Genomic DNA, 72,089 nt, shown 5'->3' on the forward strand with positions numbered 1-72,089 from the left:
TGCTCGCACTGTCGGATCTAAGTCGCAGGGACACTCGCAAGACACTCGGCTCTGCTGTACTACCAGCGTTAAGATGGTGTCACACATAGCGATGCAGCAGCGATCACGACCAGCGATCTGACCTTATCAGGATCGCTACTGCGTCGTTACATGGTCGCTGGTGAGCTGTTAAACAGGCAGATCTCACCAGCGACCAGTGACCAGCCCCCAGCCAGAAGCGACGCGTGGAAGTTTAACTAAGGTAAATATCGGGTAACCAAGGAAAGCACTTCTCTTGGTTACCCGATATTTACCTTAGTTACTAGCGTCCGCTGCTATCACGCTGCCAGTGCCTGCTCCCTGTTCCCTGCACTCCTAGCCAGAGTACACATCGGGTTAATTACCCGATGTGTACTCCAGCTACGTGTGCAGGGAGCAGGGAGCTGGCACTGGCAGCGTGAGAGCGGCGGACGCTAGTAACTAATATAAATATCGGGTAACCAAGGAAAGGGCTTCTTGGTTACCAGATGTTTACCGTGGTTACAGCTTACCGCAGGCTGCCAGACGCCGGCTCCCTGCTCGCTTCAGTTCATCGCTCTCTCGCTGTCATACACAGAGATGTGTGCTTCACAGCGGGAGAGTGACGAGCAAAAAATGAAGCAGGACATTCAGCAACGACCGGCGACCTCACAGCAGGGGCCAGGTCATTGCTGGATGTCACACACAGCGACAGCGATGGGACGTCGCTGATACGTCACAGAAAATGGTGACTTAGCAGTGATGTCGTTATGTGTGACACCACCTTTAGCCGAGTGTCATGCGAGGGGTTCGCAGTAATCCCCGTGTGGCCCCCAGCCTAAAAAGAAGTCTCATCAAAAGTGGGATTCCTTTCCAACCTTTTTATCAAAATCTAGCAAATGTTTGTATTGTGGTGTATTTGGCTAAGATTAGGAACTTTCTTTTTGTGTTTACCCAACACTTAAACTCTTACTTATTTGGGTATGCAGAGATCAGCTGTGTTTGCTTGCTTTATGAGATTGCCACTGCTACTTTTTACACTATCTACATATAGGGTGATATTCTCTTGTTCTTGCATTTTATAATGGGCCCCAGGTGGATGTACCTTTTATATATTGACGATTGAGGTGTCACCAGATAATCTAGGTTAAGCAGAGATCAGTTAACTTCCCCTTTTAGGGGTGCTTCACACACAGCGAGCTCGCTGCCGAGATCGCTGCTGAGTCACGCTTTTTGTGACGCAGCAGTGACCTCATTAGCGATCTCGCTGTGTGTGACACTGAGCAGCGATTTGGCCCCTGCTGCGAGATCGCTGCTCGTTACACACAGCCCTGGTTCGTTTTCTTCAAAGCCGCTCTCCCGCTGTGACACACAGATAGCTGTGTGTGACAGCGAGAGAGCGACAAATGAAGCGAGCAGGGAGCAGGAGCCGGCGTCTGACAGCTGAGGTAAGCTTGTAACCAAGATAAACATCGGGTAACCAAGGTGGTTACCCGATATTTACCTTAGTTACCAGCCTCCGCAGCTCTCACGCTGCCTGTGCTGCCGGCTCCGGCTCTCTGCACATGTAGCTGCTGTACACATCGGGTTAATTAACCCGATGTGTACAGCAGCTAGGAGAGCAAGGAGCCAGCGCTAAGCAGTGTGCGCGGCTCCTTGCTCTCTGCACATGTAGCTACATTACACATCGGGTTAATTAACCCGATGTGTACAGCAGCTAGGAGAGCAAGGAGCCAGCGCTCAGTGTGCGCGGCTCCCTGCTCTCTGCACACACAGCTAAGCGGTGTGCGCTGGTAACTAATGTAAACATCGGGTAACCATACCCGATGTTTACCTTAGTTACCAGTCTCCGCAGCTTCCAGACGGCGGCTCCGTGCAAGCGCAGCGTCGCTTGCACGTCGCTGCTGGCTGGGGGCTGTTCACTGGTCGCTGGTGAGATCTGCCTGTTTGACAGCTCACCAGCGACCATGTAGCGATGCAGCAGCGATCCTGACCAGGTCAGATCGCTGGTCGGATCGCTGCTGCATCGCTAAGTGAGAAGGTACCCTTAAGCAATATATTAACTTTGCATAGAAAATCCTCTTCCCTGGAAATAGAAGTGTCTTCACCAGGGGTTTTTAAGATAAAGGGAATGTGGGAAGAAAGTAGAAATATTGCAATGGTCACCTGAATTAAAGGTAGTGAGATGATTACTTCTAAAACTTCTAAATAATGACAAAAACTACTGCTCATACTAATAGATACTAATACCAACCAGAGTGCTCAGAAAAACAATTCTGATTATTTTGGACTCTTTTCGGTGCCATTTGTTTTCCATTAATACACATTGGTATTCGCGAAGTGATGTGACAGTACTTGGATATTAATGTACACAATATACTATTTACATTTTTGCACTAGGTCCCTTTTATCTGTATTAGGTGATGAGAATCCTTCTGGACACCTCTCAGGTCATTATTCAGGTCATTACTGCTTATCCCTCACCTCCAGCCATTGTCTGCACTTCTTGGATTAGATAGGCGGACGCAATTACTTAAGCTTGTCTGTTCTCTTTCTACAGTCTGGTGACTCAGGTCCATCGAACGAGTAGAATGTCAATGCGAGGAAATCCGGTTACACAAATCTATTCAGTCATTGTGGTAACACAGTAACACATCTTCTGCTCCAAATAAGAAGAATCCAGATTCTATTAATTATAGGTTTTTATATTCGGTTCTATTTTGTATCTGTTGCTGAGGATTTCTTTCCACAGTTAATTTTACAGTTTAAGAATATCATATACAGTATATGAGCTTCTTTTGGGATTTTTGTAGCCCAGATATATAAATTATCCTCATTATCCCGATTGTCCTATGAATCCCTTGAGAATGCCAGTACCTGGCGAAACATATTGCTGGGTGTGTGTTCTTTATTGTTTTAATGGCAAATGTTTTTTTGGAATATGTAGTAGCCCTGTGAACTGCAGCTAACATTCATATAAGATGTTCTGCATCTATTCAGGAATAATAAGAATTGTGCTCATCAATTGCAATATTAATTGTATAGAGTGTAGGAAGTTTCAAATAGAGGAACCCTGTTTTTAATTATATTTGTGTGGTCTGTCTCATAGTTAATTAATAACATAATTAATTAATACATGTTTAATGTATGTAATGCGAACTCTGTAGTTTATTAGTGTTGACCAAGTGGAAATTGACATGAAAAGCACATATAATATATACCTTTTCTCAAAAATGGATTATTTATCAGATATTTAACCTTTCATTTGACTTTTTTGGTGGCCCAATTGGTGACATTAATTTCAGCATTACAGAGGTTCTACTTGAAAGGTGCCCACCCACATTAAAGCACATGTGCTAGCTTTTGGTGACATCTGACCGGGACCATAGACTACTGCAGGCTTCCCACGGTATGATCGTACCCACCCTCGTCGTTTGTGCGTCACGGGCAAATTGCTGCCCATGTCGCACAAAGTCGTTTAACCACCGTCACACGTACTTAGGTGCTGAGCGACGTCACTGTGGGCGGCAAACATCCACTTCCTGAAGGGGGTGGGACGTTCGGCGTCACAGCGACATCACACAGCGGCCGGCCAATAGAAGCGGAGGGCCGGAGATGAGTGGGACGTAAACATCCTGCCCACCTCCTTCCTACCGCATAGCTGGCGGGTGCCGCGGGACACAGGTAAGCTGTGTTCATCGTTCCCGGGGCGTCACACAGTGCGATGTGTGCTACCCCGGGTACGATGAACAACCTGCGCAAAGTAAAATAAACGATTTTTAAAAAATAAACAAGGATTACACGATACCCAATTTCTCACCAATTTGCGATCGCTCGTAGGTGTCACACGGGACGACGTCGCCAACGAAGCAGGATGTGCGTCACAAAAACCGTGACCCCGACGATCTATCGCACGATAGATCGCCTCGTGTGACGCCCGTATAAGGATGGCTGTCACAGAAAACTAGATGCTAACCATCCACTCAACAGGATTTCGAAGACCCTATAACTCTTTAATCCCTGTACAGGGATCTGGAATTACTACAGGGTCCAGGAGCTCGCTATTTATGGAAGGCTGCAATCCAGAGAAAAGTAGTCGCCAGAACAAGCAGTGGTTAAAACACAGGGATCAATAGTACAGCGCAGGGTGTGAACCAGAGGCACAACAGTAATACCAAGACTATATCTGGTAGTGACCAGCAGACAGGAGGAGGAATAAGAAGGGCATGGTGCCTTCCCATTGGCTGTAGCTGAACAATGGTAAATTAAGCTGGAAGACACACGCCACCACAGTCAGTGGTACTGCAGGTCCCAGGGAAACCCAGCTTAGTGGATGGGTGGCGCCTGCACCCACCAGAGCCACAGGCACTGACTTCTCCCCTATCACCTGCATTGCCCAAGGCGGGAATACAGCGGCATCTGGTGATCGAAGCAGAAGTCGCAGGAGCGGACTCTGGTGGAGACGTGATAGGTATCCAAATCCAGGCTTGCCCTGGCCTGAATATTATAATCCTGGATGGGGACTCGGAACATTAATACATCTACCTCCAAATATAGATGTGCTATATACACAGATATGAAAAATTCACAAAAACTCATTTGAATGATATTTCTGAGGACTATAAAAGATATGATTCTCATTAAAGTCATTTGGAGAGCTCTGAAAATCACATGCCTGTGTATTTCTTTCCTTCTCAGCAGCGCCATAGAATGAATCCCAGACACTATTAATAGGAGTAAGAATTACTTCAACAGGAATACCTGCAAATATCAATTCACAGAAAAGGGCATAACTTCAAAAACAAGTAATAAAAACTTACCAAAATTAGCCATTAACCAACAATGGTCAAAGAGCAAATGCACTAGCAGGATGCAGCAGGCACTATCAACCAGATTCCAGCTCTTGTTTCTGAAAGTCCTATTGAATATAAGGTATGTGATTGGCTGCTATGTATAACATATGTGGCGCCCCTGACCTGGTCAGGCACCACTGAGTACTGCACCCATGCTGGGGACAGTACAATACAGGTAATCCAGAAGGCTGACAGGGGTGTGGAACACAGGCGCATAGTGATCAGGTCTCACACATGTACCCATGAGAGGACCCCTGGGGATCCCAGGAGGGGGAAAAGCCTTCACCTTCACTGGAATAGTGGAGGGGGCCAAAAGCCTCCATCTCCTCTCAAGGGGTGTGGTAAGAGAATCTGGTTGCTAGGTGGCGTAGGCAGGCACAAAAGGGAAAGGAGGAGGAGTAAACAGTCTAGAGTCTGCAGCAGAGTGTGGAGGAGTGAGGAGCAGGAAAGTGAGGCTCTGACAGGAGCAGCAGTGAAGGTCCCAGATGTGAGCCGGTTCAGAGCAGAGTCCAGGGAGCTCCGAGGAGAGCTGACCCCTTCCCCTGGGCTGCTGTAGTCTGACAGCGTCCGCGCAGTGGCTACCGACGGGGGAGAACGGTCACCTAGGAGTGCTACCCGAAACCCATCTCCAGCTAAAGAGAGAGCACAGAGTGGGAAGTAAGGAGACTGCTAGGGAGAACCAGGCCCAAACGGGCGGCAGATCCCGAAGCGGAGATAGATCCAGCTTTCTTTTGCTAAACCTGCCGGTGTGGGGCCCTCAAAGCCCACACCACAACACCTAAAAGCCGCAGCCACGTAGCCACAGATAGGGCCCACAGTTCACAGGAGGCAAGAAGCTGGAGTGATCTGGCCCAGGCAACAAGCACACGGCAAACGAAGGGGAGAGAGGCTTCAGCATCTTCCCTGGGTGACCCCCATAGGGACTCAAAGTCGGGGTCACCCCAAACCACCAAGGGCTAAGGAAGGCGAGTTGGTAGTCACCCTCACAAGTCAGCCTGAAGGACACCTGGTTCCCACTTGGTTCATCCCAGCTACGCCCGGGTTACTCACCCTGCCACCTGAAGTGAGTAAAAACCCTGAAAGACATTCTGCCTGTGTGGAGTCATTCTGCGCCTTGTGGTACTACGCACCTACACAGGGCCCTGGGGCTTGCCTCACTCTCAGGAGGCTATTCCAACTAACTGCACTCACCATCAGCCCCAGGCGTCCCTCAACCTGCAGTGGCGGTCCCCACTGACCGCAATACTGAGAGTGGCGTCACGACAATAGAAGATTTCCTAACCGTGACAGGATCCAGCAGAGTGGAGTCCCTGAAGGTAATGCACCGACACAGCGTTCTCGGGGCTTCACATCTGGCGTCACGAACAGGATAAGGACTAGACCTGTTGAGACAGGTGACCATGTGCCTGGGCGGTCCGCTTGAAAAATTGGAAGCGCCGCCATATTGCCACCATGAAAAGCGCGCTGAAAAACAACAGCAGCCCGCGCTGGAAGAAGTTACCGCCCACGAAGAGGTGTGGCTACCCAGAGATCCCCTGCAGAGTTCGGACCTCGCTTGTGAAGAGAGCGGAGGCGTCCAGAGACGTCGGGACAGAAAGGAAGCCACAAGCCTGCTGCTGGGAGAGGAGCTGCTGAAAGAGGCAGAGCAGAAACTGAACAGCTTGCTATCAGAGGCAACGGCGAGTCCACAGCTGGAGAGTCGTGCAGAAGAGGGCGCAGAAGAAATGGCGTCTGACCGCAGAAATCCAGAACCGGGCTCCGCTGCCTGGTGGTATCGGGAGCTGGCCCAGTTCTGCGACCGACTGGAGACCCGGGTCGTGGAACAGATCCGGGAAGAACGAATGGAAATGCTGGAGATGACCGCGGCGGTTCGGGCCTATGAAAGGAGAGCCGCGCGCCGAGTGCCAGACAGGACGGCGATGACGCAGACCCCGATGCTGCCACCGGTGGGTGAGTCGAGTGATGCCCCGGCCAGCGTAAGTGCCCCGACCCCTGCTGCCACGCCCGCGGTCCCCGAAGAGGCGTCCGGTGCGGCGACGCTGAAGCAGGCCGCAGCCACGCCAGGTGCGGCCTTCCAAGCCCCAGCGGCCGCAGCGATGCCCTGCTCGGCCCACCAAGACCCGGTCCCTGCAGCAACGCCCAGTCCGGCCCGCAAAGAACCGGCTGCCACCGCGACCCTCATCCGCGCCGCAGGCGTAACGCTGACCCAGGCCGCCGCCCTGCTAGGCCCAGCCCGCCGAGACCCCACCGCCGCAGCAACGCTCGTCCGCGCCGCAAGTGAGGTGCTGAACCAGGCCGCAGCCACGCCAGGCGCGGCCCGCCAAGCCCCGGCCGCCGCAGCGATGCCCTGCTCGGCCCACCAAGACCCGGTCCCTGCAGCGACGCCCAGCCCAGCCTGCACAGATCCCATCGCAGCTGCGACGCCGATCCAGGCCGCCGCCATACAGGGCGCGGCCCGCCAAGACCAGGCCGCCGCCATGCCGGGCGCGGCCCGCCAAGACCAGGCCGCCGCCATGCCGGGCGCGGCCCGCCAAGACCAGGCCGCCGCCATGCCGGGCGCGGCCCGCCAAGACCAGGCCGCCGCCATGCCGGGCGCGGCCCGCCAAGACCAGGCCGCCGCCATACAGGGCGCGGCCCGCCAAGACCAGGCCGCCGCCATGCCGGGCGCGGCCCGCCAAGACCAGGCCGCCGCCATGCCGGGCGCGGCCCGCCAAGACCAGGCCGCCGCCATACAGGGCGCGGCCCGCAAAGAGATTGCATCACCATTTACCCCGGCCTGCAAGGCCAGAGCAGACACCGCTCCCCAGTCCAAAGAGGTCCCTGCTAGGAAGTCCCTGATAGGAGAGGACCCCGAATACTGGAAGCTGAAGGCTGACCTAGAGGCCCAGTTCCCACAAGAGATGGTGGATCGGTATCTGCTCCCTCCGCACACCCCCAAGAGGGTTCCGGCAACCCCTGCAGCAACCACGCCAAAGAGTCCCCTGCCTGAGCCTGCCGAAGAAAGCCCATCCCCAGCACTGCCACCAAAGGAGTGCCAAGAAGAACTAAGGGGGAGAGGAGGCCAGGAAGCTGAGGAGCTGACTCTGGAGCCACCAGCAGTGGATCTATACTCAGAGCCGGAGATGTCACCCTATTCCCGTTGGGATGAGGAGGACTTGACACCGTCTGCTGACGAAGATCAGCCCAGAAACCTCACCTGGGGCCCTGCAGGCATTGAGGTAACAGCCCAGCAGAACCCAGCCCGCAAGACCAGGCGTCGCAACAGAACAACGCTGTCCCCTGCACCACAGTCTCCAGAGCAGAGAGAAGTCACAGCCAGAGACCTACAGGAGAAAAGGTTCCTGAGAAGAGCCAAAGCCCAGGTCAGAGGACCCCTTTGCAGAGGAGTAGTGGAGGATTTCAATTTGAAAAGTGGATATGGATTCATTGTAGCCCCTGGTATCAAAGAAGGGATATTTGTCAACAGAAGAGATGTGAACGCTCATCTGCCTAGAGGACACCCTGGCAGAAACTTAAAGATGGGAAATACAGTACAATTCACTATGCATGAAGGCGAAAGAGGATTGTATGCGCTTGATGTAGCACCATGTCCCAAAGAAGAAAGAAAAGACAAAGAACCCACTGATGAGACTACCACAGATGAAGAAAGAGGTCAAGGAAGCAACAGGTGCCGCAGCCCTACAGGCCCAAGCCCTGGTGAAGAAGAAGAGGAGTCTGCATAAGTTCAAGTAAAGTAAAGCAAGTTACCAGTTTGAAAAGTTTGTTTTGCAACGTTTTAAAGTTTAAGAAATGTGCCCACATAAACTGATGTGAGAAATGAACCTTAAGGCTATGAACTGGCTATAGCCACAAACTCTCGCAGTGTAAATAGTTACACCAGAGGGCACCACCACCACCAGAGTCAGCCTGTTTAGGGGCTTGGCTCGTCTGCAACCAGGAGGAGCCCGTCCGTATATAGGGCCTTGGCTTACCTGCAACCAGAGAGCATGCCTGTTTATGGGGCCTGGCTCTCCACCACAAAGAGGGTACCTGGTCAGCACCAACTGTGGAGGCCGCCTCTGCATCCTGCCAGAAGAGGCTGAAGGCGCGGATCCACCAAGCCAGGTATACCCTGAAACCACCAGCCCATGAAAGCCGCCTCTACATCCTGCCAGAAGTGGCTGAAACCGCGGCCAACGTGAAAGGGTTTTGGGTGGGTTAACGGACTTGTGGGTGGAGGGTGGTGATGTATGGTACCTGGTGCTTTTAAAAATGTTTTACCATGTTTTAATGTTTTATGCATTTTAAAATGTTGTCTTGCAGCCCGAGGACGTGCTGGTGATAACTAAGGGGGAATGTGGCGCCCCTGACCTGGTCAGGCACCACTGAGTACTGCACCCATGCTGGGGACAGTACAATACAGGTAATCCAGAAGGCTGACAGGGGTGTGGAACACAGGCGCATAGTGATCAGGTCTCACACATGTACCCATGAGAGGACCCCTGGGGATCCCAGGAGGGGGAAAAGCCTTCACCTTCACTGGAATAGTGGAGGGGGCCAAAAGCCTCCATCTCCTCTCAAGGGGTGTGGTAAGAGAATCTGGTTGCTAGGTGGCGTAGGCAGGCACAAAAGGGAAAGGAGGAGGAGTAAACAGTCTAGAGTCTGCAGCAGAGTGTGGAGGAGTGAGGAGCAGGAAAGTGAGGCTCTGACAGGAGCAGCAGTGAAGGTCCCAGATGTGAGCCGGTTCAGAGCAGAGTCCAGGGAGCTCCGAGGAGAGCTGACCCCTTCCCCTGGGCTGCTGTAGTCTGACAGCGTCCGCGCAGTGGCTACCGACGGGGGAGAACGGTCACCTAGGAGTGCTACCCGAAACCCATCTCCAGCTAAAGAGAGAGCACAGAGTGGGAAGTAAGGAGACTGCTAGGGAGAACCAGGCCCAAACGGGCGGCAGATCCCGAAGCGGAGATAGATCCAGCTTTCTTTTGCTAAACCTGCCGGTGTGGGGCCCTCAAAGCCCACACCACAACACCTAAAAGCCGCAGCCACGTAGCCACAGATAGGGCCCACAGTTCACAGGAGGCAAGAAGCTGGAGTGATCTGGCCCAGGCAACAAGCACACGGCAAACGAAGGGGAGAGAGGCTTCAGCATCTTCCCTGGGTGACCCCCATAGGGACTCAAAGTCGGGGTCACCCCAAACCACCAAGGGCTAAGGAAGGCGAGTTGGTAGTCACCCTCACAAGTCAGCCTGAAGGACACCTGGTTCCCACTTGGTTCATCCCAGCTACGCCCGGGTTACTCACCCTGCCACCTGAAGTGAGTAAAAACCCTGAAAGACATTCTGCCTGTGTGGAGTCATTCTGCGCCTTGTGGTACTACGCACCTACACAGGGCCCTGGGGCTTGCCTCACTCTCAGGAGGCTATTCCAACTAACTGCACTCACCATCAGCCCCAGGCGTCCCTCAACCTGCAGTGGCGGTCCCCACTGACCGCAATACTGAGAGTGGCGTCACGACAATAGAAGATTTCCTAACCGTGACAGGATCCAGCAGAGTGGAGTCCCTGAAGGTAATGCACCGACACAGCGTTCTCGGGGCTTCACACATACTTTGTACCAGTTTTGATAAATTGTTTCAGTAAATTGGAAGTACAGGGCCTAACTGATTATATATTCTTAGAGTGCATACAGTGTATACAAATTGTCTCTCCAGTAAAGGAGACAAACTCTAGCACAGCGCCACCTATTGGAAGTAGCGATCCTAAAAGTCACAAGTGGATTTTCAACAATCCTTTGCAATATGACTCAGGATATATAAGTGTATACATGACTCTGTGCTGCATGCCTGTGCCTAATATTCCGCATCTATAGAGGAAGCGCATTTATCTCTAGTATTTATTGTCATTCTTTGAGCATGACTGCATACACGTTATGGACGTAGACACAACACAAGTTTATTTTTGCACCAAGGATATAATATATTTTGAGCCGAATGCTCAGTGGTTCAACTTTGGAAACCTTTCATTCTGCAGAGTTTGCTCCTAGGTGGCCGCGGAATGACATGCTAACATTAAAGGGCTCTCTCATCAAAAACACATTCACCTCCATTTCACTAAATATAAGTGGGAAATGTTAAAAATGTACGTTTTTCATCACTATTTGTGGACTCCATACTTCTTCCTAAGCAAAATATAGTTATTACCCTCCTGGGCTGCAGCTGCAAACAAGTTTATATCCTGTGCTTAAAAGTGGAGTCCACCTTCATGTTTTCCATCCGAAGAGAAGTCAGCCTCTGTCAGTGAGTATATACAGGAGCAGCAGAGAGGAAATTGTTAGAAGGGCTGAGTTTGTAATGCACTAGTTGAAGTGCTTGTCCCATAAAAGACAATTATCAGCAATCCACATGATAGGAGATGATAGGCTAGGGCTCGCCTATGGGACCAGCATCGATCATTGCCGAACACCAGTAAGGTATAACAGGAGCTGTGCTCACACTCACACATGCACCTACAGCTCCATTTAATGTGGATGGGGGTAACAAAGAGCTGAGCACTGTGCATGGCCATTTCTACTATCTCCATAAACAGTAAAGGGAGATGCAGATCACTGCTCCATCTCATCATCATCATTACATCCTATTATTGCAGATCTACCTACTGTATCCTCCTCCATCCCTTTATAGACTGTGAGCCCTCGCGGGCAGTGACCTCTCTCCTCCTGTACCTGTCTGTGCCTTGTATTGTTTATGATTATTGTGCTTATTTTGTATATATACCCTTTTCACATGTAAAGCGCCATGGAATAAATGGCACTATAAAAATAAATAATAATCTATTCTATCTACATCTCCCCATATCCCTCTCTCTCTAAATATAAATATATATACAGTTAGGTCCAGAAATATTTGGACAGTGACACAATTTTCGCGAGTTGGGCTCTGCATGCCACCACATTGGATTTGAAATGAAACCTCTACAACAGAATTCAAGTGCAGATTGTAACGTTTCATTTGAAGGTTTGAACAAAAATATCTGATAGAAATTGTAGGAATTGTACACATTTCTTTACAAACACTCCACATTTTAGGAGGTCAAAAGTAATTGGACAAATAAACCAAACCCAAACAAAATATTTTTATTTTCAATATTTTGTTGCGAATCCTTTGGAGGCAATCACTGCCTTAAATCTGGAACCCATGGACATCACCAAACACTTGGTTTCCTCCTTCTTAATGCTTTGCCAGGCCTTTACAGCCGCAGCCTTCAGGTTTTGCTTGTTTGTGGGTCTTTCCGTCTTAAGTCTGGATTTGAGCAAGTGAAATGCATGCTCAATTGGGTTAAGATCTGGTGATTGACTTGGCCATTGCAGAAGGTTCCACTTTTTTGCACTCATGAACTCCTGGGTAGCTTTGGCTGTATGCTTGGGGTCATTGTCCATCTGTACTATGAAGCGCCGTCCAATCAACTTTGTGGCATTTGGCTGAATCTGGGCTGAAAATATATCCCGGTACACTTCAGAATTCATCCAGCTACTCTTGTCTGCTGTTATGTCATCAATAAACACAAGTGACCCAGTGCCATTGAAAGCCATGCATGCCCATGCCATCACGTTGCCTCCACCATGTTTTACAGAGGATGTGGTGTGCCTTGGATCATGTGCCGTTCCCTTTCTTCTCCAAACATTTTTCTTCCCATCATTCTGGTACAGGTTGATCTTTGTCTCATCTGTCCATAGAATACTTTTCCAGAACTGAGCTGGCTTCATGAGGTGTTTTTCAGCAAATTTAACTCTGGCCTGTCTATTTTTGGAACTGATGAATGGTTTGCATCTAGATGTGAACCCTTTGTATTTACTTTCATGGAGTCTTCTCTTTACTGTTGACTTAGAGACAGATACACCTACTTCACTGAGAGTGTTCTGGACTTCAGTTGATGTTGTGAACGGGTTCTTCTTCACCAAAGAAAGTATGCGGCGATCATCCACCACAGTTGTCATCCGTGGACGCCCAGGCCTTTTTGAGTTCCCAAGCTCACCAGTCAATTCCTTTTTTCTCAGAATGTACCCGACTGTTGATTTTGCTACTCCAAGCATGTCTGCCATCTCTCTGATGGATTTTTTCCTTTTTTTCAGCCTCAGGATGTTCTGCTTCACCTCAATTGAGAGTTCCTTAGACCGCATGTTGTCTGGTCACAGCAACAGCTTCCAAATGCAAAACCACACACCTGTAATCAACCCCAGACCTTTTAACTACTTCATTGATTACAGGTTAACGAGGGAGACGCCTTCAGAGTTAATTGCAGCCCTTAGAGTCCCTTGTCCAATTACTTTTGGTCCCTTGAAAAAGAGGAGGCTATGCATTACAGAGCTATGATTCCTAAACCCTTTCTCCGATTTGGATGTGAAAACTCTCATATTGCAGCTGGGAGTGTGCACTTTCAGCCCATATTATATATATAATTGTATTTCTGAACATGTTTTTGTAAACAGCTAAAATAACAAAACTTGTGTCACTGTCCAAATATTTCTGGCCCTGACTGTATATATATATATATATATATATATATATATATATATATATAGCCATGTATCAATCTATCTATCTATTATCTATATTTCTATCTACTGTATCGTTATCTATCCATCCATGTCTCTCTGTCTACTGTATCTATCCATATCTGTCTATCTATCTTTATCTCTACAGTATCTATCTATCTTTATCTATCCATCCATATCTATATCTATCCATATCTATCTATCTATCTCTATCTATCCATCAATTTATCCATATCTATCATTCTATCTTTCCATCCATCCATATCTATCCTTCTCTATCTGTGCAACTCTTTCTATTTGTCTATCTCTGAATATACAGTATATATCCATATCTATCTATTCATATGTATCCATATCTATCTATCTATCTATTTATCCATATCTATCTTTATCTATCTATCCCTCTATCCCTCTATCTATCCATCCATATCTATCTATCTATCCATCTATCTATATCTGTCCATATCTATCTATCTATCTATCTATCTATCCATCTATCTATATCTATCTATCTATATCTATCTATCTATCTATCTATCTATCTATCCATCCATATGTATCCATATCTATTTATCTATCTATTTATCTATCTATCTATCTATTTATCCATATCTATCTTTATCTATCTATCCCTCTATCCCTCTATCTATCCATCCATATCTATCCATCTATCTATATCTGTCCATATCTATCTATCTATCTATCTATCTATCTATCTATATCTATCTATCTATCTATCTATCCATCCATATGTATCCATATATCTATCTATCCATCTATCTATCTACCTATCTATCTATCTATCTATCTATCTATCTATCTATCTTTATCTATCCATCCATCCATATCTATATCTATCCATATCTTTCTTTCCATCTATCTATATCTATCCATCTCTATCTGTGCAACTCTTTCTATTTGTCTATCTCTGAATATACAGTATATATATATATATAGCTATCCATCTATATCTATATCTGTCCATATCTATCTATTCATATGTATCCATATCTATCTATTTATCCATATCTATCTTTATCTATCTATCTATCTATATCTGTCTACATCTATCTATCTACCCATATATATCCATATCTATCTACCTATACATATCTAACTTTATTTATCTATCCCTCTATCTATCCATCCATATCTATCTATCTATCCAATATCTATCTATCTGTCTATCTATATCTGTCTATATCTATCTATCCATATATATCCATATCTATCTACCTATCCATATCTATCCCTCTATCCATCTTTCCATCTATCCATCTATCTATCTCTCTATCCATTATCTATTTATCTATCCCTCTATCTATCCATCTATCTATCTATCCATCTATCCCTCAATTTATTTATCTATCTATCTATCTATCTATCTATCTATCCATTTATCCCTCAATTTATTTATCTATCTATCTATCTATCCATCCATCCATAGCTATCAAAAGAAATTAAAACACCAGCCATATATCCAAATATATATCAGGATGCATAGCTTGTCAAATGATAGAGAAATGTGGCTCATAGTAGCCGAATAATAATGTAGGAATGAATAATATAGCTAGCACCATTTCCATTTTACGGCATGGCGCGGATAATTTGGTGGAACATTAGCCTGTGCCACTCTTCCTCCGATCAGTTCTATGACGGAGCAATAGTTTGGACTTGGACTTATAACAAGTCTCGTCTTCGCCTCCACAATTCTTTTGATCATCCTGCAATGAAAAGATTTCACACAAGTGGATTTGTGAATGTGACAATTTTCTAGGCTGCAATGAAAGCAGATACTTTGGCTACCTAAACTGTGAGATGGGAGGGGGACAAAAAGGGATAAAGTAGTTAGTGAGGCCGGATAAGCAGACCACACCTCCCTTGTAAAACACTTCTCTGGCATGAATGAAGCCAGGATTAAGTCCTTCCTATCCCTTATGTCATTGGCTGGCCCGACTGAGGAAAAAGATTTAAAAAAGGAGAATGATGTGTGTCTGAGAAACATCTCAAGCTGTGACTGAGCTGGAAGAATCAGAGGCAGCAAGCATCATGTACTCTGCTTTGGCTGTACACTGTGCCATTATGCTGATCCACACTATCCTTCATCCTGTGCTGGGATGGCCGTCACTCAAAAATGATGCCACAGAGATCATTCCGGGGAACGTCGAAAATTCAGAGGTCATTGTAGAAGCCACCATCCCGAGTGACAACTACACACTGAACCAAGCGAAACATGGAGGAAGATACCTGCAGCAATCCACAGACCCAACAGGTAACTGAGCAAGTCACAAACTTCTCAGATGCTATTTCCTGCACACATGTAGCAGAGCTGAGACTGTTAGTTGTAGCAACACTGAGTCTGGGAGTTGGAAGAGCGCTTGCGAGATCATGATGCGTTATTTGGTGGAAAAACTTTATATCTGTTTTTCGGATTCAAAAATGCAATAGTGTTTTAGTGTTTTTTTTATCCCTATTATATGTATATTTATAAGAATTGTGATTAAAGATTAAACACGATTAATCATAAATTACTAGTAAATGATTTACTGAAAAGGGTCCTAAATTAAAAGTTTAGACCGGAATAACCTGTAGTTTGTAGTTACTATACACAGTACTGTGGCCCTGGTTCTTAAACTTTGTATACCCCAGTGATTTGTCTATAGGGTGTACTCATATACTGGTTGTTCTTTGCTTTTACTGTGTAGAACAGGTCATTATAGATGGTGTACCATGGTTTAGTTTAGGTCAGCGATAGAGAAAAATGAAGCTCGAGTTCCCCTTTACCTAGTGTTTAGTTTGATCATTATTGAATTACAATTTTTATTTTAGAATTTAGGCCAGGAGGGGCAATAACATTACATAGGAGTCTTTTTCCAATACTAATGCGCAATATGGAAAATTAATATTTTATAGTCAATTAATTATATAATATTGTATGGGCTAATAATTCTACAGAATGAGTATTGATATATTCTAGAAGTGCTGACTTCTTCATTAAATTGGATTTTTATTTTTGCATATCTTATCTATTGGGATAATAAACAGTCCTATATAAAATAATGAACATTCCAATGTAAAATCAGAGAACATTCCGATTATACAAAACATTGTGAGAAATGAATCTCATGTTTTAATAAAGACTTCAGGATATTTAGATTAGTGATGAGCAAATAGTAACTATTCGGGTTCGGATTATTCGTAATCCCAAAGTACTATTATAATAATATAGAATAGTATTCCTCATGATTAACGAACCTACTGCAAGTCAATGGGGAACCTGAGCATTTTTCATAAAGAATGCTCAAATATCCCATTGACTTGCATTAGGTTTGTTATTCGTGACGAATACCGGAATAGTACTTTGGGATTCATTGCGAATTATCCGAACATAGTTACTGTTCGCCCATCACTAATTAAAATGTTTCTTCTCCATAGCTGACCCCAAGATATACCACCTATTTGTCATTGTGTCATTTATCCAACCTTTCTCCTAGTGACTTAAGGTTCACCAATGTCTGGTTTAACATTTTTCTATCCCCGAGGTTATGTAACTTCGAATATAATATTAGGGAAGAAGCACAAAAAAATAATTGAGCGTTAGCAGCATATTCTAATAAGGGGGTGATTCTTAATGGTAAGCTATATATGAGACTTTACTCATTGGAAAGGTGAACAAAGTTAATATTGAAGGGGCACTGTACAACTAGGGTCAGATTCAGATGAAAATAATATGGGCACATTTTTTAATAGTTTCAATTAACACTATTTATCAGTTACTGTATCCACAGGATAGGTGATAATTGCACAGTATTATCACTAGGGGGCACCTCACAAATATTGGAAATGGGGTCGCGGAATGGACCAATAGGGTGCATAAGTTACAAACTCCTCATTCACTTCTACAAGACTGATGGAAGTTATCGTTGTCAGTCCCATAGAAATAAATGGTGCAGTGGTCACCCATGTGCCCTACTGCTCTATAAACCGTGGAATCCCCTTACCGTTCAGGACTGGTGGGTTTCCAATGGTCAGTCCTTTAGCAATGATAAATATATTATCTTTATTGTGAATACGTGAGAAATACTATTTATGGGGCAACCTGTATTATAACATTAACATTCTATTCCTATGAGGTTCTACAGTCCCAGACTTAGGGTTCTATGATATCTAGAGTTGGTTTTCCTTGAAATTTCAGGTAAAACCTATTTAGCACACACAGCCATATTCTAATAGTGTGAAACTAGCGATTTTGACCTTCGAATAAGGACTTAGTTTTGGGGTCCGAAACGCATAAGTTACATGTATCCTTTCTAGTTATAATGTTATCATCTTGGATTTCAATTGAACTTTAATAAATGGATTCTTAATTTTTATACAAAAGCTTCCCTTTAGACCTTTTTATCGGGTGTTGGATTTTTTTCCTTTTTATTCTACTGATTTTCCACTCTACATTGATTCCCTAAAAGCTGAGGTGTTTGGCTTTTTCTGTCATTTTTCATATAGAAGAATCTTCATGGTCCACCTGATCACTGTGACAAGTATGTACATTGTAGGTTGTTGTACGACCAACTTAATATATATGAAATCTCCTAATCCTCATAAACATTGACAGGTGGAATCTGATGGAATGACACTAAAGCTTCCTTCCAAGCTGTCAACTATCAATCATCGCACACCCAAGTTTACATATGGCAGTAAATTGTGTTCTCTCAAATTTGTTTGAAATTTCTCTGCACTTATTTCAGAGGTAGTTCTGGTAAAGACCAAAGTAATCTGAGACAGACTGGTTACAAAGTACACCCCCATTGACCTCATTAACGTTGTTAAGCAGTGGGTCCATTGCAACGAGACTGAGGGGAACATAGAAGGTTAGAAGCAGGTAGGCCATAGTCATGCATGTCTTTCTTCATCTTACCATGATGGGAGATGGATTTAGATCTATTAAACACTTTGGCATTTATGATCCTTATTTAAATACATATTTCTCTTTCATTAATGGCCATGAAGCCATTTTTTAATAACTACATTTTGACATTCACTTTCTATATGTTATTCTACATAGTTTCTTTTCTGTAATTGTTTCTTGGATTGGGCTAGTACATATATTAATATTGTACTAAAGTCCAATATTCTTACTAATACATTCCTTTGTGTAGATCTGTGCCAATTACATGTTATACAACCTTGCTATGTTATTCTTCAATGCTGCCAAAATGGCACTTTTGTCCATATGATGATGTCACGAATATGGCGATATGTGACCAGATATGAGACACAGCCGCCTCCATTGAAACATACTTCGCCTGCTCTATAGTCTTAGTGACACAAGCACAGTGAGAAGGCGCTGTGTTATTTAATGAAGGAGGCCAAGTGACATATCTGTTGCCATGCCCTTCCATGTGCTGCCATTTTATGGATGGAAGTTCCATGCAAATGACATAGGAGGCTTGATGAGTGAAATGTATGGCTAAAAACAGGAGCAGATTCAAATGAGAAACATATCGATATATCAAACAATTTTTAATAATAGTCATAAAGGGCCAATTCATTTCTGTTATATTGGACGGACATCTGTCTGGGATGATTTAGTGAATCCTGCTTTGAGCAGGGGGTTGGACTAGATGACCCAGGAGGACCATTCCAACTCTAATATTCTATGATTCTATTTACTTCCATTAGTTATTTATCAGTATTTTTTACCTGTATTGCTATATATCTCACCTAGGCCTTCTCCATCAGTATTAGATTGGTTAGGGGTATGGCTGCGGAGACCCTAGTGACAGCCTGACCAGGAGAACCAAGTTGCTCCTCAGCAGAACTACATAATGGGTGATCATTTATGATAGATTCCTTTTAAGCTGTGTCCATCCTCACTTAATTGGTGGGCTTCACTGTTTCAAATGTTATCACTAGGGCTCTGTAGGATGGCTATCTCTGTTTGAAGGTAACAGGTGTCCTATGGGCTATATATTCTCAAGGAGGGGAGGACAGGAATATCCCAGGTCTAATCATAGAGCATCTTCTGACCTAGCTATGACTGATAGATGGTGTTTTAGAGGTTTACACAGTGACTAATATGACTAGCTCTTTGGTGGGAAATAAAGGTGTTTCATCCAGGTGCCCAATGCAAATGTTCTAATCCCTTTACTTATTTATATGGTAAATAAGCAAACATTTGTCTTACCCCTGAATGCCACTGTTTGTCTGTGATCATAGGTTATTACACTTAATGAATGTCACAGCTGGCCACAAAGGGGTTAATGGCCCTTTAAATGCATCATAAATACCCAGTTAGTGTAATGTCTTTGGTTATTTGGATTGCCTCTATCTCTGAGGATGTGAGAGCTTTATGTAATAATAAAGATAATGGATGCTCAGTCATCACTTCAATTTGTGTGTACCTAAATATTAACAGTTATCTGTAGGGTCTCCAGCCTTCAGTTGTGACAAGGAACAGCAGCACAATAGTTTTATTGGCACATATTACCGTACATTGTGTAGGTAGTACATTGTAAAAAGACAACCAAGCAAATTACATAGGTGAAAACATAGAGGTCTCTCTTCAACTTACATAACTGTGTGAAAACCCACATACACACTAGACTAATGTTGGCTGAACTCACCAGTAGGTTCGGGCAACAGTCTAATCTGTACGCTGGTTGACTGATGTTCGGTAGAGACCTCAATCAGACATATCCAATTTTGGACTGCCAATTGTATTATTCTACCTGAGATAAGCAGCCACCTAATGTGTCAGTCAGTGGCTTACTCATAGAGAATAGAGGAGTAGAGATAGGCAAACTCATAGGTGTTTGGGTTCAGCGGGTCCAGCTGGACTTTAAAAGAAAAGTCGAGTTCTGGACCGGACTTGAACCTGACCATCTGACCAGACACTGAACCCCTTATAAATCTATGAGGACCAGAAGATTGTGTTGCAAAATGGTGGTAGAAAGGGCTAGGGGGCTCCAAGGCAGGACAGTTATACTTACCGAATTTCTCACATGGCTGTCACACCGCTTTCGGGTCCGCTCATTAGCTTTCATGCATATTCACTGCTTTCCCACCCATCCTCTGTGACAGCATCTGTGATTGGTTGCAGTCAGACTGCCAGTGCCAGTGTCTGTGATTGGTTGTGGAGGGTAAAAATAAATAATTGGAAGAAATGACGTAGCGACCCCTGTATATTGATATGCAGCACAAATAAAGCAGACGGCTACAGGCTGCAGTCCAGAGCTATGCATGTTATCTTGGGTGTGTATCAAAATACGAGGTACTCCATATGGCTTTTATAAATTATTTAAATTACATTGATAAAGTTTGAATCAATGACATAAAGTAGTATCTTATTTTCAGAAGTGAAATGAGCAGATCAAGAAGTGTCCCAGATCATAGACCCTTTAATAGGGATCATAAAAGCATTCTTCTTAGGCTTATTTCACACGTCCGTGTCTCCGGTACGTATGTAGTCAGTTTCCTCACGTACCGGAGACACGGGCACACGTAGACCCATTAAAATCAATGGGTCTGCGCTCATGTGCGTTTTCTGCCATGGACCATATGTACGTGTGGAGCATACGTGTGTCCGTGTGCTCCACACGTCAACATGTCCGTTTCTCTCTGGCATCACGGGTGTCACACGGAATGCAAACGGACCACACGGAGGTGTTCCGTGTGACACGTGCCGGAGAAAACACACGTGTTTGAGAAAAAAAGAAAAAAACTTTACTCACCTTCTCCAGCTCTCCTGTCTCTGCCACTGCTGTCACTTGCTTCCGACCGCCGCTCATTATGCTCATTAAATATTCACTTCACTGCGGCCGGAAGCAGCAGCAGCGGAAAGTCAGCAGGACAGGAGACCAAAGATCAGCACCATGGACAGCAACGCCAGGGACAAATGAGCAGAAAGTTCCCGTTCTCCGTGTGTTATCACGAATAACACATGGAGAACACACGTGTGCCATAAACACGGCTCACGCAGGGCAAAACGCACCTTTGACACGTCCGTGAAAAACGTGCATGATTTTCATGAACGTGTGAAAGAGGCCTTACATGGTAGAAATAAAGTATATGGAGTGGCATAACTCTATTGCGAGCGTAATATTGGAATTTCGCTTCTTCTATATGGTTAAAAGAAGTCCATGACATTGTAGTTTTAAAAAGTTATAGCAATATTTTGACCTCCAAAAGTGTCTTTCAAGCCATGATAAACACAAGACTGCTTCAGTCCAATGGTTAACATCTGAATTGAAAGATCAGAAGCAGAGAGGTAGGCTATGTGAACCTTATTGTGTAGGAAACTTTGTATATAACCTGGTGAAGGAGTTCGTATGACTCTGAAGCATGTTAGCACTTTGTCAAGGACCTCACTATAATCGTTATGACTCTGGAAGGAGCATTGTTCCATCATATATACTCCATTTTCAACTACATTGAACTTCAACAATTACAACCTATAGGTTTATATACACTTTTTCATCAACTTACATTAGTTATTCTGTAAAGTTCCTCATTGTCATGTTCATAGAGACCAAAGCCATGTCACCTAGTTATGCAGATGCCTTTAAAGTTCACTAGCTTAAGCGTACAGCATATGGATTAAAAGCTTCATCTTATCTCATACCGGTTTATTAAAATTCAGACAGTAAAAGACTAAAGGCTTAGGCCATAGGTATAATAATTGAGCCACATAGTACATTACTTTTGAGTTGTGTCAAATGAATTAGGGTTATTCTCCATAAGCAATGCAACATTTGTATCAGCAGATGGGGTAAGAGAAATAACAATAGGTCAGGCAGACCTTTTCTTCTACGAAAAATGGTAAAGACTCCTGTGTCAGTAGTACTAGGATCAGGAACTTACCTATAGGGGATGCAAAGGATGGCATCCTCGGTGCCCGAGGGAGGTTAATTAGATTTCATAACAGGAAACGAGTTTTGTGACTACTATGCCAAAATTGAGGCTCCAATTGCAGGTTGTTTTGGAGCTTCGAGATATGCCCCCGAGAAGGACTCATTTAGATCTAGCAACCCCAATCCCCAAGGCCAAGTTAATTAGTATCCTAATTATCTATTCATACAACAATATACTGTTGGTTTTTTTACAAATATGAATAGAATTTGTGTATTATGACAGTATATCAGTGTAACCCCAAGACCCTTCACTGGTCATCGTAACACTGGTCATCGTAAAGACTGATGGGTCAATTGCCAGTGTTTTTTGGGGCAAATCAAATAGAGAATATAATTATATGAAGTTGATACATGGATGTAGCGTCATCCTGCACGAAGGAGACTCATCAGTAAAGTGATATGGTGGTATTATGAATTGTGAGTCTCCAGACAGAATCTGGATGCTCATATTCTAATTTCGACAGTTTACCCTCGTTATAAATGATCCCTGTGTTCCAGCAGAGAATACATGTTCTTTTATTCCTTCACTGATATCATTCTCAGCCTAAGAATGCCTTCAACACCCACACAGGAAATGATTGAATGGATTTTTCACATACTGCCATACAGTTTGCATTCTGCTTTTAATTAATTTCAACCAAGGCAATCCGTTTAAAGGCGGCCAATTAAATGGCACAGCTCTTTCATGTCCATTGGTGGTATGTAGAAGTACAATAAGAGCGCGGGGCCATGCTGAGATGCATTTACATTGACAAACTACTGACAGCTACCAAAGAGAAGAAAGAACCCAGGGGTTATCATAACTGATGACCTCAAAGAGGGCAAACATTGTGACAAAGCGGCAGGGTTGTGGGTACAACATTGGCGTTCATGTTTTGCAGCCTACGTTGCTTCTCAAGAGCCAGAGTGCACTAATGCGTTCACTTGTTAAAAGTGGATTTACCCTGAGAAAACTGTGTTTAACATAAAGTAGTTATTCAACTCAGCAGTTTTTTTGCTGCATAAATCTAAATGCACTTTGTAGTCACCGTTAATTTTTAATGGAAACATATAATCAAAAAATAACCTGCTGTTTACATCAGGATTTTATGTTAAATGTATTTTTAATTTTTTTATTAAGTTTTTCTTTTTCAAATCATGATGTGTATTTAAAAAAAATGAAAAAAAAAATAGAACTCTTGCAATTTTCTCATTGATCAGTACGGCTTGATTTATGCTTTCTGTCTTTTTAAGAAATCCACAAGTATATTAACAGTAATAAGCTGGCTCAGACCCTATCTCTTTTATAGAAGCTAATAGTCCTTAATCATTCCTGAGATGATAATGACAAAAAGATGACAGGTGTAATCTGTAGCGCTAAAGGTACCGTCACACTTAGCGACGCTCCAGCGAACCCACCAGCGATCTGACCTGGCAGGGATCGCTGGAGCGTCACTACATGGTCGCTGGTGAGCTGTCAATCAGGCAGATCTTCACAGCAATCAGAGATCAGCCACCAGCGACCCGTGTAACGACGCTGTGCTTGGTAAACATAGTACACATCGGGTTACTAAGCAAAGTGCTTTGCTTATAGTTACCCGATGTGTACCTTGGCTACGTGTGCAGGGAGCCGGCTTCTAGAAGCTGCAGACGCTGGTAACCAAGGTAAATATCGGGTAACCAAGCAAAGCGCTTTGCTTGGTTACCCGATGTGTACCTTGGTTACCAGCGTCCGCAGAAGCCGTGCTCCTTGCTCCCTGCACATTCAGATCGTTGCTCTCTCACTGTCAAACACAGCGATGTGTGCTTCCCAGCGGGAGAGCAACGACCAAAAATGGTCCAGGACATTCAGCAACGACCGGCGACCTCACAGCAGGGGCCAGGTCATTGCTGGATGTTACACACAATGACATTGCTAGCAAGATCGCTGTTGCATCACAAAAACCGTGACTCAGCAGTGATGTCGCTAGCGATGTCGCTTAGTGAGATGTGGCCTTAAGACATGTGGAACAATGAATATGGGAATATAGACATGCATTACTGCTATGAAAAACATGCAAAAATTGAGATACTTAGCAAGCTAAAATGGCCAGTTTTTTGTGAGCCCAACAGCCAACGGCAAGGTGACCTCTTTTTTGTTGGGTCCTTACCAAACTAATGCCTCTCTTTGGATTATAAATCCTAGGATGTGCCATCAGTCTTTTTCTGTGATAATAATGAGACTACTGAAAATATTTCTGTAAAGAACAGGAATTAGTAGTGTAAAATTAGCTCAATGGCCAGTGTGAAAATTGCTTAGATTTATTTTTTACAGACCATCATATAAAATTAAATAAATGGATGTTACATAAAAACCTGTTTTAACCAATCGGTCATTTCATGATGACACATTCCCTTTAAAGGATCAACTTGGATAGTTGAGAATAGACATATTATATTATACTAGCTGTAGTACCTGGGCATTGCCCGGAATAGTAAATGTCTCTCTGCCTCTCTCTCAGTCTCTGTCTGTGTGTCGCTGGCTGTCTCTCTGTCTGTCTCTTTCCTTGTCTGTCTATGTTTATGTCTCTGTCTGTCTGTTTCCATTTCTCTGTCTGTCTTTGTATCAGTCTATCTGTCTCTATCTCTGTGTCTGTCTGTCTCTCTCTACCTTTGTGTTTGTCTCTGTGTCTGTCTGTCTCTCTCTTTCTCTGTCTGTCTCTTGCCCTGTCTGTCTCTTGCCCCAACTGTCTCTTTCCAGGTCTTTCTCTTTCCAGGTCCGTCTCTTTCAAGGTCTGTCTCTTTTCCCGTCTGTCTCTTTCCCCGTCTGTCTTTTTCCCCGTTTGTCTCTTTCCCCATCTGTCTCTTTCCAGGTCTGTCTCTTTCACCGTCTGTCTATTTCTCCATCTGTCTCTTTCCAGGTCTGTCTCTTTCCAGGTCTGTCTCTTTCCCTGTCTGTCTCTTTCCTTATTTGTCTCTTTCCCGGTCTGTCTGTTTCCAGGTCTGTCTCTTTCCAGGTCTGTCTCTTTCAAGGTCTGTCTCTTTCCCCATCTGTCTCTTTCAAGGTCTTTCTCTTTTCCCATCTGTCTCTTTCCCCATCTGTCTCTTTCCTCATCTGTTTCTTTTCCCGTCTGTCTTTGTCTGTCTCTTTCCCTGTCTGTCTCTTACCAGGTCTGTCTCTTTCCCTGTCTGTCTCTTTCTCCGTCTGTCTCTTTCCCCATCTGTCTCTTTCCTCATCTGTCTTTTTCCTCATCTGTCTCTTTCCCCGTCTGACCCTTTCCCCATCTGTCTCTTTCCCCGTCTGTCTCTTTCCCCGTCTGTCTCTTTCCCCGTCTGTCTCATTCCAGGTCTGACTCCTTCAAGGTCTGTCTCTTTCCCTGTGTGCCTATCTGTGTCTGTCGCTTTCTTTGTCTGTGTCTATCTCTCTGTTTCTTTCCTCATCTGTCTCTTTCCAGGTCTGCCTCTTTCCCAGGTCTGTGTCTTCTTCGTCTGTCTTCTCGTCTCTCTTCCAGTCTCTTTCCCTGTCTGTCTTTGTCCATCTCTTTGTCTGTGTCTTTCCCAGTCTGCCTGTCTATGTCTGTCTCGTTCCTTGTCTGTCTCTATTTCTCTGTCTCTTTCCCTGTTTGTCTCAATCAAGGTCTGTCTCTTTCCCATCTGTCTTTGTCTGTCTCTCTGTCTGTCTCTGTCCCTGTCTGCCTGTCTCTGTCTGTCTCTTTCCCCATCTGTCTCTTTCCAGCTCTGTCTCTTTCCCCATCTGTCTCTTTCCCTGTCTGTCTCTTTCTGTCTCTCTATCCGTCTTCCCACTGACATCATATTACATCACACATAAGCTTCTTATACTAACACTGTCCTTTGTTCCTATAGCAACCAATCACAGCTGCTATTAATAAACTGTAGTTCCAGGCTCCATTCACTTTAATGGAGGCATGTTTTTTGGAGAGTAACTGTAAAGCGCGGGGTTAAATTTTCCTGTCAAAACATAGTCTACAACGTTCTCTGAGTCACATTAGGCGTCTGTGCAAAATGTCGTGATTGGAAATGCGACGGTGCGGATTCCTTTAGCGGACATACACACACACATACATACACACACACACACACACACACACTTAAGGGGGCTTTACACGCTGCGACATTGCTAGCGATAGCTAGTGATGTTGTGCATGATAGCACCTGTCCCTGTCAGTCGTGCGACATTTGGTGATCGCTGCCATAGCGAAAATTATCCTTACGTCAGCGTCACACGCACATACCTTTGCAGCGACGTCGCTGTGACCACCAAACAATCCCTCCTTCAAAGGGGAGGTGAGTTCGGCGTCATAGCGACGTCACTGCGGCATCACTAAGCGGCTGCCCAATAGCAGAGGAGGGGTGGAGATGAGCGGCCGGAACATGCCGCCCACCTCCTTCCTTCCTCATTGCCGGTGGACGCAGGTAAGATGTTCGTCGTTCCTGCGGGGTCACACATAGAGATGTGGGAAGCCGCAGGAATGACAAACAACCTCGCTACTGACCAGACGATTTTTGGTAAACGAACGACGTGTCACAAACCAACGATTTTTGCTTCTTTTGCGATTTTTTTTTTAAGGTCGCTCATAGGTGTTACACGCTGCGATGTCGCTAACGACGCCGGATGTGCATCACAAACACCGTGACCCCGACGATATATCGTTAGCGATGTCGCAGCGTGTAAAGCACCCTATACATTCAGCTTTATTTATTAGGTTTTGTACAAGCAAGCTGTGGTTTGCTGTTAAACAACCGCTTATCTGTAAATGTTTACCAATCAACTGTCATTTATTGTCACCAGTTGCTCTGATTAAATGGACCCTAAGGGGTACTTTGCATGTTGCGACATCGCTACTGCGATATCGTCGGGGTCAAATTGAAAGTGACGTATATCCGGCGCCGGTAACGACGTCGCAACGTGTGCAGCCTAGGAGAGAAGATGAACAAGTGTGAAACAGTCAAAAATCGGTGATCTGTGTCACGTTGTTCATTTTCATAATGTCGGTGTGTCTGCAGGTACGATGTTGTTTGTCATTCCTGCAGCTCCACACATTGCTGTGTGTGAAGCCGCAGGAGCGACAAACATCTCCTTACCTACGCCTGCCGTTCACCGGCAATGCGGAAGGGAGAAGGTGGGCGGCTTGTTTACATCCCGCTCATCTCCGCCCCTCTGCTTCTATTGGCTGGCTGATTAGTGACGTCGCCGACCAGGTAAGTGCGTGTGAAGCTGCCATAGCGAACATTATCGCAAGATATCGCATGTGGGGGGGCGGGTACTATCGCGCTCGGCATCGCTATCATCAGCTAGCGATGTCGCAGCGTGCAAAGTACCCCTTAGAGTCTCAATGATTGTTTACTAAAGACAGAGAGGAGCCTTATGCCAATGTTCAAACATACTATTAGTGAAATGAGGAGAGATCATCTGTGCAATGTCTCATGGTGCTGGTGGAGAGATCCGGACATATGATGGGTAGTGTATAAGATCTATAACTCTCTAATACTGAAACGCTCAGTGTTGACATGGATGTGTTTGGACCGCAAAACCCATGTTCCCTTTACTTAAAGGGGTTATCCGGCTTCTTTTGACTTTTTTTCATTATTACACTATTGGGCTACATTGGGGCAGGTAAGTAGATAGAGACCACTTACCTGCCCCGCTGTCAGCCCCTCTCCCCCGGCTCAGAGCGGTCATGTGACCCCTCCTGCCGCGATTTTGCTGCTTCCGGCCTTTGCACGTCTACATGGGCAGGGCCATGTTGACATGCAAATCTGGGACAGCATGTCACCTCCCTGCTGGGCTGTACAGTGTTTGGAGTAAACGCCCCCGTTCCCTGCCCCCTCCCACACATTCCCCCCGCACCCCGTACTCTGCCCACAACCTCCCACACACGCCGTAGTCTCCCTCCCCGCCTCCTGTGCCCAGCTACGTGCGCCCTGAATTGCAGCCGAGTCAGTGTCCAGTTCAATAAGGCAAGGAACACTTGTTGTCCGATACACTGCCAGCGCTGTGTCCCCAGCGCTTTATTATGTTTACTGCCTGACGCCCTGGGAACTGTTCCCCCCCCCATTTCACCCACCCCCGCCCCCCCCCCTGTCAGTGTTTGCCCCCCTCTGCAGTATAAGCTGCCTCTCATTCTCAGCCTGCAGTGCGTGCATCCACGGGGATGACGAGCGCTGCTTCACTGCCCGTGCAGTCTGTGTCCCGCTCCCTGCCAGCCCCGCAGCTGCCCGCGCTGCAATGTCAGTGTCTGCCCGCAGTATCTGCAGCTTCTCACGCCGCGGGGCTGGCAGGGAGCGGGACACTGACGCTCTCCCGCTGTGACGCACAGATCGCTGTGTGTGACAGCGAGAGAGCGACGAAATGAAGCCAGCAGGAGCCGGCATCAGGCAGCTGCGGAAAGCTGTAACCAAGGTAAACATCGGGTAACCAAGGTGGTTACCCGATATTTACCTTAGTTACCAGCCTCCGCCGCTCTCGCTGCCAGCGCCGGCTCCTGCTCTGTGCACATGTAGCTGCAGTACACATCGGGTTAATTAACCCGATGTGTACTGTAGCTAGGAGAGCAGGGAGCCAGCGCCCAGTGTGCGCGGCTCCCTGCTCTCTGCACATGTAGCTGCAGGTTAGATTAGATGACATAATTACCTGCAGTAACGATCTCCTGCCTCCTGACGTCACCGCGGTCACTGCCTTCTCTGCCCGTCTCGCGGGCGGCCCGAGACTGTCACTAGCAGTGACGTCACGGGCTCTCGCGATACTGCGTAGAACGCGGCGGGCATAGAAGTCAGTGACAGCGCTGACGTCAGGAGAGCAGGAGATCGTTACTGCAGGTAATGAACTCATCTAACCTCCTGACGGCAGCGCTCGGCATCCCCTGCAGTGACCTGGGCTGACCTATTGATGTTAGCTCAGGTCACTGCACGGCTCTCCCAGCCAATGGGGAACATTTTGTTCTTCATTGACTGGGAGTCTCTTTGACTATGGTATGGATCGCCGTGCGACACCCTTATTGGATTACGCCGGACCCGGATTTGATTGTTCTTGTCAATAAATTGTTGAAAGAGGGAATGTGGGGAGTGTTTTTTCAAATAAAAATTTTTTGGTTGTCTATTTTTTATTTCTTACTGACTGGGTTGGTGATGTCGGGTATCTGATAGACGCCTGACCTCACCAACCCCAGGGCTTGATGCCAGGTGACATTACACATCTGGCATCAACCCCATATATTACCCCGTTTGCCAACGCACCAGGGCGCGGGATGAGCTGGGGCAAAGCGCCAGGATTGGCACGTCCAATGGATGCGCCACTTCTGGGGCAGCTGTAGCCTGCTATTTTTAGGCTGGGGAGTGTCCAATAACGGTGGACCTCCCTAGTCTGAGAATAACAGACCACAGCTGTCCGCTTTACCTTGGCTGGTGATCCAATTTGGGGGGGACCCCACGTTTTTTGTTTTTAATTATTTATTTAATTTTAAATAACAGCGTGGGGTGCCCTCTGTTTTGGATTACCAGCCAAGGTGAAGCTGCCAGCTGTGGTCTGCAGGCTGCAGCCGTCTGCTTTACCCTAGCTGGCTACAAAAGATAAGGGGGACCTCACGTCGTTTTTTTTTTTTTATTAATTCTTTATTTATTGGCTAAATAGAAGGCTAAGCACCCCTTAGTGCCACATGAAAGGCACTAAAGGTGGCTTTACACACTGCAACATCGCAAACGACATCGCTGTAACGTCACCGGTTTTGTGACGTTACAGCGACCTCCCCAGCGACATTGCAGTGTGTGAAACACATCAGCGACCTGGCCTCTGCTGTGAAGTTGTGCTCGCTAGAAATCGTTCAGGACCATTCTTTGTTCCTTTTGTTTCCCGCTGTGCAGCAAAGTCTCAGTGTGTAAAGGGGACTTTACAGCGACCACGCGGCTCTGTCTGTGTAGCGTCATGATTAGCGGTCACCTGTGAAGGATTCACCAGTGACCGCTAATCCCCCGAGTGACTGAAGTTTCCCCCCCTCTCTCATACTCAACGATCCCCGATCCCCGGCTCTGCACGGCATTCACACTGCTCCAGCGGCTTTTCCTTTTTTGAAAAAGCCGGCCACTCATTAAACAATCTCGTATTCCCAGCTTTTCCCCGCCCACAGGCGCCTATGATTGGTTGCAGTGAGACACGCCCCCACGCTGAGTGACAGGTGTCTCACTGCACCCAATCACAGCAGCCGGTGGGCGTGTCTATACTGTGCAGTAAAATAAATAAATAAATAATTAAAAAATCTGGCGTGAGGTCCCCCCTATTTTAATACCAGCCAGATAAAGCCATAAGGCTGAAGGCTGGTATTCTCAGGATGGGTAGCCCCACGTTATGGGGAGCCTTCCAGCCTAACAATATCAGCCAACAGCCGCCCAGAATTGCCGCATACATTAGATGCGACAGTTCTGGGACTGTACCCGGCTCTTCCCGATTTGCCCTGTTGCATTGGCAAATCGGGGTAATAAGGACTTATTGGCAGCCCATAGCTGCCAATAAGTCCTAGATTAATCATGTCAGGCGTCTGACCGAGATACCTTCCATGATTAATCTGTAAATTACAGTTAAAAAACACACACACCCGAAAAATCCTTTATTAGAAATAAAAAACACTAACAAATTCCCTCATTACCAATTTATTACCCACAACAAAGCCCTCCTTGTCCGGCGTAATCCACAGTCCTCCAGCGTCGCATCCAGCTCTGCTGCATGCAGGTGACAGGAGCTGCATAACACACAGCCGCTCCGGTCACCTCCACGCAGCTAATGAAGACAGCCGCGCGATCGGCTGAGCTGTCACTGAGGTTACCTGGATGCAGCGGTGGCCGCGGGTAACCTCAGTGACAGTCCAGCTGATCGCGCTACTCAGCCGCCGCTCCTGTCAGCTCCACACAGCAAATGAGGTGAGTATCGCGATCAGCTGAGCTGTCACTGAGGTTACCCGCGGCCACCGCTGCATCCACCGTGTGTGTGTGTATGTCCGCTAAAGGAATAAGCTCTCATTTACAATAACGTTTTTTTGCACAGATGACCCATGTGACCCAGGGAACGTCGTAGACTACGGTTTCACATGAAAATTTAACCCTGCGCTTTACAGTCACTCTCCAAAAAACATGACTCCATTAAAGTGAATGGAGCCTGGAACTACAGTTTATTAATCTCAGCTGTGATTGGTTACTATAGTATCAAAGGACAGTGTTAGTATAAGAGGTAATAAGATGTCAGTGGGGAGACGGATAGAGAGAGACAGACAGGGAAAGAAAAGAGACGGAAAGCTAGAGACAGACAGAGACAGACGGTGAACGAGACAGACGGTGAACGAGACAGACGGTGAACGAGACAGACGGTGAACGAGACAGACGGTTGCAGATGCAGATGCAGCAGACACAGTTGTCGACAGTCAGAATGAATGGTCATGTGACCACTCGTATGCAAGCTGCACACTCCACATTCTGAGCCCAATGTGTCGATTCATATAGTGACACATAGAGGGATAAGCCTGGAGAATCTATGTGTGTGTATATATATATATATATATATATATATATATATATATATATATAATGTATATGTATACACATAACTATATGACACAAACCACGCACACACACACACATGTACCATACATACATGGCGTATATATCTACTATAGACTCACATTGGGTGCTATATATAGTCTGCCTTACACAGTATTCATTTATCTATAAGGGGTGAGGAACATCTCTTTCTGTTACCATTGTTGATGGGATGTGAGCTGATTGCTGTGTCACAGATGAGAGAAGCTGGATCTCTGCTCTGTCACATGCTGAGAGGTCAGGTGCTGGGCAGAATACTGACAGCCATTGAATGTGCAGAGGGAGGGCAGGGGGCGTTCCTGTACACTGAGGCCGGGCAGGGGGCGTTCCTGTACACTGAGGCCGGGCAGGGGGCGTTCCTGTACACTGAGGCCGGGCAGGGGGCGTTCCTGTACACTGAGGCCGGGTAGGGGGCGTTCCTGTACACTGAGGCCGGGCAGGGGGCGTTCCTGTACACTGAGGCCGGGCAGGGGGCGTTCCTGTACACTGAGGCCGGGCAGGGGGCGTTCCTGTACACTGAGGCCGGGCAGGGGGCGTTCCTGTACACTGAGGCCGGGCAGGGGGCGTTCCTGTACACTGAGGCCGGGCAGGGGGCGTTCCTGTACACTGAGGCCGGGCAGGGGGCGTTCCTGTACACTGAGGCCGGGCAGGGGACGTTCCTGTACACTGAGGCCGGGCAGGGGGCGTTTCTGGACACTGAGGCTGGGCGGTGACAGCTCTGACTGAGGTTTGTCAACCAAGAATACAGGAAATTGTCATGTTTGTTGGAGCTGAATGTAAACAAGAGCTGCAGGGAATAAAGTGTGAATTCAAGAGAAACAAAAGTTAGAAAACAGAAAATAACAATGTAGGGGTGATTTATATGACAATACAGCACAGATTAGCTTACAATTTGTTTTGGAGTGTATGTCGGATAACTCCTTTAAATGTATAAATATGTCTGAAGAGAGCTTCATTTAATAGTAGCTGTAAGAAACTAGAATATTATTCTTTCATTTATTGTTGTAAAGTTAGGAATTTGATGATTTATATGAGGAAAAATGGAGATATGCCAGTATTGTGAAATGTCTAATTGGAAGTGACGCGCCCATGGGGTCTCTGGGGCTTTTGGGTTACTCGTCGCTGGGTCGGTTTGGGGATGTCACAGTGGCCTGGCTAGATTCCGTGACCCCGTCAGTGTCAATAAAGATGTGGATGGTTATTTACAGGGGAGTTTGTCTTCATGACGCCACCTGGGGTGTGCAGTTACATGTTAGCCGCTGCTGCAGGATGCCTTCTCCGGGGGCGGATGATAACGCAGCTCAGATGGTATAGCTCTCTACAGGCAGAGTTTAGACCCTGGGGATTAGGTGGGGAGAATGTAGTCCACTCTAATGAAGGAGCGCGGGGTGTGGGAAGGATTAGATGACACAGCGGTTGCAGTTCAGGTTGTTTACTCACTGACTTGCTCCCACTGTTGGACTGCTGGACTCCGCTGTGATGGGCTCCAGCCAATCCTGTATAGTTCGGAGGTCCGAACCAATGTTTCCTTCAGTGAGTCCTTCCTCCCTGCGCTGTGTTGTGTGAGTCCCTGCGACTTGAAGCTACGCAAGGATCCACGTCCTTGGGGTTTGTTCATTCCCCTGTCCCGTATAGGAGGCAGCGCGAGTCCATAGATGGAGCCACCCTATGGTCACGACTCATGGCTCTATGTGCTGCTTTGCCCCAAGCGCTGTGTGTGGGCCAGAAGACTTGAAATCTTCTGCCTGGCGGATTCTGCTGGCGGGACTCACAGTGCCCACCAGCCTAGGAATCCGTACCCTGAGGTGTGCGCTGTTTTTGAGGGAGCTATGAGCTCTCCCCTCAGTGACCGTGTTCTCCAATCTCTCACTTGGTTCTCGGTGGTTTCTCAACTGACTGAGTGTGTGTGTGACGCTATGCTCCCCCGAACAGTCGCTCCAACCCCCCGGGTTCCTGAGCTAGTGGATAGGAGGTCCCAGATGATATGGTGACCATCCAAAATGACCCTACCCTAACCCAGTCCCAGTGAGAGGACAACTAATTATGTGTGTTGGTGAATTGTGGTCTACCGGCATTGACCTCCTCCTTACCTGGGATGAATACTGCACCTCTGGTGAGGTGCAGTAACCTGTGGCAACTGAAACCTCAGGGGCGCTACAGAAGGTTGTGGGGCACTCTAATGCTCTAGGCTCTCATAAAGTGCCCAAATGTCTGACTTCTCAGTCCAATCCTTCCACCATATGTATAGATTTACATATTACATACAATTACTGTACATATACCATATTTCCATCTTAATCTCTATAATAGCCAAGCATTCATTTGGAATCCATTCTAAAATCCATAGGGTTGACTTTTTGTAAACATCAGTTCTACATCTAGACAGAGCATTTGGTAGTGTTTACTCCTAGACTTGTAATAAACCATTTATAAAGTAAAGCCTGTGTTAATGTCCACAAGGCACATTTAAAATGTGCTTTGAAGCATTAGACCATGTAACTCCAGAATTCTGGAAAGCTTGATAAGTTGAATTTGCAAACCCATTAATCTGATGAAGCGTTTGGATTAGATGTGATGTCCGTAGGGTAAAAAATACATACTTTAAGAAATGAAACACATTTACCCAGCTTCCTTTATTGCAATTGGCTTCTTTTCATATATGTGTGGATCAGAGAAATGCCGACTCAAGGAGTTGGGTAAAATTCTATTTTCTCCAGGCACTATGTTGTTATTGAAAATGTATTATAGATATGAACAGTATCGGCAATTTGTTGTACTCTAACATTGGCTAAATAAGTGATAGCATTACAGTGAATATATTTTCCTAGGTTGCTGTGGAACTAGGGTAACAAATGAAGCATCTATACTTCCCTTAATATTTAATGTAAAACAAACTGTGCTGAGATCATATAGAACAACTCCGTTCCTCAGTCAAAGGTAGACCGAAACCACTCCGCAGCGATGGGGAAGAGTGCAAATGTTCCGAAAACAGTGAGGTCACTTTTAGGATCAGATCTTATTGTAAATGACTGAATCATCATTAGTGTATGGAAGTTTCATTTTCACATATTATTCTTTAAAGAAACACTTGAGGCAAAATTAATTGAGTCTGAAGGCAGGGAATGATACTGGGATCCTATGTGGTGTGGTCTATGAATCACTGTCATGCACTGCTCCCTCGGCAGTATGAAGACAAACCTAACCCCATAAAATATACGCAAGCGAATTAGACGTGTAGAATAGGACATACGTCAAAGTAATTGAAAATGTAGGGGTCCAGGTGGAGCTATATAAGTATAGGGCTACACCAAAGACAAATATCAAAGCAAATAAGGAAATAAAATGGTCATAAGCCCATAAATATGGAATATAAATCAAAAAGCTTTCTTTTATATAACAATAAAATCAGGGAAATTAATGCTGCAGTAAGGAGAGGGGACATATACAGTGGGAGAGGACATCATATGTATGCAATAATGTCACAGGGGTAGCATAAGAGCAGGGCAGTACAAATAATGCATAGGTATATAAGTGGATGGTAAGCATATTAAGCACACGCTCATCACTGGTTCTCTCCTGCTGGAATGGCCCCAATGCGTGTTTCGGCAATTTGCTTTCGGCAGTATCATGTTGGGTTTATGTCTTTTTACAATGCCATTAGACACCAGGACATCGCATCACTGAATACTGATGCAAAATTGAGATACTTCCTGATATTTCCAGCGATCTACTCAAAAGGCATCAGTTTTCAAGGTACTTTGATGAAAATTTTCACCCATTTTGAAGGTCATGCCTAATTACAACACCCTGAATGGATGATTCATCCCAGAGCAATGTCTAATGCTGACATCATGCACTAGAAACCTCCAGGAAACTGTGATACTTAGGTGGTTTCCGGTGGTTTGTGCTGTATTTGTTAGGTCCACCAAATAATCCAGGAGATCTTGCCTATTTCTAATAGCTTCTCAGATGTTACTGGAGCATTGGGAAGTACGCTGAAATGGAGTTGGCCTGTCATTCTCTAATAGTCTTTAGTGGTTGTATACAAGAATACAAATGAAATTACACCAAGCAATAAAAATGTCCTATATTCTCCTATACAGAACAACAGCATTACTACAAATGGTAGGCAAATCAGTTATAGAGTCAAAAAGGGGGAAAACTGATGCCATTTGCTTCTGTCATTTTCTGGCACATAGAACCATATTGGGTGGAATCCATTATTAATTTTTTGATTAGACCCTCTCTCATTTTATATATCACTGATCACTAGCGGACACAGCACAGACAAGAGGGCGCTCTTGTGCAAGAACACTGCACAGGCCCTTTGCAGTCCAATAGCTCATCATAAAGAACAATTACATCTGCTTTGCAAGTGAAAATGGGCCCCGTTACCTCTTGTGCCACACAGGTTACACCAATGATATGTCCACTCCTGTCATTGATAAAGTTATATCCTCTGTGACCAGCGCTAATGTTTGATCTACAGTATCAAGTAGTAAGTTGTGGTTATCTAGGCATCCAGTCTTCATACCCGATACTTTCTTAGTTTAAGTTTTTACCACTCTGCATAGCTGACTACTGAGCTACTCTGAAATAAGGGAGTGATCTTTAAATTTAGGAAGTAACTAGAAAATCTACAATTTGGCGTAAATTTATAAATTATTTTAAAAGGATCTTTAGCATTAAGATTTGCTCTTGGGTAATGTACACTTGAACTGTAGAAGCTTTTTGCAAATGCCAACTCCGTCGGAAAATAAGAAATTAATCATTGATTTGACTTAAGAAAATATCAGCTCCGGATGTTGATGTAAGTAAATTACTGTTAGGCCAAATATTGTTTGTGAAGCTTGATTCTAATTTTCTTTTCTCATACGTTGAGTCCTCCTGACCTTTGCAGTTGATAGTTTGACACTACTATGTGCAGTTGACACATTACTGAACTTTACATTTGCCTGAAGTCTTTTGCCGGTTATTCCTTTCATACAATGAAACTAAATATTGAGCCTACAGGAGTTACCAGTCAAAGTAACACTCTCATGTAATTGTTGGAAGAAAGGAATTTGAGGCTTTACACTGTGTTGGGCTATAAATGCATCATTATACAATAGTTTTGATGACCTTTTATTATATTGCCTTATTATTGAAGCGTAAATTCCATCTAATTTATAATTTTAAACCACAAATTAGATATGGTACTTAAAGTTAAGTGAGTACATAACTATTCGTACTTGCTATACTCATAATGAGTACTGTCCAATACTCGCGTATTCATTCCTTATAGCGCGTGCAATACAAGTCAATGGGGAAAACTCGCAAAGTAACGAGTAACCCATATGCCGTACTATTCATGCGAGTAGCAAATAGTGCCGAATTTGGATTACTCTGTACTTTGCGAGTTTTTCCCTATTGACTTGCACTGCACATGCTATTCGGAACGAATACGCGAGTATTAAACAGTACTTGTTATAAGTATAGCCAGTACGAATAGTTAGGTATTCGCTCAACTCAAATTGTACTGGTTAAAGTAGTATTCCAGTGTTTTGTTTTGCTTTTCATTGCTGGAGTGGGGCTTTTAATCTAAAGTCCTTGCCCTGCTCTTATACTCACTCTCCAACATTTTCGCCTTTTATTGGAGCCACTAATGTTAGTCTCTGATAGTTTTTGAGATGCTGGATCTCTCCAGTGTTTCAGGGAGTGAGCCTGAAATCACTCTTCAATGCAAGTCTATGAGGGCCTCGTACTGGCTTTCTTAAACTTGCCTTGAGAGCTTGTGATTTAATTTCTGACTTCCGGACAGTCAGATGTTGCGGTCGCAAGATGGCGCCACGGTACTGAAGCAGCGCAGGTAAAAGGTAACAATGTCGGAGGGTTAGTATAAAATAGCAGGTAGGGGACCTAGGATAAAAGCATTGAAAAATAAAAAGTGCTGGAGGTGTGCTTTACATTAAAAAGAATGTAAAAGTGTTAAAAGTAGAAGTATTAATAAAGACAAGGAGGCTTCATGGCAATCATCAAAGTGGAAGACCGTATTCTAGAGAAGTGTAACTTGTGCTTCAGCACTTTTGTTATTCCATAATTTTATTATCTTGGAGTTCCTATGGAAAAGACTCAATTTGAGTGAGATCAGAGATCGTCCTGAGCTGGTGTGTCTCTGTTCAAAGTCAGTATCAGTTTTTGAAATTCTCTAAGAGACAGATACCAGTGTGTAAAGGCCCCTTTACACACTGAGACTTTCAGCGATCCCACCAGCGATCCCAACCTGGCCGGGATCGCTACAAAGTCTCTGGTGAGTAACTCCTTATTAGGCTGGACTCAAACGAGCGTATGGCATCCGATGCGAGAGCATCGCATGCGATATGCTAATGTCCCCCGGCTCAGGCTCTGCTGCGAGCGTGAGCTGGGTGTCATGCGACTGTAACCCGATCTTGCGATAGGGTCACAGCTGTGAAGCTGAGTGCAGGCGCTGCGGAGGAGAGGGAGGGGTTAATCCTCCCATCTCCTCCACTGTCAGCCTGTGCGTAGATCGCACTGCACTGGGATAACATCCGAGTGCAGTCCGATGTATCTCTCGCATCCATTCACTTGAATGGGTGCGAGAGATACGGCGGTAGCAGCAAAACGCAGCATGCTGCCGCTTTTCTCGCATCCAGAATCTGGATGCGAGAAAAGCTGACCAACAGCTCAACCTCATTGCCTAACATTGGTCAGAGTGCAATGCGAGAATTTCTCACATTGCACTCGTCCAATTTTCACGCTCGTGTGAGCGTACCCTTACCCTGATTTGCCAACGCACCAGGGCAAATCATGAAGAGCCGGGTACAGTCCCAGAACTGTCGCATATAATGTATGCGGCAATTCTGGGCGGCTGCTGACTGATATTGTTAGGCTGGGGGGCTCCCCATAACGTGGGGCTCCCCATCCTGAGAATACCAGCCTTCAGCCGTATGGCTTTATCTGGCTGGTATTAAAATTGGGGGGGACCGCACGCCAGTATTTTTAATTATTTATTTATTTATTTTACTGCACAGTATAGACACGCCCACCGGCTGCTGTGATTGGGTGCAGTGAGACAGCTGTCACTCAGCGTGGGGGCATGCCTCACTGCAACCAATCATAGGCGCCTGTGGGCGGGGAAAGTAGGGAATACGAAATTGTTTAATGAGCGGCCGGCTTTTTCAAAATAGTAAAAGCCGCCGCAGCAGTGTGAATGCCGTGCAGCGCCACGCCTGGGATCAGGGATCGGTGAGTATGAGAGAGGAGGGGAAAATGACCGAGAGACTGTGAGAGAGGGACAGAGATAGTGACGGACCAACAGAGAGAGAATAGAGACCGAGAGGGAGAGACCGACTGACAGAGAATAGTGATTGACAGATATTGTGACACATCACTCGTTTCCAGTGTTTTAAGTCCCCTTTACACACTGAAACTTTCTAGCGATCATGCTGCACAGCGGGAAACAAAGGACCAAAGAATGGTCCTGAACAATTTGTAGCGATCAGCAACTTCCCAGCAGGGGCCAGGTCGCTGATGTGTTTCACACACTGCAATGTCGCTGGGGAGGTCGCTATGACGTCACAAAACCGGTGACGTTACAGCAATGTCGTTTGCGATGTTGCAGTGTGTAAAGCCACCTTAAAAGTGGATATGTAGCTAAGATTGGTGCAGAGATAACAGTTTCCAAGGTCTCCTCTGACCCATAAGTAGATGAGAAACTGTGGAAAGAAAAGCGCAATAGGGTCTTACCCCAAAAAGGGAGGAAGATATGTAATAAAAACACACTCACCTATAATGGTTGTGCCAGTCACAACCACTATACAGGCATATATAAGATCCAGGTCCAGGCAGCAGTCCCAAAGTTGGCTGATAACAGAGAGTGATAGAAGAAGGGTCTTAATTCCGCGCCAAGGACTCAATGGATCCAGGAAGAGATTAATGCTTCTTTAATAACATGCACAAGTCTACGCGTTTCTGGAGACACAGCTCCCTTCATCAGGACATTGGCAAGAGAACATCAAATCCCTGATTTGATGTTCTCTTGCCAATGTCCTGATGAAGGGAGCTGTGTCTCCAGAAACGCGTAGACTTGTGCATGTTATTAAAGAAGCATTAATCTCTTCCTGGATCCATTGAGTCCTTGGCGCGGAATTAAGACCCTTCTTCTATCACTCTCTGTTATCTGACCCATAAGGAGACACGAGTATTATAGATGGAATTTGGGGAACTCTGCCCTGTGTATATTTGCTTTACTCATTTAACTAATGTTTTGATAAAATTAAAATACATTAATAATACTACTTTGTATAATAATTGGCGCTTATTGTATCACTTATGTAAAATCCATACTAAATGATCTACACTAAGTATATTTACTGTTCTTATTTTTCTTCAGATCCATCAGATTTTAGTTGTAGAGAACTGCGTTCTACTCAGCACATCACGGATGGTCCATGTCGCAGTATGAAACCAGTAAAAGAGCTAGTTTGCTCAGGCCAATGTTTGCCATCTCATCTCCTTCCAAACGCCATTGGTCGAGGAAAATGGTGGCGCCAGAGCTCAATGGATTATCGCTGTGTGCCAGCTCACAGTCATACCCAACGTATTCAACTCATGTGCCCTGACAATGAAGTGCGAACATACAAAATTCGAGTGGTGACTTCATGCCGGTGCAAGAGATATACTCGCTTTCACAACCAATCAGAACTAAAAGATTTTGGAAAAGATACAGTGAGGCCTGCAAAGAACAAGAAGCCGAGGCTTGCAAGGCTGAGGAGCAAATCAAACCAGCATGAGTTGGAAAATGCATATTAATCACCCAGTGCTAAGGTTGAGGCTATTTATGTGTTGTAAGGATGAGGTGGCTGTATGTGTCTTATGTGCGAATCACATACAGATTAAGTCTCAGTTTAAGGAATTTAAGATTAAGGCTGACCTACTATCTACAGATTAAGATGAACAGGCCATTTAGCAGTCTTAAAAAAGAATGACTGGACTGGAGTATAGAAGAGAAAATACTCAGTATGTTATTTCTAATATTACATATTATATTCCAGAGCATTCAGTTACTTATGTATTTAATGGCAGCCTGCTTGTACAGACGGCTACTATGCAGAAATGGAGGAAAGGGAATGAGAGACTACTGCAAAGTCCTATGATAGGAAACAATGTATATTTTGGAGATTGTATGAAGTGAAATGGACTTTTAAACTAACTGCTTGTATATGCTTTGTACTATAGCCCAAAGACAAGCGTCCAATTTGCCATAAATGAGAGTGTATATAGGGAAGATGGCAATTCTTATAAAAAGACATTTTACCATAAATTATATATAAATATACTGTATGAAAATGTAGCTCGTGTCTTCTTTTATATAGTATCAAAAATACACTCCTTCCCACCCCCCCAATTTCAGTCATCCCCATTCTTGTCATAACGACACATGTATCTGAAGGTGCCTGGCAGTGGTATAACTGCTGTCCAATGGGCCTGTTGAAAAATTTGGACCTGGGCTGCCACCTGCATGTTCGTCAGGTGTATAGGTCCTTCCAGATCCTGTGAAAACATACTGTACATTTTTGCCCTATTATGTGAAAATGTCCCCCCTCCTGTAATAATGTGTCTGATCCTGTACCCCTTTCCTGTAATAATGTCCTCCATCCGGATTCCTTCCTGTAATAATGTCCTCTATCCTGGGCCTTTTCCTGGTATAATGTCCCCTATCATAGACACCAGTAACAATGTACCCCATCCTGGTAGAATGCCTCTATCCTTGACCCCTTCCTGTTATAATGTCTCTATTTTCTGGTATAATGTCTTCCAGTAATATATGTACCCCATTATGTCCCCCATTTGGTATAATGTGCCCTATTCTGGGATTTTTCCAGTAATAAAGTCTCTTTTCTGTGGCACGTCAACAAAAATAAAAAAAACAATTCTACTAACCTTCCTCCACTCCCGCGATGCACAGCGTCCTCTTCCATAACCGGCGCAGAATCTAGCAGCTGACTTCAGCAACCAAGCGATAGCAGTGCATGACATCACTGCCATACGTTGCCAGTAACTTGCATGCTGACATCAGCAGCCGACCTGATTGGCTGGCAGTGTGTTTTGCAGTGCAGAGACACGGCTGGTCTCTGTGATGCAATACATTTCAGCTGAATGTGAGTCTTTAGATACACTTCCAGATAAAAGTAGCTGCTCGCACCAGTGAGTCCCCCTCCTGTCTCCCCGAGTGCAGTCCACTCTCTGTGACCACAATTGCTACGCCCCTGGCTCCTGGGTGAGAACAGGATTTATTGCAAATCGTACAGCTCCCCCATCTGTATCATTAATAATCTGCAAATGATTGTGATCTCTAAATTAATTAAAAAAAATTACCACTGTCCCACATGTATTTAGAGGGCATTTGGCATGGACACCCCTGAGTTACCCACTTTATTAAAAGTCATCCTGCAGTAATTGGCTCACTGATACAAGTTCAGTACTATATGAGAGGTGAGGGCTTGCTTCTTTTATTTACATATAGTCTATTTGCGATTTTTGAGTAGATTTTTGTATATACCATTGCTAAAACTTTCAGTAATTAACGTTTTAAGGAAATACTGTCATTATCCTTAAATGTCAATGTCTCATAGAAAAAATGTAGTATGCTCTTCCAAGATATGTAATAAACAATATGGGTCTTAAAGAACACAAATGATGCTCAACATTATATGAATTCTCTTTAAATGTGAAACTTAAAGGGAGCTGGTCATCTCACAAAATGCTATTTTCCTGCAAATATAAAGTTAATCTGCAGGTGAATAGCTTTTCAATGCAACCTGATCGCATTAATGAAAGTTAATTAATGAAAGTGTGGCTTCCAGAAGAAAGTGAACTTATTTCCTCCCAGGAGCTGCTTTCAGTCATGGAGATGGTGCAAAGAGCGGCTACAATCACCACTCACAACACTGCTCACTATACATCACTGACACTGATTGACAGCTGGCACTACACAGATTCCTGAAAACCGGCATCTTATGGGAGGAAATAAGTTAATTTTCTCCCAGTAGCCACACTTTCTGTATGGTGGCTGGACATCATTGTAATTGCTGTTGTCAAAGCTAAAATGCCCCCTTTAAGGATACCATTATTAATGAGGAAAATATATATATATATATATATATATATATATATATATATATATATATACAGTATATATATATATATATATATATATATATATATATAAAAATACACTGTATATATATATATATATATATATATATATATATCAATCATTGTAATGCCCTCTAAAAATGTCAGATTACATACTATTGGTTCATTATTTATTATTCAATGTACTGGAAAAAAAACACTTTGATGTCTGCTGCCTAGAAGATTTTATTACGGTATATTTCAAAAGGCGACGTCATGTTATGATATTCCAGTGTAACCGTAGAAGGACACTATGGGACTTTATTGCTCACAGCAGAGATCCACCGTCTAACGGCTCCATCTCATCTTCACTTTACATGGACTGCTCCATTGATTTCAATGTTGCTGAAAATAGCATGAATCCTTTCTCCCATTGATGATCTGCACATGGTCAGGAGGATCATGCACATAAACCGAGGTTTTCCAACTTGGACAATACCTTTCCCATATAAAAAAAAAAAATAAACAAATCAAACAACATAAATGTGAAATTTTGGATGCCAAGTTTATACAATTCAGCTGTCCAACTATAAGACCAATCTAAAGTAAAGCCTAATCAGTCTTATGGCATGGCATGTCTTCCCTTTGTATTAACATTGGTTAAGAGATGGAATATATTTATTTCTGTTATTTATTAATGTATACATATTTTACTGTAAAGAAAGAAACTGAATATTGCCTTAACATATTTTATTATTGCAGATATTTTGATCTATTGTTAATAAACCTTTGATTAAGTTTACGTGTATGACCTTGAATCATCTTCAAACTATTTGTAAGAATTTTTGCTTATATGAGTAAAACAATGATATGTTTGCACTTTATACAGTAGAATCCCATAACTACATCTGTTTACCATCTTCACTTAGAAGAATAGGTGCTGTACAGTCAAATTTGTTGTATCCACCTATCTCTACATCTCAGCATCTTACTGACGTGCCAACTCAAAAGAGAACATTTACATATATCTAGGGTATCAAAGTTTCATATAGGCTTGCAATCAATGGATTCTTCATTCCATATCTATATAGTTGGTCTCATAAAAAAAAAAAACATCAGTGCTTACCTTTTGCCCAAATAATTAACAACAAAGTAGTGATACGTAGGTTGAAAAATAAGCTGTGATGAGTGTGTGATACCATACAACTAGTGATGGGCGAGTGTGTTCTGCACTGCTTGGTTCTAGATCGAGCATCGGGATGCTCGGGCATCGGGCATGCTCAGTGCTTGATCGAGTACTGTGGTTGCTCGAGCCCAATGCTTAAGTCCCCGTTCCGTTACCTGCACTGACACAGCCCTCAGCCACCACAGTCCCTTTCATTCACTTGTGGTTGGCATTGCCTGGCAGCTTCTGTTCCATGTAAGCTGTCCAAATGTCCCCCACCGGCCTAAGAAAATAAGAGGTTAGTTCTGCTCGAGTCCCAGTTCTGGAAAATAAATCTCTCTTTTCTAAAAAGGAGATTCCAGCAGAACTAGCGCACAGTTACTTTGGCTGGGATAACATTTGTACGGTGCACACAGAACAAAAGTTTCTGAGCAATGCCAGCTGCACATGGATGAGAGGGACTGTTGTGTCCAGGAAAACGGAGCGGAGGTTTCCGGGTGATGTCTGCTGCCTGCTGCATGCTGATAATGTAGTCTGTGGTGGCCGGGGGCTGTGCCAGGGGTGGGTAACAGCCTGTGCCTTCTGAAAAATATGTTCAAGTCACCCATGTATTCATTTTTTTCCTCAGTACTCGAGTTGAGCATTTTTGAGCCTCTGACATGCTCAATTCGAGTACCGAGCACCCGAGCACTTCTGTGCTCACTCGTCACTACATACAAAATGATTGACTATAAGAGATAATGGGGAGCACAAAGTTGGGGTAAGTTCACACAGTGCGTTTTTCACGGCCTTTTTGCGCAGTTTTCGGGTGCGTTTTTGCTCAGAAAACTGCATGACTTTGCTTCCCCAGCAAAGTCTATGAGTTTTCATTTTTGCTGTCTGCACACAGTGTTTTTTTTCAGCTGCGTTTTTGTGGTGCCACAAAAACGCAGCATGTCAATTATTCCTGCGTTTTTCACTGCGCTTTTCATCCATTGAGTGCAATGGGATGTTGAAAGACGCAATAAGAAACGCAAATAGGTGCGTTTTGGTGCGTTTCTAAGACCAAAAATGCAGCTATAAACGCAGGAGGTGGGTAGTAAAGTGACATGTACAAGAAGAGGATTCCTTCTGTCAGTAAACACAGAAGTGTGAATCCTCCCGGTACCGTCACCGCTACGTCCACCTCCAGTCCTGTGCATGTCAGCTCCCGTGCGGCGTCATGTATGGGCAGGAGGTGGAAGCGGCTGCGAAATCAAAAGTGAACAGTAGAAAAAAAAATGTCATACTCACCTGTCTGCAGACTCCCGGCGGTGCCATGCCCGCTCCCATCTCCTCCCGGTACCGCTGCTCCGGGTGTGTGCAGTCTCCCCGAGCCTGCAGGATGCAGGACCTGGCGATGGATCACCTGATGCAGTCACCTGACGCATCAGCTGATCGTAAGTCTCGGGCTGACGCCAGCGGCCGGCCAGTTTAACCTATCAGTGGATGCGTCAGGAGACTTCATCCCTGATTACCGGCAGCTCCGGTAGGGATCGGACGGGATCAGACTCCGCTCCAGGAGCTGCCGGTATTCAGCACATAAGTGAGTATTTTGGGTTTTTTTTGCACCGATGCATCATCTGATTGTATAAACGGCTTTCATACAATCAGCTGCTGTGTGATGTGATTCAGGCACTTGAACCTGACACATCATCTGATCGCTTTGCCTTCCAGCAAACCGATCAGATGATATTGGATCCGGATTGGACGGCGCGGGACCCTTGACCCAGGATTACTGCGGAGGGGGGTGCTTTATTTCAATAAAGATGGAGTCACTAATTGTGTTGTGTTTTATTTCTAATAAAAATATTTTTCTGTGTTGTGTTTTTTTTTATCTTTACTAGAAATTCATGGTGGCCATGTGTAATATTGGCGTGATACCATGAATTTCGGGCTTAGGGCCAGCTGATAATATACAGCTAGCCCTAACCCCATTATTGCCCAGCGAGCCACCGTCACCAGGGCAGCTGGAAGAGTTGTATACAGCGACCGAAGATGGCACTTCTATGAAAGCGCCATTTTCTGGGGTGGCTGCGGACTGCAATTTCGCAGCGGGGGTGCCCAGAAAGCATGGGCACCCTGCACTGTGGATTCCAATCCCCAGCTGCCTAGTTGTACCCGGCTGGACACAAAAATTAGGCGAAGCTGACGTCATTTTTTTTTTAATCATTTCATGAAATTCATGAAATAATTAAAAACAAAAGGGCTTCCCTATATTTTTGGTTCCCAGCCGGGTACAAATAGGCAGCTGGGGGTTGGGGGCAGCCCGTACCTGCCTGCTGTACCCGGCTAGCATACAAAAATATGGCGAAGCTCACGTCATTTTTTTTGTTTGGAGGGGCAAAGAAATCCTGCATACAGTCCTGGAAGGAGGATGCTGAGCCTTGTAGTTCTGCAGCTGCTGTCTGCTCTCCTGCACACATTATTGGATGGAGGATGCTGAGCCTTGTAGTTCTGCAGCTGTCGGCTCTCCTGCATACACTAGTGGAGAATGAAGAACATATTGAAGAAGGAAATGACATCAGACGTTTTTTTTTGTTCACTGATAAAAAAAACGCATAAAGACTCAGTGAGCAAAAACGCAGCAAAACGCAACAAAAAACGCACCAAATCGCGGCAAAACACGTGCGTCTTTTGCCACGTTTTTTGACGCGGGTGTGTTTTTGTGCGGTTTTTGCTGCAAAAAATGCACAAAAACTGAGCGTCAAAAAAAGCAGTGTGTGAACCTAGCCCAAGGCTCCATTGAGTTGCTCCATTCTCCACTACTACCAATGTATGTTCATAGTGCAGGAAGTTTGGAAACATGTATTTCCTTTAAATAATTTGTTCCAATGCACAAATAAAACTCAAACACTACAATTCTGCAAACTATTAGAACAAACCATGATGCCCAGCCACCTAAAATGTATATGATCTATGAAATAGGCTTCCAACAATCATTTTGTCTTTATTGAAGCAATGATCATGGTTTTGACTACTTTTAACCAGCCAGATTGGCTGAACTTTTCCTATGTCTGAAGAGTCTGTGAATCGTACATTCGCACCATTGATTTTAATTGTGTCCTTGCAGGGCACTATTTGAAATGTAGATGGACCGGCTGCTTTCCCAGTATCTACAGTCCTAACATAAATTTAGGTGTATTTTTTTACAAAGTATGCTGTTTCAGTGTTTCTCTATCTCTTAGATGCTTCTATAGTTATTGAAGCACAATTATAAGTACCGTATATCCTACATATGAAGACATATTTTGACAAATACATTGAATTTTTATAAAGGCTCAATATTTATAGTATTGATCTTTATTCATCAAGCCTTAAACAATTCACGCTGGCATGCTCCATATCAGTTTTTGGATCAAATCCTGATTGATGCCAACCTATTCTTACCTAATAAGTGTTTGGAGTTTATCAGTTTCTTTGTTTTTGTTCATCCTTCCACTTTTTTCAGAGTTTCAGTTTCTTGGTCATGAAGCCAAAATGTCAATGTTTTGTTCACCAACCCTTTTAGATATTCTCCAGACAGTCATTGTTACAGCTGTCCCAAACAGTTAAAGGGCAGGTTCATCAGAGAAGATAACTTGTCCTCTGCAGACAAATTCCTCAACATTCCTGCAAAGCTATTTTCTCTTTGAACCCTCCTTTACACTGTTTGAGATATCTGAAAGGATTATTGTCCAGAGAAGAAAAAGTGAGCACTACAATGAGTCCTGTGTCATGCAACAGTAAAGCATCTTGAGACCATTTATGACTGTGGTTGCTCTTCATCCAGTGGGATAGGCTCACTAATAATTTGGCTTATGAGCACTGTCTTGAATAAAAAATGGTATCTACACATCCTCCAAAAGCCATTTCTCTTAGCCATACAGGAGCAATATAGTGATGAACAATAGAGATGAGCAAACTCAATGTTCAGTGTTCGTACCGAACACAGACTTTACAAAAAAACCAGAGTTCTGGTTCTGAGTTCAGGTGCTGTACGTATGCTAACCACTCGCTCGAGCATTGCTAAGCTCGGGAACGCTTGGTACTTGGCCCAGCGCGAGCCGCTTACAGTGTTTGAACGGCTCACACTGGGGGTAATAACAGCATGATCGGATGTATTGTGTACAAAACAAAAAAATGGAAAAACTCCGCTCATCTGCCCCCGGAAGTGCTCTATTTTTGTCTGGCTGCATATGGGCGGAGACTTGAACTGCCCAATTAGTGCTTTCCATTGGCATTCAGGTCAAATCCGGTTTCCAAACTGAAGTTTTTTATAAGTATGGCTGACCTGAACTTACACGGTTCCGCTCATCTCTTATTATGAACAATCCTAGCATAATTTCTAGCATGATGGTGCTATGTCACAAAGTAAAAGTGATAACTAAGTGGCTCAGTAAACAAAACATTGAAATTTTGGGTCCATGGCAAGAAATCTCCCCAAATCTCAATCCCAATGAAATACTTTGGTCAATTCTCCAAAAGTGGGTGGACACACAAAACCACAGAAATTATGATAAATGACAACCATTGATTACTGAATAATGGGTTATAATCAGTCAAGGCTTAGCCAAGAAGCTCATATCCAGCATGCCATGGCTAATTGCAGGTGTCTTGAAAAATAAGGGTGAAGACTGTCTATACTGAGTCTTTGTATAAATAAATGAGCAGTTCTGGGTGCATATTGCTAATCCCTGTCTAACCGTCCCTGTATATGGTAGCCCAGGGACTGTTAGGCAGCCCAGGGGCGTAACTAACATGCTATGCAATGCAGCTTCAGAGGATCATCTCACTCACCTCTCCGCTGCCATCACCGCCCGATGCTTGATTTCGGCTCAGTGTACATGATTCCGGACTTTCGGTCATGCACACTACTTCAGTTCGAAGCTGGGACGCGTACACCCGGTTTCATAGTGCGCATGACCGAAACTCCAGGGTCATGTGCACTGAGCCAAAATTCAGCGTCAGCAGTGGAGATGTGAGAGAGATCATCCTCTGATGCTGCGCATTTATTAGCATGATAGCACACCCATAGGGGCGTACTAACATGCTAATGGGGCCAACTAGCAAGGGAAGCAACGCCCTTGGGACTAGTCCCCTCGCTCATTAGCATATGAAAAAATATATTTAAGAATACTTTTTCTAAAGATCCCTTTATCTATGCTAGTGTATACTGGGATGCTTAGGCAGGGATTATTAGCATTATGTACCCAGAACTGCTTGTGGTTCGGGGTGCATATTGGACCTGACAAGTTCTCTTTTACATATTTGTCAATCAAAGTTTAAAACTTATGAAATGCTTCTAATTGTATTTCAGTATCCATAGAAACATACGACTAAGATCTAAAAATGCTGAAGAAGCAAATATTGTGAAGACAAAAAGTCTCAAAACGTTTTGCCCCAATGGTACATATTAACTAAATCTTTAGGGGAGTCCATGCTGGTGAATGTGGTCTTCCAATGAAGACAGCAATTGTGCTAGCGTCACAGAAAAATACTGGTTGTCACTTTTTAATTTGCTTTTCAGGACTGACTGAACAACTATTTAGCAATTCTACTAATGCTGAGGAACTAAGTCAAATTTGACAACCAATATGGCTGTTCTTCCATCTTCCAAAAATAGCCATCACAGCTGAACAGGAAAAATGCCAATATTGCTATATGTAAATCAAACATTTTAAACAAATGTTGGCTTCTTCCTCAACGACTGATTTAGTTAAAGGTAAACTGTCACCAGATTTTGGCTTTCTAAATCAAACCAAGCACCTTAAGCAGCGCATGTGCTGCATTCTATAATAGTGCATATTGTGCCCTTACTTCTCCTGTACACCCCACAAATACTTTCCGATAATCATCCTTTTTCACGGGTCCTGTCCCTCCTTTCGGCATCCTGATCATCACATTTTTTCATGATTGATGTGGATGATGCCTCCAGCATCATCCACGTAGAGAGGCAAAATCTTGCGCCTGCACAGAGAAGTTCCTGGCTTATGCAGCAGGCAGGCACTGGATTTTGCCCAGCGTTGTGGGTGATATCACCTGGGTCATCCATGTAGCCAGGCAAAATCTGGCACCTGTGCAGAGACATTGCCGACTTGCTCAGGCGTACTTATGATGTCGGCTCTGGAAGCCATAGGGCAGAGTGAAGTGCACCTGTGAGAGCCAACAATTTCTCTGTGCAGGTGCGAGATTTCACTTCGCTACGTGGATGGTGCTGGAGGCGTTATCCACGTCAATGAACAAAGGAGGCAGAGTTCAGTGGCTAAAGGAGAGACTGGAGCCGTAAAATAGGACGCCCATTGGACCAGACCGACGAATTTACAGACTTGGCGGGAGACCGGACCGACAAATTTACATACATGGCAGGAAAATTTCTAAAGGTATTTGTGGGGTCAACAGGGGGAGACAGGGCACAAGATCTACCAATATAGAATGCAGCACAGGTAACGCTTAAGGAGCTAGTCTTGATTTAGAAAGACAAAATATGATGACAGGTTCCCTTTAAATCTGAAATTTTGAGTGGAAATCCTTTTTTAATATTGGATGAGTTTACTGTCTTATTGGAAAAGCTGAATGCAAACGACTCTCCGAAAATCGTTGCCTATAAATATAAGGCACTTTGTAAAAAAAAAGTGTCTCTTCAATGTAAACTTGTTTCTTCAGTAGGTAAACTATACCAGTGTCGGCCCACACCTGATACATTCCTTTCCAGTGAGTAAGCTGGTGGCTGCTTAGATTCAATTGCTAGAATCTGAATGTGTGGATCAATTCCTAACCACCTGCAAAGCTCAATAGCTTAAGCCAGAGATTAGGCGCATTTTGTCAGCTTCATTGTAAAGCAGGAAGAACAGATTTTCTTAATGGTCTCTACTCGATGATGTCTGGCTTCTGAAACAATACAATTGAAAGTGACACAGGAAATTGGCTCCTCGTGTTGGTATGAAAAACATTTCTGTAGATGATTGCTGCCCATGAGCCATTAAGGAGATGGGAGCGAGGAGAGACTATTGAGCATTTTTCACATATTTTCCCTTGAAATTCACAATAATCAACTGTACAATAATTGTTTCAGCATTGGCAATCGGATCCAATAGAAATGAATCACTACTTAATCTATAGTCTTTAAAGAAAAATAAGTCAATGCAACACAAATTAGCCGCCCACTCCGTATCCTCTGGAATTTTGTGGGATAACAGGGATACTGTAGTATGGAGGACATTAACGTAGGCTGTAATGACGATTATCCGCCATCATTTCTTTCCGTACATTTTATGAAGCCTTTTTTCTTTGTACTCTTGAAAGGTCACTTAGGAAAGATACAGAATACCCTATTTATTAATATGAATGCCTAATTCAGCTTTTTAAAGATGAAACTGGCAAATGGTTCGGGAAATAATTCTTGCCTCAAAAAACCTTTTAGGTCACACTAATAAATGACCCCTTGTCACAAACGGACATACATGTATATTGTTTCTCCTTTGGCAGGTAAATCATGAATTCTGAGACCAAAGGCCATAAAAGACCTAAATAAACAGGATCTTATGAACACTGCCATTTAACCTCTATAGCACAGTAATAATTTTGTCATTCAACTACATGCTCCAGCATGGTGATAGCTAGTGCTAAATGATTTAAAGGAGTCAAAAAAGGTTAGAAAAACATAGTAGCTGTCTTCTAAAAATAGTGACATATACATACATGACATACAGTATATATATTACCCTGATTGCCACTGCACTAAGGCAACTGGGATGAGCAGGGTAAAGCACCACAACTGGCACATCTAATGCATGCGTCAGTTTTAGGGCAGCTGCAGGCTGCTATTTTTAGGTTGGCGAGGGCCCAATTCCCATGGACCTACCCAGCCTGAGAATAGCAGTCCCCAGCTGTCTGCTGTATCTGTGCTGCTTATCAAAAATGGGCAGGAGCCCATGTCATTTTTTTATTATGTAAATAATTTAAACAAACATTGTGGGGGAGCCTCTTTTTTTGATAACCAGCCATGATAAAGCACACAGCTGGGGCTGGAGCCTGCAGCTGTCTACTTTACCTGCACTGCTTATCAAAGTGGCTTAATACTCTAGCAACATTATTCCCAGACGTGATCTGTGTTTCAGAAATGCATCATGCATCTGCCCCATGCTGTTTCCACTCAATTTCAGCATGCTTTCATCCATTTCAGCATTTTTGCAGCCCAGCCAGACTTCCTGGGAGGGTCCTCCAGAAAATTAATTGAATTTCCCATTGACATGCATTAGTTTTGTTATTCGTGGTGATTGCACAAATAGCATGAACTATTCATGACAAATAATCCCAACCCAAATATTTTAGTATTCACCAAAACTAATTATTAAATGATGGGTGACATTATTACAGGATAGGGGCCAGGATGGGGGACATTAGTATAGGATACAGGAAATTATTACAGAATTGGGGACATTATTACAGGAATTGGCCAGGATGGGGGACATTATTACAGGAAGGGGCACATAATTACAAGATGGGGACATTATTACAGAAAGAAACCAGGATGGAGGACATTATTACAGGATGGGGGCCAGAACAGAATACCTTTATTAAAAGATGGGGGCATAATTATGGAAGAGGCTAAGATGGAGGGCATTTATAACAAGAAGAACACCATTATTACTAGATGGGGTACACTATTACAAGAAGACACCAGGATGGAGGATATAATTACAAGATGGGGCAAGAACGGAGGACATTTATTACAGGATAGGAGGCGTAATTACAGGAAGAGGCCAAGATAGGGGACATTAATATAGGAAGAGGCCAGGTTGGGGGACATTTTTACAGGAAGGGGCAAGATGAGTTGCGTTATTACAGAACAGGAGAAATTATTACAAGAACAGGCAAGAATGGGTACATTATTACAGGATGGGTTCAGGACAGAGGACAATATTACAGGGGTCTGTACATTTCAACAACATCCTAGTGGAGGCACAGGTTCAAATTTTGCTCCTATGCCCATAGGACGCTAGGTACACCACTGAATATAGGCTCAACATCAACTGATGGCCCTATTTGGTGCAGATAAATGCAGAGGACATTGCAAGACAGATTAAAGGAGTATTTTCACCTCCAAGATCCTATCCCAATATGTAGTAAGTGTAATAATAATAATAATAATAATAATATTAGCAAATACCTCCAATTATAAATGTAGGACAGTTCTTCTGGTTAACTATATCGCTAATGAGCAGTACGAGCACACTCGCTCATCACTAGTTAGTGGCCAAAGAACCTAGGCATTGTTTTTAATTTGTGATGTGAAAATTACTTTAACCCTGTAGGAAAATAGAACACAGCCGAGAAAAGTTTGAACTAAGATTCTATTTTTGTAACATACATCTTACCTAATAGGTGAGTAGACCTGTTTGGTTTATGATGGATCTAACTTTGTCACATTGCTAGACTTTTGAAGCACCTTCTATCCAAGGATTAAAGTTATTCTTCATATTAATTGGACTTTGACCCTCTGTATCCTTATAATGACTTTATCATTTCTCTTGCTCCAGTGATGTTTCCAGTGTTGTACCTCCAGTCTGAACTAAAAAATGTTAGATTATTGGGGAATTCTGCTTCTTATACTTGGTAAGAAATCTTAAATGGGTTGTCTTGTTTTAAAATCTCTACTTATTAAGTGAACCTGTTGCCGGATTCATGCTGCTCAAGTTAAAAGAACATAGCCGGAGACTAGACTTGTCTGGCTCTGTCCTTGGCTGGCTTTACCCAGGCTTGTTGCAGATGATTGACAGGTCTCTCCCTCATAGAGATCTGTCAATGACCTGAAAAAGAACAGGAAAGTCCAACCAGGGGCGAAGCTGGAGCTGGAAAATTAAAGTTTATCTGCCCTGAAATTCTAGAACATTTCAAAGGATAATTTATTCATGAATATACTCCGATTCATGCTGCCCGAAGTTTGTGCAGAATGAGCCAGATGACTGGTTCCCCTTAAAAAGGTCTTTTGTTACTTTCAAAGCATAAATTGACCCCCAATAATCAGTTATGAAATGTGGTTAACCTGTCAGTGTTAAACTTCACTGTAGAACCACCACAGGGCAAATGAAACACTACTTAATTTATCTGCAAAAAAACTCCCCAAAAATATGAAGGTTCCATAAATGCTACTATTGAGTAATTTCTAATAGAAAATACTGATCTACAGACAGCTCCAGTACATGTCGCCCTCATTAGTGCATACGGTATAGAGTAAAAATATCATTAGTTGTATGAGCTAATAATTAGAGAGATAGAGAAGGATGATCCACACAGAATTTCTAATATCTAATCCAAATTAATGAAAATGTAAGAAATATTTTACAGGAGATGCTCGTTCCATTTATTTTCCGTGTTTCTAGCCACTTGTAATCACTATTGATTATGGAAGTCTTTACTTATGAGGAAGAAGCATTTATCCCTTCCGGAACACATGATTGCAGGAAATTTCTTAAATACATAATTATTAACAAATGATAAGTATAATTCCCTCTACTAATGACCAGTTTATTGAAAAAACAAAGTTACAGGGGATAGATAGGCCATATCTTGGAACATTCCCGCTTACTGCCAATATAGCTGGAAAGTCACGCTCACTTTGTTTTACATAGAAAAGCAAAGAAAACACAAAAAGGTCAAAACTATTATCTCTAATAGCCTTTGAGAATTTACACAGGAAGGAAACAGCTAAACTAGTGGTGAATTCCAGACATCCCCTGCATCAGTTATCACTTAGAGAAATTCATGCCCATCGCCTATGAAAACCCCAGTTCTCATGGGAGTGTTGACTTATTTATGTATTCTGTAAGATATCAGCTTTAACTTTCATTCGCACCTTTGCTTTAAGAGACCTCAATACATTTCAGTAGTGTGACATTTTGATAAGAAGGAAAAGTAAATAACATTAAAGATTTAAAGTACCCAACAGGGAGAGTTCTAAAAAATTAGATTTTTTTTTGGACTGATTATAAAGGGGAACTCCAGGTAAATTTAAAAACACTTGTGAGAGGACTTCAATGGATCTTGTTAGGGTGAACACTTAACCAGAGATCACTTGTTGCCTACTGCCTGGCCTAATTGGTGTGGATCCAGTGCATGCTTGAAAAATTACATCAGACACACAGTCGGATATTCATCTTTCCTCGGTCAGATGTGGCTCAAAACTGGCTTTGGCCATCTTAGTTATAGCTGAAAACCTGGCTCATGTAAGGCAAATTAACACATTTTCCACAATCCCTTGTCAAGAGGTTAATCAAGTGTTTGATCTAATGGCTCTCCTCAACAGGTCTCATCCCTACCCAGACATCTTGGTGTATTATTTTAATGCTGTGCAATGATTATTGTTAGTCTCACACTACGGCCAGAGTCACACTTGCGAAAGACTCGTGCGAGTCTCACATCGCATAACCCGGTGCGGTCTGCCACTCTCCTGTCAGGAGCGGGTCGGCTGTATGTATTTCTATGCAGCTGAGACGCTCCTGTCTGAAGAGCGGCAGGCCATGCCGGATGATGCGATGCGAGACTCGCGCGAGTCTCTCGCAAGTGTGACTCCGGCATACCGCTAAAATACGTAATGATATTGGATGCAATTTGATAAACCATAGAGCTTTAAGGAGCCGTGATTGGCTCCTCACTCCGCCTCTCAGAAACTTGTCTACTATACAGTCCCTGACATCATTCAGCCAGAGAGCAGCTAAAAGATAGTGTCATGTGGGTACAATGGATGAGAGGTGAGTGTCTTTATTTTATTTATGGGGCTAAGTAGTGGCTATAATGTAATCGGGGGGGGGGGGGGGGGGGAAGCGGTTCCTATTTTTTAATAAGAGGGCATAGTGGTGGCTAGATAATTTAGCGAGGACAGTGGTGATTACATTTCTAGGGGGTTATAATGGTGTCTATTTTTGACGGCATAGTACTTGTTATATATTACTTAAATGTCTATTTATTTATATATAGTTAGTTATCTAAGAGGCATGGTGGTACACCATTGAAGGGCAATTTTTATTCACAAAAAACTTGTAGGGTGTTGTGTTTAGGACACACAAAGAAGGGTTTTTTTTTATCCAGGGTCAAAATTATACGACATTGCTGTGGACAGGAGAAGTCACCTTGAAGATCCGGAGAACAAAGAAAGAAAATGGTTTAAGGGTATATATCACCTGTATGGTATCTAGTTGTAAATGTTTAATCATGCTACTAACTATTTGTAATCCTGTGGTCAATGTATGACCACATACATTGCAGAGACCAGTGATGGTGGAAAGATTTGTGAAATGAAAATTTGCAGCATACTCTTAACATTGTTAAAGGGAATCTGTCAGCAGGTTTTTGCTATATAATCTGATCATCGCTATTGATATCGCTAGCGAGCATATCCACCCCCGTCGGTTGTGCGTCACGAGCAAATCGCTGCCCGTGGTGCGCAACATCGCTTACACCCGTCACACATACTTACCTGCCTAGCGACGTCGCTGTGGCCGGCAAACCGTCTCCTTTCTAAGGGGGTGGTTCTTGCGGCGTCACAGCGGCGTCAATAAGCGGCCGGCCAATAGAAGCAGAGGGGCGGAGATGAGCGGGACGAACATCCCGCCCATCTCCTTCCTTCCTCATTGCGGGCGGCCGCAGGTAAGGTGATGTTCCTCGTTCCTGCGGTGTCACACGTAGCGATGTGTGCTGCCTCGGGAACGATGAACAATCTGCGTCCTGCAGCAGCAACAATAATCGGGAAAGGAACGACACGTCAACGATCAACGATTAGTTAAGTAATTTTGATCGTTAATGGTCGTTCGTGCGTTTCACACGCAACAACGTCGCTAACGAGGCAGGATGTGCTTCACAAATTCCGTGCCCCCAACGACATCTTGTTAGTGATGTCGTTGCGTGTAAAGCGGCCTTTAGGGTAAGAAAGCCTGATTCAAGCGATGTATCACTTACTAGGTTGTTTGGTGTAGATTATATAGAATACTTCTTTACCCTCTGTGTAGATGTAGCAGCGCTAAGAGTTAAACTATCTTTAACAACACCCACACCCCTGATTGGCAGCTTCTTGTGTACACTTTCCAATGGGAGCAAGCTGCCAATATAATAATAATAATATAATCTACGCTATAATGTACAGTATATCCCCTCTCCTTCATTACATATTATCTCCTCACTTAATATGTATAGTGCTGTCTCAGTGATCTCCTTTATAATGTATAGCATTGTTCCCTATTTTATATAGTGTCTTCCCTTATTATAATATACAATATGTGTTCTGAACAATTTTGGGGAAAGGCAGTGGCCTGCCAGAGGTGTCACGGCTTCATGTTGCAAGGAGCTGGTGCACAACCTATCACTAATTTCTAGGTGGGGTATATGCTAGAATACAAAATAAGTAGAGGGTCAGCGCTAAAACCCTTTGTTTCAAATGGTTCTGCAGCTAATTATTTAGGCAAAAACCCTTTTATTGCCTGATAACTAAATCATACATGTAATATATAGAAAGAATCCTATATATAAATTTGCGCTGAACCACAACAAAATGATTTTGGCAAAAGCTATGTAATATATTTTATTTTATTTTATTTTGTTCTCCACTCATGTAATAAAACCAAGGGATTACACGCAAACTCTAACATAAAATATCATAAATCAATGAAGCAGATGGAGCCTCGGCCGACCGCTCACCTGCTAAACGTTGCAACAATACAAGTACTTGTATACAATTTGGAGATGCAACAAAAACAAAAAGCAAAAAAAGGAAAAAATAAAAATAAAAAAAAAAATGAAGAATAAAAAATGAAGAATAAAAAATAAAAATATGAATTCGAATAAAAACCTTAGGGAAGGTTTTCTAGTAGTTGACACAGTACACAAAGCAACCCTCCGTTTCAAGGATAGATGACCTCTGTACTTCAGTACAAAAAAGTCCCCAAATAGTGCTTTAAAACATGCACTCCACAAAAGCTGCAGTTGCCTTTACAGTCCTGTAAAGGCAACTGCATCTTTTGTGGAGTGCATGTATTAAAGCACTATTTGGGGACTTTTTTGTACTGAAGTACAGAGGTCATCTATCCTTGAAACGGAGGGTTGCTTTGTGTACTGTGTCAACTACTAGAAAACCTTCCCTGAGGTTTTTATTCGAATTCATATTTTTATTTTTTATTCTTCATTTTTTATTCTTCATTTTTTATTTTTATTTTTTCCTTTTTTTGCTTTTTGTTTTTGTTGCATCTCCAAATTGTATACAAGTACTTGTATTGTTGCAACGTTTAGCAGATGAGCGGTCGGCCGAGGCTCCATCTGCTTCATTGATTTATGATATTTTATGTTAGCGTTTGCGTGTAATCCCTTGGTTTTATTACATGAGTGGAGAACAAAATAAAATAAAATAAAATATATTACATAGCTTTTGCCAAAATCATTTTGCTGTGGTTCAGCGCAAATGTATATATTTGCTAGAATAGGATTGCCCATAGCAGGGTAAAGTGTTTTGGCAAAAAAGTTTCAACCATATTGGGCACAATGTAACTTCCTAGAGGATTTGTAGTGTTGCAAATTGTTTTTCAGGTCCCAGAATGATACTGATTGTAATTTTGCAATTGTTATTATTATTAATAATAATAATAATAATAAGAATATATTTTATTTATTTTATTTATATAGCAACAACATATTACACAGCACTTTACAATTTGGATGGGACATGTACAGACAATATAAGACATTACAGAAAAACAAAATTCAACAAATACCAAGAGGAGTGAGGGCCCTGCTCACAAGCTTACAGTCAATGTGGAAATAGGAGAGGCACAAAAGGTAAATGGGGAAAGAAAAAAGCTTGTCATACAGTATAAGGTCCAGCCATCAGTATAATAGGGAATTCAAATACATCTACTGGTCACCAGCCAGAATTTATACAGAGTGTAAAAAGTACATGAAGAGGAATGCAACCACAAGAAAATTGTGTAAAGGGTAGAATGGGGATGATTAGATGATGGAGGTGAAGTGATAGGTTAGTTTAAAGAAATGCATTTTAGGGCACACTTAAAGGTGTGGATGTTGGGAATTCATCAAATTGTTCTTGGTAGTGTGTTCCAGAGTGTCGGCGCAGCTCGAGAAAAATCTTGGAGATGGGAATGGGAGGTTCAAATTATTGAAATTATCGAGGAAGTCAGTCTTAGGTCATTAGCAGAATGAGGGCACGGGTGGGGTATTAGACAGAGATGAGGGAGGTGATGTAAGGCGGTGCAGAACTGTGGAGCACTTTGTGGGTGAGAGTGATAAGTTTATGTTAGACTCTGTACTACATAGGTAACCAGTGCAATGACTGGCACAGAGCAGTGGTATCAGTGAAGTGGTTAGAGAGGAAAATGATCCTCGCTACAACATTCATGATGGACTGGAGAGGGGAGAGTTTAGTAATAGAGAGTCCAATTAGTAGAGAATTACAGTAATCCAAGTGAGAATGAATAAAAGCAACAATAAGAATTGTTGCAGAGTCAACGGTAATAAAAGGTCAAATTCTAGAGATGTTTTTGAGGTGAAGGTGACATGAGCGAGTGACTGAACAAATGTAGGTGAGCGAAGGAGAGATTGGAGTCAAATATAACCCCAAGACAGTGGGCATGCTGCTGGGGCGTAATGAGAGAACCACAAACAGAAATGGAAATATTGGGTTTGGAAAGGTTAGAAGAGGGAGGAAACATGAGATTCAGTTTTTAACAGATTCAGTTTTAGATAGAGGGAGGACATGATGTTGGAGACAACAGACAGACAATTGCTAGTATTTTGTAATAATAATGCAGGGGTGATGTCAATGTGATGCCCCTGGACTATCAGGTCATCACAGGGTACTGCACAAACTTCCCTTCCGTGCGGTATTCCACCTCCCTCTTGGTTCTGGGTCCTTATCTTAATGGTGTTGACTCCAACAGAAAATCAAATCCTAGATACACCCTGCACCACACCCACCAGACACACCAGTGGACGGCTTGAGTGGACTAGAGTCGCCCACCTGGGGGGTCAGGGAGGGGGGTGAGGAGTATAGTGAGTAGAAGGTAGAGAGAGAGAGTGAGAGGAAGTCGGGAGCAGTGGCTCCTGGAGAAGTTATCTAGGTTGCAGACGGTGGTCTAGGCCTAGAGGAGTAGGACCCCCGGTTGCAGGGAATTGTGGCAAGGTGTCTGGATCTGTCGAGGAGGACAGCCGGCAGCCTAGCACTGTCACCAGTCTGGGATCGAAGGCACGGCAGGGTCCACGGACTCTAGGTTGGGGAGTAGCTTCAGGCAACCCGACAATTCACCTGAGAAGAACGGAGCCTTTATGATCTGTTCCCACCCGCTCCAGAATCGGGGCACTAGCGCAATGAGGGGGATAGGACTTTCCAATCCAAAATGGTCCAGAAAATCCCAAGCGTGAGCCCTGAGAGCAAGCTCCCACACTTAGCCACAGTGGGGAGCGGGGCCCGGCAAGTTCCATACCACTGGGCCACCAAGTTGAAGATAAACTTAGTGCCAGGAGGAAGGTCACAGATCACCAGGCAACACCATAAGGGATAGGTCCCAGATGAGCTCCCTCAGCGGCAGCGGTACTCGGGGAATTGGTTTACATGCATGCATGCGGGGTGTTGCATGCATGCCATCTCTTGCTAAGTGCCATCATTGCGAAGTGCTGGGCAGTTACCTCAATGGCAGTGGACTAACTTCCGTCTTCTCTCTCTCTTCACACAGGTATATAACTCTGCTTCCTGTCAAGTGAATTGTCTGTTCCTCACTGCATTGGCTGAATATGTGTTCTGGTATATAACTCTGCTTCCTGTCAAGTGAATTGTCTGTTCCCCACTGCATTGGCTGAATATGTGTTCTGGTATATAACTCTGCTTCCTGTGATGTATGCTCTGTCATTTTCATAATCTATGTAATACTCACTGATGTATGACTGTATATTCCTCTTTGTAAATGTTATCTGATGGTGGATGGTGTAAATCTGTGTAGACTGGATGTCCGGGTGGGTGTCAAATGTCCTGTTCCCTTTGATTCCTTAATCATCCCCTGGTGTGATCAGCATTTGTTGATTTCCCTTAACAAGCTGAGCTCCCATAATCCCACTCACCTACCCCTCTAGTCAGCCCTATATATTTGTGTCTTTCTTAAGGGGTGCATGCATGCGGGGTGTTGCATGCATGCCATCTCTTGCTAAGTGCCATCATTGCGAAGTGCTGGGCAGTTACCTCAATGGCAGTTAGTCAGGGCAGGAGTCTGCAGGTAAATTACTCTTTGACGCCATCTGTTTTAACCTTAATTATTATTTCACTCTCTATCATCCTATGTGCTTTTTCTGTTCACTTTCACCGCCCTGTCCCCCCTCCATCACCACTCATCCACATCAGCCCCTCTCTCCTCCCCTCTCCTATGTACAGCTCCCAGGCTCTTTTCACCTATCTTAATAATCTGATTCAATCAAGCTCCAGGGACTTCCAAAAAAAGCCATGCCACAAGTCCAAAAACCATCTGACCTTTCTCCTTCTACTCCTACTTCTTTCAGGTGATATCTCTCCTAATCCCGGTCCACCCCAGGCTAACTTTACCCCCTCCCCCACCTCCCATAGAAACCCTGATAATATTATTAACATTCCCTGTACACCCTCACTTCCCTCTTTTAATTGTGCTCTCTGGAATCCACGGTCTGTATGTAACAAGCTTCCTTACATCCACAACCTCTTTCTCAATAACTCTCTTAACTTACTAGGCCTAACTGAAACCTGGATTCAGGATTCTGACACTACTTCCCCTGCTGCCATCTCTCATGGTGGTTTACACTTTTCCCATTCACCAAGACCTGGAAACAGACATGGTGGTGGAGTCGGCTTACTCCTGTCCCCACAATGCACTTTCCAGGTTATCCCCCCAGCTCCATCACTCTCATTCCCATCCTTTGAGGTCCACACCATCAGGCTCTTCCATCCCCTCTCCCTCAGAGTAGCTGTCCTATACCGTCCCCCAGGCTCACCCACCCAGTTCCTTGATCACTTTTCAGCCTGGCTGCCACACTTCATGTCCTCAGAGTTACCAACCCTGATCCTAGTGAAGTGATGGCCCAGGGGCACCTCTGGCTGTGTAGTCGTGTCACTGGTACTGAGGCAGACCCCTGGTTCCACCACTTCTTTAACTTCGGGGGCTGACTTGATTGTGCAGTGTGGGACGTCTCTTTCACCGGCCGATGCACAAAGAGTCTTCAGGCAAAAGTTGAAATGCATAAAAACTGACATTTATTCACACAGAAAATAACACTCCGGTCAGCAGATTCCGGCAATATTGGTGGAGCTGGGGACAACCTGCCCAAACGCGCCCTCTGGTGGGGATATGCCCTAGATACTCTTCTTCTCCGGGCTCCCACTCTCCGGTCAAGCACGCACTGGACCCACACCAGCGGAATAGACCCTGAGGTTGCGTCCACCTCCTTTGCTCCGGCGTCCCCTGGTGTTCCGCTCACACACTCACACTTGCCGCTGCAGATGTTCACTGCCTGCTGTCCCGGATCCTTCTCCCCCACACACACACAGACCTTCCCTAGATATCCGGCCGACTCCTCCTCCCCGGTGGCAACAGCCGTCCCACCCGGCCACTAGGGGGGCCCTAACACACAAGATCACATAATAAAACAACACATTTTTATTATTTACAATGCCGGGTTTAACTGTACTAGTAGGGGGTAGGCCCACCCACTACACTTGGAGACTTTAACATCCCCATGAACAGCCCCTCCTCCCCTTCTGCATCCCAGCTTCTATCTCTCACCACCTCCCTTGGCCTCTCACAGCTCTCATCCTCTGAGACACATGAAGATGGTAACACCCTTGACCTGGTCTTTATCCGCCTCTGCTCAATCTCTGACTTTGACAACTCACCTCTTCCCCTCTCTGACCACAACATCCTCTCCTTCAAGCTCACAAACCCTCGTCCGCCCCAGCACACTCCCACCAATCACACATTCAGAAACCTACAGGCCATCGATTCTCAGACACTTTCAGACTCTTTACACTCATCACTGTCCCCTATCTCCTCACTTTCTTGTCCTGATCTGGCTGTAAACCACTACAATGACACACTCAGGACTATGCTAGACCAAGTAGCGCCCCTCACCCTCAGAAAGACCAAACACAGAGTAAAACAGCCCTGGCTCACATCCCAAACTCTACTTCTTCAGCGATGCTCCAGGAGCGCCGAACGCCTATGGAGGAAAACCCGCACACCAGAAAACTTCATCCACTACAAGTTCATGTTAAGGACCTATAACTATTCCCTTCACCTCGCCAAGCAGACCTACTTCACCAACCTTATCTCCTCACTTGCCAACAATCCAAAAAAACTCTTTGACGCCTTTCACTCCCTCCTCAGTCCCAAAGTACAGACCCCTGTCACAGCCCTTCATGCTGATGACCTGGCCTCGCATTTCACAGAGAAAATTAAAAACATCCGCCAAGAGATCAGCTCCCAGCCACCAAGCCCTGTGAATCCCATCCCTCCCCATACTCCACCCAGCTCACTTTCCACATTTGACCCAGTCACAGAGGAGGAAGTCTCCAGGCTCCTATCCTCTTCTCGTCCTACCACTTGCTCTACTGATCCCTTCCCCACACCTCTACTCCAGTCCCTCTCTTCGGTTGTCGCCACTCATCTAACTAAAATCTTCAATCTCTCTCTCTCTTCGGGTATCTTCCCCTCCTCCCTCAAACACTCTATCATTACTCCATTATTAAAAAAAACCTTCTCTCGATCCGTCCTGCACAAGCAACTACAGACCAGTCTCTAATCTCCCCTTCATCTCCAAACTCTTGGAGCACCTGGTCTACTCTCGTCTCACCCGCTACCTCTCCACGCACTCTCTTCTAGATCCTTTACAGTCTGGCTTCCGCCCTTTACACTCAACAGAAACTGCCCTTGTCAAAGTGACCAATGACCTATTGACAGCAAAACGTAACGGTGACCACTCTCTGCTTATTCTTCTTGACCTTTCTGCTGCCTTTGACACTGTTGACCACCATCTCCTTCTCTCTATGCTCCATTCTATCGGCCTAAAGGGCACTGTGCTCTCTTGGTTCTCTTCCTATCTTTCTGGCCGCTCATTCAGTGTATCATTTGCTGGCTCCACATCTTCTCCTCTTCCTCTCACTGTTGGGGTCCCTCAAGGTTCAGTCCTTGGCCCTCTTCTTTTCTCCCTCTACACTGCCCCAATTAGTCAGACCATCAGCAGATTTGGCTTTCAGTACCACCTTTATGCTGATGACACACAGCTATACACCTCATCCCCTGAGCTCACCCCTGCTGTACTACAGAACACAAGTGACTGCCTGACTGCAGTCTGCAATGTCATGTCTGCTCTCTATCTGAAACTTAACCTTTCCAAAACTGAACTTCTTCTTTTCCCTCCATCTTCCAACTTTCCTCAACCTGACATCTCCCTCTCTGTGTGTGGCACAACGGTAAGTCCTAGGCCGCAAGCCCGCTGTCTGGGGGTTATACTTGACACTGATCTTTCCTTCACCTCCCACATACAATCTCTTGCCCGCACCTGCCGCTTGCACCTCAAGAACATCTCTAGAATCCGCCCCTTTCTCACTATGGAAACGACAAAAACCCTCACCGTGGCCCTGATCCACTCTCGCTTGGTCTACGTAACTCTCTATTAATTGGTCTCCCCCTAACTAGACTCTCTCCTCTACAGTCAATCCTTAATGCAGCAGCCAGGGTCACCTATCTGGCTAACTGCTACTCGGATGCCTCTGCTCTGTGCCAGTCATTGCACTGGCTGCCCATATATCATAGGATCCAATTCAAGCTGCTTGTTCTCACCCACAAAGCTCTCCACAGTGCAGCACCCCCCTACATCTCCAACCTCCTCTCTGTCTATCAGTCCACCCGTTCTCTACGCTCTGCAAGCGACTTTCGACTAACATCCACACTAATTCGAACCTCCCACTCCCGGATCCAAGACTTCTTCCGAGCTGCACCAACCCTCTGGAACGCTCTACCCCAAGAAGTTAGGACAAATCACAACTTACTCAGCTTCAGACGCACCCTAAAGACGCATCTTTTTAGGGCGGCCTATCACACTCCCTAATCAGATTCGATTCACATAGTCCCTCTACAACATCTCACAACATAGCTCCACATCAAACTCCATGGCACCCAAAGGCATCTCAAGGCTCGGGCCCACTGGTCCAGGAAACCATTATCCAGCCCCATTTCCGTGAGATGGTTGGATTGTCATTGTAAATAAGCACTTGAACCATTGCCTCTCCCCCCATCTCATTGTAGATTGTAAGCTCTCACGAGCAGGGTTGTATTTTTTTTCCCACTAAATATTGTATTTCTATAACTGTTACTTGTTTGTATATGATCCTCCTGAATTGTAAAGCGCTACGGAATATGTTGGCGCTATAGAAATAAAGATTATTATTATTATTATTATTTACCCGGTTGTCAGCGTCTGCTTAAGAACTGAGGTGAGTACGAGAGTGATCCCTGCATCCCATGGCACCCCCACACCGAGTCCCGGGGCATCCCCCCTACCCATGGAGGGCTACGACATCTTGCTGCCCCACTTCATCAACCCGGGTACTCCCAACGGCAGTGGCGGTACTCCAAAATTACCGTACACCATGGGTGGCATCACAAACTATACATCAACTCCCCTGTAAATACCCCCTTTCATTTGAGTTGCCGCATGACCCCGGGTCCGGAGATCGTCGAGCCACAGCGAACCCAGATCCGAGCAGCTTGTCTGCTCCCACGGGGGAGGCACATCAGGAAACGCTGAGTACAGTTGGGTGTCACCAGCATAGAGATGTTACTGGAAACCAAATCTGCTGATGGATTTTCCAATAGGGTCAGTGTATAGAGAGAGAAGAGAAGGGGGCCTAGAACTGAACCCTGAGGAACCCGGACCGTAAGGGTAAGAGGAGAGGAAGAGTAGCCGGCAAAAAATACAGTAAAGGAGAGGTCAGAAAGGTAGGAGGAGAACCAAGAGAGAACAGTGTCCATGAGCCCAATAGATTGGAGCAAAGTAAGGAGGAGCTGGTGATCCACAGTATTGAATGCAGCAGAAGGCCCCTTTACACACTGAAACTTTCTAGCGATCCCACCAGCGATCCCAACCTGGCCGGGATCGCTACAAAGTCTCTGCTGAGCTGTCAAACAGGCAAACCTGGCCATCGACGCAACAGCGATCCGGACCTGCAGAACGACCTAGCTAGTCATTGGGGACGTTGTAAAGCAGCTTTTTGAAAGGGAAGTCGCTAACGAAGTCGCTGTAAAGTCCCCTTTACACACTAAAACTTTGCTGCACAGCGGGAAACAAAGGACCAAAGAATGGTCCTGAACGATTTGTAGCGATCACAACTTCACAGCAGGGGCCAGGTCGCTGATGTGTTTCACACACTACAATGTCGCTGGGGGGGTCGCTATAACATCACAAAACCGGTGACGTTACAGCGATGTCGTTTGCGATGTTGCAGTGTGTAAAGCCACCTAGAGAGATCAAGGAGGATCAACAGGGAGTAGTGACCATTAGATTTAGCTGTTAGCAGGTCATTAGAGACTTTGGTAAGAGCACTTTTAGTACAGTGTAAAGAGCAGATTGTAGAGGGTCAAGGAGAAAATTATCTGACAGATAGTGGATTAGGCGGGAGTGGACCAAGCATTCTAAAAGTTTGAAGAGAAGGGGAGATTAGAGACATGTCTGCAGTTAGCAGCGCAGTTTTGGTCAAGGGATTTTTTTCAAGTAATACAGGTGTATGCTGGCATATTTGAAGGAGGAGGGAAAGACACCAGAGGAGAGAGAGATTGAATATTTTTGTATTTTATTTAGGTGACTGGTGACAGCCGCGGTAATGTGAGGTTACTGGTGCAGGTAGTAGGCTGAGACGATGCAGGGAGCCTGGTAACATCTTCATTGACCAGATCAAAGAGTGAAAGTGAGCTAGATAAAGTGTAGGAGGGAAAAGAATATGTATGGGGTTGTGAGGAAATTTCAGGGATGTATGGTCATTTTTTCTTTAACCCCTTCAGCCCCCGGGCACTTTCCGTTTTTGCGTTTTTGTTTTTTGCTCCCCTTCTTCCGAGAGGCGTAACTTTTTTATTTTTCCATCAATCTTGCCATATGAGGGCTTGTTTTTTGCGGGACGAGTTGTACTTTTAAATGAAACCATAAGTTTTACCATATAGTGTACTGGAAAATGGCAAAAAAATTCCAAGTGCGGAAAAATTGCAAAAAAACTGGGATTGTACAATAGTTTTTGGGATATTTTATTCACCGTGTTCACTATATGGTAAAACTGATGTGTGGGTATTAGTGATGAGCGAGTACTAAAAAGCTCGGGTGCTCGAAGCTCGGGCCGAGCCTCCCAAGATACTCGTGTACTCGGCCCGAGCAACGAGCCCAATGTTATCCTATGGGAGACCCGAGTATTTTTGTGAAATGACCTCCCGGCAGCATGGAGAAACCCTAAAAATGTCACAAAAGTCTCAGAAGAGTGCTCAAATGACATGGCAACAGCATGGGGAAGACCCCTTGAAGCATTTATCACTCAAAAGTCACAGCTGTGAACAATTTTGTCCGCGTTTTACGCCATTTTTACGGACTCACCAGAAAACCTTCCAAAATGACCCCAAAATGATTTTTCATGGCGGAAATGTTAAGGGCACATACCCAATAGTGAGATAGAGCTGGTGTATGTTACTTTTTGAGATCAATACATGAAAGATTTTACGTGAAAACATTGTGTGGCACTCCGATGTCCCTGAGAAGAGACGTACATGAAGGCCTCTTGAGTCTAATGTGCCCATTTTGAGGAAGTGAGTCTTTGTAGTATTTTCCTTTGCCAGGGCAGTCCTAAATTGTGAGGTTCACCAATGCCCCTGCATACAGACGTGCATGAGGGCCTCAAAACATTAAGTGTCCATTGTCAGGAAGTGGGTGTATTATAGTATAGCCCTTAGGCAGGGCAGCCAAAAATTGGGAGGCTCCACATTGTCCCTGGGTAGAGACGTGCATGAGGGCCTCAAAACATTAAGTGTCCATTTTAAGGAAGTGGGTGTATTTCAGTATAGCCCTTAGGCAGGGCAGCCAAAAATTGGGAGGCTCCACATTGTCCCTGGGTAGAGACGTGCATGATGGCCTTTAAACCTGAAGTGCCCATTGTAAGGAAGTGGGTCTATTTCAGTATAGCCCTTTGCCAGGGCAGCCAAAAATTGGGAGGCTCCACATTGTCCCTGGGTAGAGACGTGCATGAGGGCCTCAAAACATTAAGTGTCCATTGTCAGGAAGTGGGTGTATTATAGTATAGCCCTTAGGCAGGGCAGCCAAAAATTGGGAGGCTCCACATTGTCCCTGGGTAGAGACGTGCATGATGGCCTTTAAACCTGAAGTGCCCATTGTAAGGAAGTGGGTCTATTTCAGTATAGCCCTTTGCCAGGGCAGCCAAAAATTGGGAGGCTCCACATTGTCCCTGGGTAGAGACGTGCATGATGGCCTTTAAACCTGAAGTGCCCATTGTAAGGAAGTGGGTCTATTTCAGTATAGCCCTTTGCCAGGGCAGCCAAAAATTGGGAGGCTCCACATTGTCCCTGGGTAGAGACGTGCATGAGGGCCTCAAAACATTAAGTGTCCATTGTCAGGAAGTGGGTGTATTATAGTATAGCCCTTAGGCAGGGCAGCCAAAAATTGGGAGGCTCCACATTGTCCCTGGGTAGAGACGTGCATGATGGCCTTTAAACCTGAAGTGCCCATTGTAAGGAAGTGGGTCTATTTCAGTATAGCCCTTTGCCAGGGCAGCCAAAAATTGGGAGGCTCCACATTGTCCCTGGGTAGAGACGTGCATGATGGCCTTTAAACCTGAAGTGCCCATTGTAAGGAAGTGGGTCTATTTCAGTATAGCCCTTTGCCAGGGCAGCCAAAAATTGGGAGGCTCCACATTGTCCCTGGGTAGAGACGTGCATGAGGGCCTCAAAACATTAAGTGTCCATTTTAAGGAAGTGGGTGTATTTCAGTATAGCCCTTAGGCAGGGCAGCCAAAAATTGGGAGGCTCCACATTGTCCCTGGGTAGAGACGTGCATGAGGGCCTCAAAACATTAAGTGTCCATTTTAAGGAAGTGGGTGTATTTCAGTATAGCCCTTAGGCAGGGCAGCCAAAAATTGGGAGGCTCCACATTGTCCCTGGATAGAGACGTGCATGATGGCCTTTAAACCTGAAGTGCCCATTGTAAGGAAGTGGGTCTATTTCAGTATAGCCCTTTGCCAGGGCAGCCAAAAATTGGGAGGCTCCACATTGTCCCTGGGTAGAGACGTGCATGAGGGCCTCAAAACATTAAGTGTCCATTTTAAGGAAGTGGGTGTATTTCAGTATAGCCCTTAGGCAGGGCAGCCAAAAATTGGGAGGCTCCACATTGTCCCTGGATAGAGACGTGCATGATGGCCTTTAAACCTGAAGTGCCCATTGTAAGGAAGTGGGTCTATTTCAGTATAGCCCTTTGCCAGGGCAGCCAAAAATTGGGAGGCTCCACATTGTCCCTGGGTAGAGACGTGCATGAGGGCCTCAAAACATTAAGTGTCCATTTTAAGGAAGTGGGTGTATTTCAGTATAGCCCTTAGGCAGGGCAGCCAAAAATTGGGAGGCTACACGTTGTCCCTGGGTAGAGACGTGCATGAGGGCCTCAAAACATTGTTCCCATTGCAAAGGAGCGGGTCTCCTGTCGTTGTAATGTCCATTCTGCAAAGAATGGGCGAAAAAATTTACCACTGGGGGTATACCTGAAACAAAGACCTAACTATTGTAACGGTCATCATGATGGCGCATGAGGAGAAGGAGGAGCAGTCCAGCGATTATCCAAAGTCGAGAAGTGTACCCATGGGTGAGTGGAGGTACATGGCAAACTTTAAATTCCGCTCTCATTTGCTGGTGGTGTGGTGAAGTCTGGCCCAATCCAACCCTTGTTCATCTTTATCAGAGTCAGCCTGTCAGCATTTTCAGTTGACAGGCGGGTGCGTTTATCTGTAATGATTCCACCTGCGGCACTAAAAACACGCTCTGACAAAACGCTAGCAGCAGGGCAGGCCAGGACTTCCAAGGCGTAGAGAGCCAATTCATGCCACGTGTCCAGCTTGGATACCCAATAATTGTAAGGCACAGAGGAATGTCGGAGTACAGTTGTTCGATCTGCAAGGTACTCCTTCAGCATCTGGGCAAACTTAGGATTTCTTGTGGCACTACCCCGCACCTCAGGGGCTGTGGTACGTGAGGGGCTGAGAAAACTGTCCCACATCTTAAAGACTGTTCCCCTACCTCTGGCGGATTGGACTTGTGCCTCTCTCGGCTGTACGCCTCGGTTGTCCACTGATTCCTGACCTATGCCGCTAGCGTTTTGTGAGGGGAATGCTTTGCCTACTTCCGTGAGTATGGCCTTCCGAAACTGCTGCATTTTGGTTGACCTCTCATCCACGGGAATAAGAGACAAAAAGTTCTCCTTGTAGCGTGGGTCTAACAGTGTTACCAACCAGTAATGATTGTCGGCCAAGATGTTCTTAACGCGAGGGTCACGAGACAGGCAGCTTACCATAAAGTCAGCCATGTGCGCCAGACTCTTAACAGCCAGGACTTCAGTAGCCTGACCAACAAGATGACTGAACATGCTGTCCTCCTCCTCCTCCTCCTCCTCCTCCTCCTCATCTACCCTGTCCTCTGGCCAGCCACGCTGAATCGAGGATATGACTGGTGTGCATGTCATATCCTCAATTTGGCCGGAGAGTTGCTCCATGTCTTCATCCTCCTCCTCGTCATAGTCCTCCACTGCACGTTGTGATGAGACGAGGCTGGGCTGTGTGTTATCACCCACACCCACTACTGTTTCTTGCTGCAACTCATCGCGCTCCGCCTGCAATGCATCATGTTTGTTTTTCAAAAGGGACCGTTTTAGAAGGCAGAGTAGCGGTATGGTGACGCTAATAATGGCGTCATCACCACTCACCATCTTGGTGGAGTCCTCAAAGTTTTGGAGGATGGTACATAGGTCTGACATCCATCTCCACTCCTCAGGTGTTATGTGTGGAGTTTGACCCATTTCCCGACGGCTTAGGTGATGCAGGTACTCAACAACTGCCCTCTTCTGCTCACATATCCTGACCAACATGTGCAGAGTTGAATTCCAACGCGTGGGGACATCACACACCAGTCTGTGAGCCGGAAGATGCAAACGGCGCTGAAAGCCGGCAAGGCCGGCTGAAGCAGTAGGTGACTTTCGAAAATGTGCAGACAGGCGGCGAACTTTTACCAGCAGATCAGACAGCTCTGGGTATGACTTTATAAACCGCTGAACCACGAGGTTGAGCACATGGGCCACGCATGGAACATGTGTCAGCTGGCCTCGCCTCAAAGCCGCCACCAGGTTCCGGCCATTGTCACAAACGACCTTTCCTGGCTTTAGGTTCAGAGGTGTGAGCCAGTGATCTGCCTGCTGTTTCAGAGCTGTCCACAGCTCTTCTGCATTGTGGGGTTTGTCACCTATGCAGATTAGCTTCAGCACAGCCTGTTGCCGCTTCGCCGAGGCAGTGCTGCAGTGCTTCCAGCTTGTGACTGGTGTGGAGGGCACAGTGGATGAGGATGCGCAGGAGGAGGAGGAGGCTGAAGAGCATGACATTCCGGAGCTGTAGAGTGTGGGTGAAACACTGACTGAGGTAGGGCCTGCAAACCTTGGTGTGGGAAGGACGTGTTCCGTCCCTCGCTCAGACTGGGTCCCAGCTTCCACAATATTAACCCAGTGTGCCGTCAACGAGATGTAGCGGCCTTGCCCACAAGCACTTGTCCACGTGTCTGTGGTTAGGTGGACTTTGGGTGAAACAGCGTTGTTCAGGGCACGTGTGATGTTTTGTGACACGTGGTTATGCAACGC

The 72,089-nt window shown here is 44.8% G+C and overlaps 1 protein-coding gene across 1 annotated transcript; it reads left to right on the forward strand.

Annotated features, from left to right (window-relative positions):
- The first annotated feature begins 15,320 nt into the window (after positions 1–15,320).
- On the forward strand, positions 15,321–42,997 carry SOST (sclerostin). Its single transcript, XM_075347589.1, has 2 exons — positions 15,321–15,648; positions 40,236–42,997. Exons 1-2 carry the CDS (start codon positions 15,426–15,428, stop codon positions 40,652–40,654), a joined length of 642 nt encoding a protein of 213 aa, XP_075203704.1. The 5' UTR covers positions 15,321–15,425; the 3' UTR covers positions 40,655–42,997.
- The last annotated feature ends 29,092 nt before the right edge of the window (positions 42,998–72,089 follow it).

Source organism: Anomaloglossus baeobatrachus, chromosome 5, assembly GCF_048569485.1.
Source record: "Anomaloglossus baeobatrachus isolate aAnoBae1 chromosome 5, aAnoBae1.hap1, whole genome shotgun sequence".
Classification (NCBI taxonomy): domain Eukaryota; kingdom Metazoa; phylum Chordata; class Amphibia; order Anura; family Aromobatidae; genus Anomaloglossus; species Anomaloglossus baeobatrachus.

Bases quoted from the DNA above. Each gene is read 5' to 3' on its own strand.
- SOST (XM_075347589.1), top strand. From the start codon at position 15,426: ATGTACTCTGCTTTGGCTGTACACTGTGCCATTATGCTGATCCACACT. The intron at 15,649-40,235 runs GTAACTGAGCAA...ATTTTTCTTCAG, and splicing joins GCAATCCACAGACCCAACAG to ATCCATCAGATTTTAGTTGT.